This window comes from Buteo buteo, chromosome 12 (genome assembly GCF_964188355.1).
Source record: "Buteo buteo chromosome 12, bButBut1.hap1.1, whole genome shotgun sequence".
NCBI lineage: Eukaryota > Metazoa > Chordata > Aves > Accipitriformes > Accipitridae > Buteo > Buteo buteo.
In genome coordinates, this window is record NC_134182.1 from 715,506 (window position 1) to 779,782 (window position 64,277).

The 64,277-nt window shown below is 39.8% G+C and overlaps 2 protein-coding genes across 4 annotated transcripts; one reads left to right on the top strand and one right to left on the bottom strand.

The window, feature by feature from the left end:
- The first annotated feature begins 9,261 nt into the window (after positions 1 to 9,261).
- On the top strand, positions 9,262 to 53,467 carry LOC142037533 (maltase-glucoamylase-like). Its single transcript, XM_075041991.1, has 47 exons — positions 9,262 to 9,385; positions 10,423 to 10,496; positions 13,962 to 14,082; positions 14,270 to 14,379; positions 15,497 to 15,648; positions 16,881 to 17,052; positions 18,596 to 18,695; positions 19,489 to 19,601; positions 20,729 to 20,854; positions 21,301 to 21,432; positions 22,108 to 22,227; positions 22,886 to 22,999; positions 23,768 to 23,852; positions 24,486 to 24,603; positions 25,122 to 25,293; positions 26,286 to 26,402; positions 26,780 to 26,934; positions 27,505 to 27,589; positions 29,008 to 29,064; positions 29,654 to 29,778; positions 30,389 to 30,477; positions 31,972 to 32,021; positions 32,782 to 32,952; positions 33,574 to 33,723; positions 35,290 to 35,502; positions 36,145 to 36,299; positions 37,324 to 37,492; positions 38,341 to 38,437; positions 38,547 to 38,659; positions 38,847 to 38,972; positions 39,655 to 39,783; positions 39,906 to 40,013; positions 40,258 to 40,320; positions 40,640 to 40,774; positions 41,777 to 41,861; positions 42,894 to 43,032; positions 45,210 to 45,343; positions 45,760 to 45,794; positions 45,887 to 46,003; positions 46,838 to 46,986; positions 48,107 to 48,191; positions 48,350 to 48,406; positions 48,984 to 49,108; positions 49,564 to 49,652; positions 50,345 to 50,394; positions 52,638 to 52,808; positions 53,382 to 53,467. The coding sequence occupies exons 1-47, from the start codon at positions 9,262 to 9,264 to the stop codon at positions 53,442 to 53,444; spliced, it is 5,439 nt and encodes a 1,812-aa protein (XP_074898092.1). The 3' UTR covers positions 53,445 to 53,467.
- Positions 53,468 to 54,416: 949 nt separating this feature from the next.
- LOC142037534 (uncharacterized) lies at positions 54,417 to 60,441 on the bottom strand. 3 transcript variants are annotated; one of them, XM_075041992.1, is made up of 6 exons: positions 60,307 to 60,441; positions 57,297 to 57,374; positions 56,844 to 57,140; positions 56,065 to 56,364; positions 55,294 to 55,395; positions 54,417 to 54,848 (listed from the first exon to the last, which is right to left on the bottom strand). In XM_075041992.1, exons 1-6 carry the CDS (start codon positions 60,335 to 60,337, stop codon positions 54,808 to 54,810), a joined length of 849 nt encoding a protein of 282 aa, XP_074898093.1. In that variant the 5' UTR covers positions 60,338 to 60,441; the 3' UTR covers positions 54,417 to 54,807. The 3 variants fall into 3 exon arrangements, with proteins under 3 accessions (XP_074898093.1, XP_074898094.1, XP_074898095.1); XM_075041993.1 differs by lacking the exon at positions 57,297 to 57,374; XM_075041994.1 differs by lacking the exon at positions 55,294 to 55,395.
- Between the last annotated feature and the right edge of the window lie 3,836 nt (positions 60,442 to 64,277).

A 64,277-nucleotide genomic window follows, 5' to 3' on the forward strand; every position in this document is an offset into this window, starting at 1 on the left:
CCCAGTTTGGTTCAGCCCCAGCCCAGTTTGGCCCAGTTTAACCCCATCTCAACCCATCCCATCCCAGTTTGGCGGCATTATGACCTGGCCCAGTTTGGCCCAGTTTAACCCCATCTCAACCCACCTCCTCCCAGTTTAACCCCACTACGACCTGGCCCGGTTTGCTTCAGCCCTGGCCCAATTTGGCCCGGTCCAATCCACCCCCTCCCAGTTTGCTCCCCTCGTAACCCCACCTGCTTTGCCCCCTGGCCCAGTTAAGCCCAGTTTGGCCCAGTTTAGCCCAGTTAGGCCGGGGTTGGGGCTCACTTTCCCTCTGCCCCCCCCCCCCCCGGGCAGCTCCTGAAGCCGCTCATGGAGAAGCGTCGCCGCGACCGCATGAACCGCAGCCTCGACCGGCTCCGCCTCCTGCTGCTGGCCGCCACCTGCGATGAGGTGAGGCTCTATCGCAACTATCGTGCCTCTATCACGACTATCGCACCTCTATCATGCCTGTCGTGGCTCCTTTGCAGCTCTGTTGTGACCATCGCGGCTCTATTGTGCCTCTATCGTGACTGTTGGGGCGCTGTTGAATCTCTATCGTGACTATCACAGCTCTATCATGCCTATGTTGCCTCTATCATGACCATCGTGGCTCTATCATGCGTCTATCATGACTATCGTGGCTCTACTGAATCTCCATTGTGACTATCGCGGCTCTCACACCTCTATCGCAGCGCTGTTGCGACTATCATGGCTCTATCATGCCTATTGCAGCTCTGTTGCGACTATCGTGGCACTATCGTGGTTCTATTGCGCCTATTGCGGCTGTCATGACTCTCGCGGCTCTGTCACGACTCTCGCGGCTCTGTCACAACTCTCAGTTCTACCGCAGGTCTATTGCGGCGCTCTCGTGACTATCGCGGCTCTTCTCAGCTCTCTCTTATTGTGACTATCACGACTCTATTGTGACCATTTGGGCTCTACGGTGACTATCACAGCTCCGTCACAGCTCTGTCATGGCTCTAGTGTGATACTATTGCGACTATCACAGCTCTGTTGTGGCACTCTCTCCACTATTGTGGCTCTGTTACAGCTCTATAATGACCTTCAGGGCTCTGTCGAGGCTCTCCTGTGGCACTATCATGATTATTGCAATTATTGTGACAGTTCCGGCTCTGTTGTGACTTTCACAGCTCTCGCTGGGCTCTGTCAGGTCTCTATCGTTACTGTCACATCTGTTGGGACTCTGTCGGGACTCTGTCGTGACTCTGTCATGACTCTTGTGACCCGATCACAATTATTTGGTCTCTGTCGTGGCTGTATTGTGACTATGGGTGCTCTGTCGTGACTCTGTCCTGACGCTCGGGGCTCTCTCGGGGCTCTCTCACGATTATCCATTGTGATTATCCCACCTGTCGACTGTCAATGCAGGTACGGCGGCTTTGCCCCGGGCGCCCACCGGGGGCCGCTGTCGGGACATTATCGGGTTGCTATTGGGACACTCTTGGGAACGCTAACAGGGGTCTATTGGGACACTATCGGGGCTCTATCGTGGCACTACTGGGACACTGTTGGGGCGCTGTCGGGACTCTATTGGGACACTAATGTGGCGCTATCGGGGCACTATTGGGACACTATCGGGGAGCTCTATCGGGACACTTTTGGGACACTATCGGGGCTCTATCGAGGCACTGTCGGGACACTATCAGGGTGGTATCAGGACACTACTGGGGCACTATCATGACAGTATTGGGGCACTATTGGGACACTAGCGGAGCCATATCAGCCCCCTCTCCCCCGGGGCTTGCTCACGGCTCCCTGGGGGCGCCGTTGGGGCCCGATGGTGGTTCCGTCACGACACCGTGGCCGCCACCGCCCCCCGTCGTCACGGTTCGTGTGACGTCTGTCATCCCCCCTTCCCGCCCCGTGTCTCTCTCTCTTTCTCCGCGCCCCCCCCCCCCAGCGCCTCCGAAACCCCAAGGTGGAGAAGGCGGAGATCCTGCAGAAAACGGTGCAGTTCCTGCGGGCGCAGCCCCTCTCAGGTCCGTGCCTCGGTTTTCCCCGCCCTGGGAACCCCACCCTAGCCCCACCACCACGTGGCGGGTTCTCGGGCGGCTGGGTGGGGCGGGGTGGGGCGGCGGAGGTGGTCACCACATTTCTCTTCGGCACAGAGCCCTCGGGGACGGAGGAGCTGTTCCTGCGGCGTTACCGCAGCGGCTACCGGGAGTGCCTGGCTCGCGCTGCCCGTTTCCTGCGGGCCATCCCAACGGAACCTCCCTGTCCCGGCCCGGGTCCGACGGCCGTCTGCTCTCCGTCCTTCATCGCCGGTCTCGCCGACAACCCCGGGCCCCCCGGCCGCCACGGACTGCCCGCCCCACGGCTGGGGCCCGGCTGTCCCGGTTACCACGGTTACGGGCCCGGTTACCACAACTTTGGGCCTACTCCGGGGCCTAGTCTGGGGCCTACTCACAGGCCTGACTGCGGCCTAGGTTATCGCCCCGGCGACGGCCCCGGTTGCCCCAGCGATGGCCCCAGTTGCCCCGGTGACGACCCTGGTTGCCCCAGCGATGGCCCCAGTTGCCGTGATGATGGCCACGGTTGCCCTGGCGAGGGGTCCGGGTGTCCCGGTTACCATGGTTATGGGCCTGGTCTGGGGCCTGGTCTCAGGCCTACTTTCAGGCCTACTTTGGGGCCTAGTTGGGGGCCCAGCCTGGGGCCCCAGCACGGCCCCGGTCGCGGCCCCGGTCGCGGTCCCGGCGGCCACGAGGACTCACGTCGTCGGCGCTGCGCCAAGGAGGAGGTGCCGGGCGAGGGCAGGGAGCTGCCGGGGCCGCCCCGCCATGTCTGGAGACCCTGGCCCTGAGTCGCGGACACTGGGCCGCAGGGGACCCGGCGGGGAGGGGGGCGGCTGTACATCCCCCAGTTGGTCACTGGGAGGATGGGGGGGGGAACTGGGGGGCTGGAGGATGGGGGGGAACTGGTATACTGGGAGGAAGGCAGGCTTTTTAGCTCCTATGCTGGGAGGAAGGCCCTTTTTAAGTACTGGGAGGACAGGAGTAAACTGGTAGGCTGGGAGGAAGGTGGGTTTTTAACTGGTATACTGCGAGGATAGTGGTTAGTGACTTGTGTACTGGGAAAATGTATTTTCTTAGACTGGTATACCGGGGAGGCAGAGGTTCTTAACTGGTATACGGGGAGGAAGACTGCTTTTTCACCAGTGTACTGGGAGGACTGAGCTTGATTACTGGTATACTGGGAGGATGTGAGAGCTTTAACTGGTATACTGGAAGGAAGGCACGGTCTACTGGGAGGACAAGGCTCTACTACTGAAGGAGGATGCGGGGCTTTTACTGGTACACTGGGAGGACAGGATTTTCTTTTTCACTAGTATACTAGAAATATGTCTTTTAACTGGTATACTGGAAAGAAGGAGACTTCTTAGTATACTGGGAAGATGGTGGCTATTCACTGGTATACTGAGAGGATGAGGGACTTGCCCAGCTACCCTTGCTTTACCCCAGACCTGGCGTTAATCCAGTTTTCCCAGAGTTGGCTGATTGCCCTCAAATTGAGGGTTTCTGCCCCAAAACACAGCCCCAGGTTCTGGAGGCCCAGGAGGGGGGAGCCCTTCCTCCATCCTCCCTGGGGGCAGATCCAAGTCCTGGCCAGAAATTGGGAGGACTGGGAATGGCTCTGAGTAGCATCGTATGGGGGGCTTGAGGATCCTGGGGCAGGTTTTGGGGTGAAAGGGTGGTGGTTTTGGGGTCCGTTAACACTTTCTTTCCAGTACAGGTGGAGCTTTGTGTTCTAGCCGACCCCAGATCCCAAACTGGGGGGGTAGAAAGGGGGTGGGAAAAGGGGTGGGGGGAAAATACCTTTTTTTGTTATAACTTTTTTTTTTTCCTTTCCTGTACCCAATTTGTGTCCCCTTCCCCCTTTTTTTCCTGTATTTCTGGGGGAAAAAAAATTATAATTCAAATACAGAATGTGTTGCATCCTGGTGTTGTCTGCCTTCTTCTGGCATCGGTGGGGGCATGAAGGCTGTGAGATGCTGGGGAAGCGCCCCCCCCGCAGGGCCCTATGGGGGGGGGCTCTATAGGGGGTCAGGGGTCAGTCATGGGAGATTCCCTATAGGATGTATGGGGGGGTCCCTATGGGCCTGGAGTGTTTGGGGTAGGGTGAATGGGGGTGTCCCTATAGGGTGTGCAGGGTTCCAGGGATGGGGTTATGTAGAGGGTTTGTAGGACCCTATGGAGAAGGGTGTCTGGGGTCCCTAGGGGAGGGGGTCATATGGGGAGGGGGCCTATGAGGAGGACCTTAAGGGGAAGGGAGCCCTTTGAGTTCTCTCCTTCTTCACTCTTCTCCTCTTTCTCTCCATCTTCCTCTTCTGGGAGGTGAGGGACCCCGCTGACTGGTTGGCTCTGTGCCCCAGGAGGTGAGGGACCCCGGTGAAGAACACCGGTGGCTGGTGGCTGTCTTCGAGTCCGTTATCACCGGTCCTTCAAGTCTGTGTCCCCGGGTGGTTTTGTTTATCGCTTCCCTTTTTACTTGTTATCCTTTTTGGTAGACTGAAAATTTTCCTAATATCCAACCTAAACCTCCCCTGATGCAACCTGAGGTAATTTCCTCTTGTCCTATCGCTTGTTACTTGGGAAAAGAGACCAACTCCCACCTCACTACAACCTCCTTTCAGGTAGTTGTAGAGCACGATAAGGTCTCCCCTCAGCCTCCTTTTCTCCAGAATAAACAACCCCAGTTCCTTCAGCCGCTCCTCATCGACCTGCGCTCTAGACCCTTCGCCAGCTTCGTTGCCCTTCTCTGGACACGCAATGTCAGGGTGGTTGAAGTCCCGATGAAGATCGGGGCCTGTGAACATGAGGCTGCTCCTCTCTGTCTGTGGAGAACCTCAGCTGCTCGTTCCCTCCGTTGCAACACTCCAGTCATGGAAACCATCTCACCACGTCTCCCTGACCCCCCGAGATCGTAGACCTGCAGCTGGGGACAGATCTCCAACTCATCACGTTTATTCCCCATGCTGCCCCCCAATTATAGGCAGAGAAGCGTGTCCTACAGTCAACATCTCCATTAGCAGCTACAAACACCAGGTTCAGCTCATTTACACTTTTTGCATTTTCAAATGTTCCTGATGCGATTTCATTATGGTTTAAAAAAACCCAACGACCCAAACAAATCAGACCATAGATTTTGGTCACGTCCCATTGTCAAGCATATTTTGATCTGTCCAAGGCGTGAGCAGTCACAGAGAAAATACACTTTTCCCCTCTCCCCAAGCAAATTTTTAATTTATTTTTTTTTTTTTTTTTTGTAGCTAAAAGGGGAGATAATACATTTTTGGTAATTGGTAAGATTTAGCTTTTGGGAGACATATTGTCTACCTTGAAAAATAGCAGTTATTGATTTGCAGACAAAAGCAACTGTTCTACATTCATGATCGTGGTTCAAACCGTCATGAAACTTGTTCCTACAGTGCCTGACTCCACCTCAGTTTCTGTTTATACTTTCACTAGCCATAAAAATGATTTTTATTTTTCCGTACACACAGTGATATAAAATTCATGTTCTAGTCACGTCAGGTCCTCGTGAGACCTTGAGAGGCACCTGCTCCGCTTCGGATGGCAAGGTCTCCAGAAGCGACCGCTATCTTTACAGCTTCACGACAAGTCATTCCCTTGTTTACACGGGGAGCTGCAAAATTTCTTCCTCCTTCAACCCAGTGTGGTTTTGGTTGGGAATGCAGTCATCGTGATGACTCTCATGGCTATAATTCAAGCTAACAAAGAAGCATAAATAACACCAAGATTCAGTTTCAGACCATGGTCCTTCTCTCTGCGGTGATTTGCATCTGCCCCCAAAAATGCTATTTTGGCCCATTTTAAAATATGCGGACAGATGAAGGTCTGTCCAGGTATCAGCAGATGGAATTTATGCCATGGTTACAATGTCCTGGATCTCCTACGGGTACTTTGACAATGAATTTTAAACAAGTTTATTGTTTTTCCATGGGAAATTATTTCAAGACCCAGCTAGTAAATAAAATCAAGATTTCTGGGTGTAAATTGTTATAGAATGAAAACTCCTGATTTTTTGAGACTGGGCTCACTGTGGGATAAACCTTCTTCAGGCTGACTGCTACCAGCCCCATCGGTTGGGCTTGTGCCAAGCCTGGTGGGCTTCCATTTACTCATTTGGCAAATAAATAAAACAAAGTTAAAATGAAGGGGGAAAGGGATCACCTGGTGGTTTTTCTCTGTGTCAGCAGAATACTTTAGTAATTAAGTAATTAAGCAAGTGAGAACTTGTGGTAGCTTCTGCTTGCAGGTCAACATGCTCTTTGCACAAGGAAGAGTCCTGGTCTCCAACCTCTGTGTCAGGATTCTCTGCATGTTCTCTACTCTTAACATAAAAATAGAAAAATAACCCCAACAGCACCTGCCTGGCCCTCCAGGTGAGTTATAAGGGTGGAGATGCAGGAATAGTTTCTCTTTTTCTTTTTCTGTTTTTTTTTTTTTGTTTTGTTTTGTTTGTTTGTTTGGGTTTTTTTGGTGGAGTTTCTGAACAAGTCTTTTCAATATGAATTGACTTTTGTAATGCAATTTTTAAAATTTTAATTTTTTTTTTTTCCTTTTTCCCCCTGAATGCCTGGGGTAGGTGTTTCATCATTTTGGTGTGAAAGAGGCAGATTTTAGGGGTGGGCACTTTGTTCCTAGTGTCTGCTTTTTGTTCAAGGGCGGAATTTGATCCTGGGAGGTCCCAGGAACCTTTGCTGAGTTGGAACCAATTTTCTTACTTTCATGGATTTACCAGAATTCCCTTGTTTTCAACTGACTGATTTTCAGGACATAATTGGCTGTTAATTCCTGCAAATCTAATCGGGACACACAAAAATAACCTTGATTTTACAGTGGGTTTACTAATTTTCGCAGTCCCTGTATGGTGAGCTGACCCTTGCTGGACACCAGGTGCCCACCAAAGCTGCTCATCACTCCCCTCCTCAGCTGGACAAGGGAGAGAAAATATAACGAAAGGCTCATGGGTCGAGATAAGGACAGGGAGAGATCACTCAGCAATAACAGTCACGGGGAAAACAGACTCGACTTGGGGAAAATTAACTTAATTTATTACCAATCAAACCAGAGTAGGGTAATGAGAAATAAAACCAAATCTTAAAACACCTTCCTCTCACATTTCCCTTCTTCCCAGGCACAGCTTCACTCCCAAATTCTTTATCTACCCCCCACAACGGCGCAGCGGGACGGGGAATGGGGGTTTGAGTCGGTTCCTCACATGTTGTCTCTGCTGCTCCTTCCTCCTCAGGGGGAGGACTCCTCACTCTTCCCCTGCTCTGCCGTGGGGTCCCTCCCACGGGAGACAGTCCTTCACGAACTTCTCCAGCATGAGTCCTTCCCACGGGCTGCAGTTCTTCAAGAACTGCTCCAGCGTGGGTCCTTCCCATGGGCTGCAGTCCTTCAGGTACAGCCTGCTCCAGCGTGGGTCACCCTGTGTGGTCACCAGTCCTGCCAGCAAACCTGCTCCAGCATGGGCTTCCCACGGGGTCCCAGCCTCCTTCGGGCATCCCCCTGCTCCAGCGTGGGGTCCTCCATGGGCTGCGGGTGGAGATCTGCTCCACCGTGGACCGACGTGGGCTGCCGGGGGACAACCTGCCTCACCGTGGTCTTCATCACCATGGGCTGCAGGGGAATCTCTGGAGCACCTCCTCCCTCTCCTTCTTCACCGACCTGGGGGTCTGCAGGGTTGGTTCTCTCACATCTTCTCACTCCTCTCTCTGGCTGCTGTTGCGCAGCAATTTTTCCCCCCTGCTTAAATACGTTCTCCCAGAAGCACTACCGCCATCACCAATGGGCTCGGCCTTGGCCAGCGGCGGGTCCGTCTTGGAGCCGGCCGGCATTGGCCCCATCGGTCACGGGGGAAGCTTCTGGCATCTTCTCACAGAAGTCACCCCAGTAGACCCCCCCGCTGCTAAAACCTTGCCAGGCAAACCCGATACACCCCGACATTTTCATCCCCGCAATTCGATATTGCGCCGCGGCTCGCATGAAAACTTGCGTGAAATCCGCGACGGCAGAAACACGAATTCAGGGAAATGCCTGTTTCTCCTGACGGTGGACTCTGCGCAATCAGCAAAGCGAAGTTGTAAATCCTTAAAAAAAAAAATAAAAAAAAAAATAGCCCAGCCGGGTTGGAAGCACGCAGTCGTCATTGGTGGACTTCGTTAGCAAACGATGCACCCAGCTGATAACGGGAGGGAATAAAACATGGATTTACAGCTGAGAGCAACAGCTGAAAAAGGAAGGCAAAAGGGCCATAAGGTATGCAGTTTAATTTACTCCTTTTTTAAGAAATTTTTGCCTGGCTGCTGCCTATTTCCCTGGTGGTTGAATAGACATTTAGAAATTAAACACCCTTATTTTTAGCATTTGAGTATTTGGGAATCAAAGAATGGAAAATTGAATGTTATGGTTGTTTGGGGTGGGTGCTTAGGGCAATAAAAACTTTCATAATAATAATAACAACAATAATACTTCAGTTTTATCATTTATTAATAATTTTCATGAATTTTAATTATCATTATTATCATTATTATTTCAGTTTTTCCTTCCAAATGAATGTTATTTCTTAGGGCTCCCGGTCAATATTCAGTCAATGTGAATGGGAACTCTAGGGAGGCGGAGCCACTGTATTGTTTAGTGGTTAAAATGATTTTTTTTCCAAAATTCAGCAGTTTTTTGGGGCTGCTTGGGCTTGAGAGGTGAAGAGGTGCATCAGGCTTAAGCTGTTCTTTTTATGTACACAGTTTTCTTCTCTTTTACAAATAACTGTCCTACCCTGTTAAAGTTCTTTTTTTTTTTTTTTTTTTTGGGCAAATTAATATCATTCTTTAGAAAACAGGGAGTTTTGTTTGAAAAAATAAAACTTGCAAAACAAAAATGTGCAGATCGTTTCAGTTTTAGTTCTGGAGTCTCAGTAAAATGGAAAAAAAATAATGTCCATAATTAGAGTCGGATGAAAACGTTGTTTTGTGCAAATTTAAAAGGAGTTTGCAGGGAGGAAAAGAAATCCCTCAGTGCTGAATCGCGACATCAGAGACGTTACCTAATTTATTCTGAATATGAGAGTTATCGCACTTGGCCCTTACAGTAATCTGTGTATGAGGGGGTGTGATTTAAGATTGAAATAATTTCTATACTCTTCCAAAAATGTTATTTTTGGTTTCCTTATACAACGGCGTTCTTTCGGGCGTAGATGGAAAAGAAGAAATTCAGCAAATTGGAAATTATATTCATCGTCCTCTTCTGTTTGGTGGTGGCCGTGGCCTGTGTCCTCATCGGGATTTTAGCAACAAGGGAAACCGTGTCCACAAGCAGCCGTAAGTGCTGATTTCTGCTGCTGAATCAGAAAAAAAGTCCCCGCCTTGAACTTTACGGATCCGTTTGATAAAATAAAATTGTTTTTTATATAAAGAATACAATATAAAAAAATATAATTACATATATATAATAAATTATAAAAATACACATAATATAGAATTTATAATTTATTTATGTAAAACATATTTATATATAAATGTAATAGATATAAATAAATTTTAAAATAATTATTTTATAACCTGCAGAAATTGGACACCGCTCCCAGGATCTGATGGGGATTATTTTAATGCCCGTTATGATCAGGGTCTTCAAAAATGTGGAAAATCACCAACCCCCTCAAAAATGAAAATAAACATTTTTCTTTTGCCCATTGCAGAATTTATTATGGGCTCTTGATGTTACTCCGTTTTTATCATTAACCAATTGTGAACTGGAGTCATGCGCTGATAATAGGGACAACGTCGAGCTGCAGATATCAATGGGATGATGCATAATTAAAGGCAAATTTTATCCCCCCTAAACCTCAGTTTCCTCTTGCTTCATTTTCTAATTGTCAAAAGAGGAGGATTTCAGTATTTTTTTAATTTAAAGCATCACTTAAAAAAAAAAAAAGACGGAGGGAGACACAGCCCTGGTGTACATAGAAAATCCGATAACCGTAACAGTCTGTAATACTTTTACTCTTTTGGTTCATCAGAAATCACTTGTCTTAGAGACACCCCTGTGTTTAAAACCTGGAAAAATGAAGTTTTTCTGTCTTTATCTGCAGCAGTTGCCAGAATTTTGTAAAACAAGCAAGTTAGCGGTGGTCGAAGCTTTTTGGAAGCAATGTTCATGGTTGGAGACTTTCCAGATGATGAGAAATTAGTTGGGAAAATCGTTAAAAGGACATTTAATAATAATACTAACAACAACAACAGTAATAGTAGCAGCAATAGCAGTAACAATAGTAATAATAGCAATCATAATAGCGATAGCGATAGTAATAATAATTTTAGATTATTGACATTAACACCTTCGTTTCTCTGCCTCACAGAATTTTCCCCACACTGCCCGAGTGTGGGAACAGCCGAGCGGATCGACTGCATCCCGGACCAAGTTGCCACCAAGGTCTGAAAACATGAGAAAAAGAAGCAAAAAAATAGGTTTAATAGCCTAGAAAAAAAAAAAATAAGTTTTATAGCCTACCACCTGTGGGATAAATTACTCCCATTTAATAACAAAATAAGTTACCTTGTTTATACCAGGGCAGGTATTTTTAACTATTTTTCAACCAGCAACTGCCTGAATATTTTTTGGTGACGTGCAACCACCGATAGTAACAAATTTAACCAATTTCAGCCCATTACCAAGTTGGATTTTTCTCCTTGCAGGAGCACTTGGAGCAGGGACAAAGTCCATCCTGTTGACTGAAATTCAAGTTGGGAACAAAATTGGGCCAACACTAACCGATTTGGAAATATTTCTGCTTTGCAGAACTGCCTTTTTTTTGGCATGATGTCAGATATTAATGTTTCTAACAGCATATTAAAATACAAATTAGCTCGTCACGATGCATATGATGTTTAGGCTGTAATATTGCAATGTTTTCCAAAGCAAATTGAGTGTCTGTCGCTCTCTTACATTGGTGCCATCTCGATAGTGGAGAATTTAGAAAATGAGGTAAATTATTTCAGTTTTCCAGCAAAACCCACTATCATCATGTCATAAAATAATATTTATTACAATCTGGCCACTAAAACTGTAATTAAAGGTCAAACTGACAGCAAAGTCCTCTTTTCCATGGGAGATGGCACGTAGCGTCGGAGCATTCTTGCGGATCGTTTTAATGTTTAATTAATACCTTGGAGCCACCTGTGTGTACCAAGTGACTAACGTTAAATATTAACTTTTAATTTAATATTAGTATTAAATATTGCTGAATTTGAGAATAAAAACAGAGGAGCAACGCAGCCGTCACATATTGTGGGAAATCTCACCACAGTTGTGCCGAAAATTTGGTTTATTATTTATGTCTTTCTTTAAGTCCCACATTTTGCATCACCCCTAAGATTTAATTGTTTTTTTTTAATAAGGTTCGGTGCAGAACAGAGCAGGGCTGCAAAGTGAACAAGCTGAAAATCCTATTTCCTTCATGAAGAGTTGATTTTGCAGAATTATTGGATTTCTTTCAATAATAATAATGAATAATAAAGGTGATTTTCTGCTGCCTTTTTTACCATTAAGTGGATTTCAGGCTAAAGGCTCGCTGGGAAAATGACAATTAATTTAAATCACATGGAAGCTTGTATAGCTGATAGAAAGCCTTGCTTTCCTCATTCATGCAAAATATATATAAAAAGCCAGCAAACAAGCATGTCTAACTAGAATTACCGAAAATACTTATTTATTAACCGTGCATAGGATGGAGGAGAGTCGGTATTCGTTAACTGCTCACTGCGAACGAGAGCAAAGTTTGACAAGGCAAGAAAACACCCTGAAAAATGACCCCTCATGGCTGGGACACGTGCTCGTGGGAATTTTCTGATAAATTGGTTGATTTCTGTGGGCTTATGTAAAATAATGGTGTGGTCACGCCTTTGCCTTCACCTCCGGGGCAGAGTTCGGGAGTTACCACTTACGCCGCGATAAAATCTCTGCCTGCGTCCACCTTATCTCTAAATAAGCCTGAATTTGGTCTCCGGGGCTCTGTTTCATCTCGGTATCTGTTGGGTGGTTTTTATGGCCCCAAGGGTGGGGCGAGCATTAACGTTTATTTACATAAAGCAATAACTTTTATAATAGTGCAAATAATTTTTCCGGTGGACTCTGCTCCTTTCTTGGTGCTGGACATGAAAGATATAGACTATAAAATATATACACTATAAAAGTTTTTTTAATATATATATGTATTTTTTTATATAAAAAAGTATATATAAATAAATATACTATACTACACATAATATAATATAATACAATACGATACAGTACAAGATGACATAATATATGTTATGTATATATATAACCACCACCCCCAATTTTTCAGGTGGACTCTGCTCCTTTCTCAGTGCTGGGCATGAAAGATATAGACTCTAAAATATATATACTATAGAAAGTTTTTATATATATATATATATATATATAAAAAAAGTGTATATATGAAGTATATAGAAATAAATATACTGTATATAGTATACAACATAACACAATATAACATAACAAAACATAATATTTTATGTATATAGATTTATACAATTATATATAAAAGTATATATAAATAAATAATTTTTGGGGTGGACTCTGCTCCTTTCTCAGTGCTGGACATGAAAGATATTTACTATAAAATATATACACTCTAAGAGGTGTTTATATATATATATATATGTGTGTGTGTGTGTGTATATATACTTGATGCTTCCTGAAAGTACAAAGTCATTAATGGTCATGAACTGTATTTAAAGTCATATTTAATTATTCTTATTTTAATAATTCTATTTAAATAGTCCTTGGTCTAGGAAGAGGAAAGAATAATTGGAAGAGGGTGAAGGACACTTAGAAAATTGGAGAAAGTGAATATTAGCCAATCAGGCTTTGGGGTCACCTCTGATATTGAACAATTTTTTTTTTAATATTTAACCCTAACAGTCATTAAGATGGTTTAAATAGTTGTTAATCTATTTGAATAGATGGTGGAGCTGGGTTTATTTGGGGTGGCTTTATAGGACGTCCGTGCTTGGTCCTGGAGATCTGCAGGTCGGGCTGAGGTCGTTTATGGACGCAGCCCTTGGCTCCCCGTCAAGTTCCCTTGGTATCCCCGCAACACTTTGACCCTGGGAATGACTTATTTCATTAACGACATAAAAAAATAATGTTTAAAGTGATATATGACCCACATCTTACCTTCAGAGGTAGAACTCACTTAAAAAGCGGGTGACTAACTAAATTTCTAATAGCAAAGTGAAGGTGTCCTGGGCTGGAGAGGTTGGTGTCACCACATCAAGATACATGTTTTAAATGATGGATTGTGTTGCTTGGGTTTGTTTTTTGTTGTTGTTCATTAATTAAAAAAAGGTGTTTTTTTTCTCCCTTTGAGCCTGTGCAGAACTCACGTGGACATTTTTGATATTGAGGTTGACATGACCAATGCTGGGTTGGTGACGCATGTGATGCGGCAAAGGGAGATGTCCATGATACATAGAGGAACTCGTGGCTTTGTCTCTATACTCAAATTATTGTTTTTTTCACTATTTTAAAAGCAAAACCAACTTTCACTTTTATACAGTCGTCAGTGCATGACTTCACCCTTCTTGTGGCTGTCGCGGCTCAAACGATTCAATAATTCCTTTAACAGACTCGTGTAACCCATGGCTTTAAGAAAGAACAAATGCCCAGAATCCTCGGGTTTTTTTCAGAACTAATGAGCAATTTTCCACTTTGAATCCCCCAAACAACTTGTCCACGCTCTTTGCCACCAAACAGACCTGAGGGGTCATTCAGGGATGGAGTCGAACCGGTTGCAAATATTATATAGGGTTTTCTGGTGGCTGCATTTTATTATGGGATTTATTTGTATTAAAATCTCCTCTTTTGGACCAGAGGCTCTGCACCCTCCGCGGCTGCTGCTGGAGCCCCCAGAGTGACACCAACGTGCCGTGGTGCTTTTTCTCTTCAAACCATGGCTACAGAGTGGATGGCGGGATGCGAAAAACCCAGGAGGGTAAGCTGGCACCAAACCTCCCAGAATTAGGTGCACGCAGACTTCCATTTCAATATAATTGACCTATTCTAGTCTACTCTATTCTAGTCTACTCTATTCTAGTCTACTCTATTTTACTTTATTAATTTAATTTAATTTCATTTCATCATCATTTAATTTCATATTTGTTTTCATTTCCCCGCCCAAGGGTTTCAAGCTACATTGACACGACTCTCTTCGCCTTCACTTTTTGGGAACGATATCAACACTGTCCTCCTCACGGCGGAGTATCAGACACAAAATCGGTTTCGGTTCAAGGTGAGTTTTTCCACCCTGTTATGGGCAGGATTTTGGCCTGCCTCGTCCGCGAGGGAGATGCTGTGGGGTTATAAAGGCAGATTAATTCTCTTTCTCATCCCATGACTCCCACCAAAATACATCCTTGTACTTCCAAGGAAAAGTTTTGACCAGGAGAGGCTTTTTTGTACCTAGAGGAGCAACGGTTTAACACAGCAGGATTTGTGCGTGAAAAATTGCAAATACCTTTAAAAAGATCAGATTTTATCTTTCTTCTTTTTTCTCCCCCTCTTCATTGGAAAATGATTTTGGGCCAAACACATTTATTCATCTATATCTCATGATTGTTTCGGCAGAAGGCTTTCACTTCCAAAGTGCTTTGCATTTTATGGAAAATTCTGTGTTCAGTGTGTAGTAAATATGCCAAAATACAGGGATTTTGGGGCTGGGCAGGATTTCTGTTTGTTTTTTTTTCATTTGTTTGGGGTTTTAAAAATTTTTTCTTCTTTTTTTCTTTTTTATTTTATTTTCCTTTTTTCTTTTTCTTTTTTCTCTGTTTATATTTTCATTTTCCTTTTCTTTTTCTTTTTTCTTTTTCTTCTTGTTTCTTTTTTATTTTGTTTTTTTTTAAACTTTTGTTCTTTATTCTTTTTTCATCCTTTTTTTTCTTTTTTTTTTCCTTTTTTAAATTTTCTTGGGGCTGGAGGGTGTTTGCCACATGTTTTCCTGCCAGAAATCTGGAAGCCAGACTGAGTTTGGTTCCACCCAGCCAAGGTAGGACATGCAGAAAGACCACAAATGAGGTGCTGAAGAAGAGCTGGGAAATGCCTACAAACACGGTTGCACAGAATTCTGCCTCCTGCGTATTTCCCATGGGAAAAATACCCTCCGATCAAGCAATAATGGGAAATACTCTTGTATCTACCCAAATAAAGAGGCTGAGTAGGTTTGCACAGTCTCAGTTTTGCCATGTATTGACGTTGGCCACTCCTTGTTGTGATGCAGTTTTGACAACGGGTAGGGTTTTTTCGCCAAGTCAAATTTGAATGGTCGTGCTGGAAAGCATTAAAATGAGCCATTAATTTCTAAATTACTTATTTTGTTCTTGGAACTTATTTTTTTCTTTAAACATGCGTAGATCACCGATCCTAAAACACAAAGATTTGAAGTCCCCCATGAACACGTGGGACCTTTCAGTGGTCCAGCAGCCTCCAGCTTAAAATATAAAGTTGATGTCCGGCAAGATCCCTTTGGCATCAAGGTGACCAGAACAAGCAATGGAAAAGTTGTGTGAGTAAATTTTGGGCTTTTTATCCATAAAATTTGATTTTGCTGAAGGTCTGCGTTGCGTTAGGTGTCCCCTGAGACATGCGAGCTGCTGCTTCTCTTCTTTTGATGGATAAGCAGAATGGAAAGACTCTTTCCATGTAAAATTTGGGGGATGAGGAGGTCTATCTCACAGGGTTTAGGTTTTGCCATCTTCTTTTGATGGATAAAGCAATATGGAAGGACACTTTCCATAGAAAGTATCGTGGATGGGGAGGTCTGTCTCCCTGGGGTTTGAGTTTTGCCGTGTTGGCTCTGTGCCCTCTTCTCCCCTTAATCCCAGGGAGAATTGATGGATTGTGCCGTTGATTCATCAATTATGACGAGAAGTCCTTCCCAGCATCACTTTTTTATGATCTATCATGTCTTATTTTTGATGCTTCTCCTGAAGTTCTCAACACCCAAAATCAGGTTGAGCTTCAGGTGTGTGTTTGGAAACTATTTGGTACCAACCAGTGCTAAGCTGGTCCTAGAAAATTGTAAGTAAAATATTCAAAGTGCTCCTATACCGAAGGATTTTAATCTCTTTGTTTTCTAAAAGAACCCCAGACCTAAAGAAAGCAAAGCTGGGCTAAAGCCTTGCACTGGGACCCACTGAAAGGCAGAAGCCTCAGGAATAAATATTTATTAAATCAATTAGAAAGCGATTACTTATCTGACTGCTAGCAGGAGTTGGAGTGCTATCAACTCTTCAAGTTTAGTTACTTAGGATTTACTTTTTTTCCTACTATTTTTTTTTTTGTTTGCTCTCTTAAAAGCCTCTCTAAAGACTGATTTACCATTGGTGAGAGTGTGAAAGATGGAGTGGATGCTCAGGACTGATTCCGTTGGCACATGGAGGGAAGAATAATTTAATTCAATGGGCCCTGTTTGAAACAGTGCTCTAGAAGCTTGCTTAAATTTTTCTTAGGCTTTTATTTATTTTGGGGAAAAAAATAATGTTGCATTTTATGGTTTTAATGAAAACAAATTCACAATTTATATATTATTGTTAAAAACACACAGTATTTTTACTGCAATATGCAACATGACTGGTTTTTGCCAAGTTATGAGATGCATATGACAAAATTAGTAGTGGCACATGATGCAAATGCTTTCTAAAATAACTGCTTGGGTTTTTGGGAGGGGTTTAGTGATACTAATGGATCCAACCTTCAGCATAAAATTCTTTATGCAACATTTCATCATTTTGCCAGGTTTGATACCACCATCGGCCCGCTGCTGTACGCCGAGCAGTTTTTACAACTCTCCATCAAACTCCCTAGCAGCAATATCTACGGGGTGGGTGAGCATGTGCATAAGCAATACCAACACGACATCAATTGGAAAACCTGGCCCATATTCAGCAGGGACCAGGCCCCTTCGGGAGTAAGCATTTATTTTATTACATTTTACTTTTCAGGCAAATTCTTGAATCCAGCCATAGTTGGCACACTAACAATATCCACTGATTTTTCCTTTTTTTCCTTAAAGACTTGCCAAGTGTTGGAAAATGTAAGACACCACTGAATAAAATTCCTGTTGGAATAGCTTTTCCAAAATATTTGGATTGAATTGGTTGGGTTTTGCTGCAAATCAGCTGATGAAAATTAATATTTGACGGGCTTTGATTTTTGCTGGTTTTTCCTGCCCCTGAACTGCTGTGTGCAAAATTCGGTAGATACAGCATATTTCCTTCCGTAGTGTCGTATCTTAGGAAATAATGCACAGTTGCCCTTAGCAGCTGTTGCTTTATAAAGCAAAATAGGTCTGCCAGCAATTATTTTGTTTCGACATTTTCCACCTTTTTTCCAAGGTGAGTTCTAGGGCATCTGGTTTTCAAGAAGTGTAAAAGCATATTTTTCCATCTGCAATGAGATCTTTTATCCTGAATCTGTGAGTTTTTGACGCTATATTGCTCTATCACTGCATCAACTTGCCAAATTTGTGATTTAAAAACCAGTCATTGGTATTTATACTAATTTTTTGCTTATTGCTTTTTCTGACTTGGATTCCTACGCAACATTTATTGGGGGTGCTTTGGGGGAAATAGTCAAATGTTATTGCTGTGCTTATTCATAGATTTCGGGCTTGATGAGCAAAACAAAATGTTTGTAGAGTGTATAAGCGCTTGACAAGTTAATGTTGCAAAAAGCCCCCAATAGAAAACATTAAATTGCTGGTGTATAGTCAACAATCAACACTAGGGAGCAAGAAAAGTAACGTAAATCGTGGCAGAAGCAATAGTAAGAGTATTTCTACACTTGATTGTATATGAGTCTCTAAACCACCTTGGTTATAACTCTAGCATCTCAAACTCCATCTAAAATTGTTTTTCATTATTTGAGATAACAATGATATTAAAGGAGTATTAAACAGAGATTGTTTAATGCAGCACTGATCCTTATGCTGAATTTGGAGTAAGTCCTGAAGTCTTTTGCTGAAATAGGAGTGATGTGAATGGGATTCGGGGAGCAGGTCCATGTTTGCAGTTAGGTAATGGTTTAGAAGAAAAAAACAAAAAAATCTTTCAAAGATTTGAGACATCGCCTATGGTCTGATACATCTATTTTGATTTTTGAACTGTAAACTGGAATTTGCCTCACTATCAACAAAACTTATTGCAGAAAAGGTCTCCTTTATTTTCTTTCCATCCCTAGTAGAGATGCAATTTATAATCTTCATCTCTTAAATAATGGCTATGTGGAATTTCTTATCCAAACAGCTCAAATTTGGGGTAGATTTCCCCAAATTTGTGCTTTCAACAGATTTTAAGCAACTTAGACATTCCCATAAAAAGGAGAAATAAAAAAAATTAGGTTAGCGTCGGTGATTTTGACAAGTTTAACCTCACATGTGATATATTTTTGAGATACCACAGGGTGCATATAGTTACTGGTTTTTTTTAATCGGCTTTTCTATTTTCCTTAAGAACATGGATAACTTATACGGCGTTCAGACTTTCTTCTTGTGTTTGGAAGACAACACCGGAGCCTCTCTTGGTGTTTTCTTGATGAATAGCAATGCCATGGGTAAGGGTGTCTTCTCCATAAGTATTGCAAAAAAAAGAAATTATTTATTATTATTAATTATAATAATTATTAGTTATTATTTAAATGATGTGCAAGCCAACAGGTAAGAATGCCTTCTCCACGGCTCTAAGGATTGCAAAGTACACACACACACACACACACACACACACATATATATATATTTATAAAAAAATCTGCAGGGCTATTGCACTGCAACCCTGCTGAGTTGATGTAGATTTTTTTAAAGAATACAGTCACATGTTAAGTTTTGATGAAAGTTGTCTTAAAATCTGTGACTGCAGCCATTTTTTCAAATTTACTCGTGTTTCCTATATGAACAGCATTAAGGTTGTGTTGCAAGACCAGTGTCACACACCTTGTGTGCATTTTTGCTCACGTTCAGCGATGTTTCAGTACAAGATATGAAAATCTGAGTCTAAATTTATACTGAGCAGCACTTGTGAATATATGCCCTTAATTTCCCTTAAATAAGTGTGTATGTATTTGGATGCTTACAAAACATTCAAGTGTCTTGAGACTGAAAATATAATGAGAAGAAGTTGTGCCATTGGCTTTCTCTTCTCTTTCTGGACTGTAAATATGGACATTTTTAGGAAACAAAAAAGAGCTGGAAACTTTCCACCTGCCTTGCAAGCTCCAGTAATGGTTTTGGTTTGAATATGTTTGTTTTATATTTTCTCCTAAACAATTTTTATATCCTTTGTATCAGCATCCCAGTTATTTGAGATTTAGGTAATACCCCAAATTGATTTTGTGTGTTTTTTGCTCGCAGAGTTTGCTGTGCAGCCGGCGCCGGCTGTCACTTACAGAACAATTGGGGGAATTCTTGATTTTTACGTCTTCTTGGGAGACAGCCCTGAGCAAGTGGTGCAGGAGTACGTGAAGGTACGTCGGCGAACCCCAGCCCAAAGGTAGTGGATCCTCCATCCTTGGAGACACTCAAAGCATGACTGAGGACAGCCCTGGGCAAATGGCTCTTGCTCGTTCTGCTTTGACCACGGGTGATCTTTGAGTAGATGATCTCCAACCTCCATCATCCCATGGTTTATCTTGAGAAATTAGGTGTTGAACATTTTTTAAACTTTTTTTAAGTTTTCTTTTCTCCCCCTCTATTTCCCTGACTCTTCACTATTTTATTAATCCAGAATTATAACTCAACGTTGCCCCTAACCTGTGTGATTTTAAGAGAGCATGATTTTATGGTAGCAAAGTATCTGTACCTCTATGTATCTATTAACGTATCTATGACAAGTAATTCCCATTTGTATTTTGGGGGGCCAAATCAGGGTTTCAATAACTTCTTAAAGAAAGGATACGTAGGTCTTTAAACACCATTAAGTTTAGTTCCTTAGTAACTTAAATCTTTAAATTTGCACTAATTTTTTTCTTTTCTTCTCTTCCCGTCTTCTTCCCGTCTTCTTCCCGTCTTCTTCCCGTCTTCTTCCCGTCTTCTTCCCGTCTCTTCATGCAGTTTCCCTTATTTCTATACAGTTTCGCCTTACTTAGATCATCACAGTTTTTATAGGTTCGTTCTGCAGCTTTTCTTTACCTTGCCTCTCCTTGGTAATTCTGCTCCTCAGGTCAGGGGTATTGACATTGTGGTATTCCCTAAAGTCATCGTTCAAGTATAACAGCTGCTGTATAACTACATGATCAAAAAAATATTATTAAAACTAAGAGCTTACGCTTTTTTGGGAAGGCAGCAAATAAATGGATGCAATGCCAGAAAACAGAATGAGGTGGCAATTTTATAGCATATAAATATGATATGATATACATATCTAACTTGATTGATAGCAATGGATACATCATTCTTCACATCATTCATATTTGGGGTTTTTTTGGGGAGGGGAAGAGCACAGAAAAGTATAGCAGCTGCAGGTGATTGCGTAAAATGCACTTCATCGTACTTGAGTTGAATCTCTGATTTGAGAGATAACTGGAGAATTTAGCGAATCAGACCCAAAGAGAGGAGACCGACGGCGCTCGTTATACTTGGTTTTAATTTCCAGTTCATAGGGTTGCCGGCGTTGCCCTCCTATTGGACTCTGGGATTTCACCTCAGCCGCTACGATTATGGGTCTCTTGACGAGGTGAAGGCTGTTGTGGAGCGAAACAGAGCAATCGGGCTCCCTTACGTGAGTAAAAATGTGATTCCCCCTGCCCCCCCCCTCTTTTCAGCTACATCCGTTTTCATTGGCTGCACAGTTTTCTATATAAAATGCCAAATGGTTTTAAATGTCATTCACTCCTTTTTTTGGTGGAAGCAATTTTTCGGTTTAAAGTTTTCAACTTGGTGTATTTATTTCCACATTACGCACATTTCTTTGGCCTAACCTGTGAACCGCTGAGGTCAACCCCAGTACACAGATTCACTTTAAGCTCTCAGAAGCCCTGAAAAATTAAAAAGCATCAGGAGCTATTTTTTTTCCTCAGTTTAGTGATGTGTAGCTGTTAAAAAACTACTTTAGGTCCCAAAATCCAGTTGCTTTTCTGGGAATTTTAATCAAAATGCAGCACGTTGAGAAGATGCACCATAGCCGGGACCCTTCGGCATCCCGTCTAACGTCCCATCTTCTCCCAGGATGTTCAGTACACGGATATCGACTACATGGAAGCGAGGAAAGATTTTACTTACGACAAAGTGAACTTCAAAGACCTCCCCAGTTTTCAAACTTATATGCATGACTATGGGCAAAAATACATTATCATACTGGTAAGTATTTAGCTATTTATTTTTCTGTTTTATAATAAAATAATATCATTATCAGAATATGTTATATATATATTTTTTAAATATATATGTTGTTTCATGAGACTTTTTTCTATGTAGCTACTGGGCTCTACATAATCGGTGTAGAGAACCAATAATCAGTGTAGAGAACCATTATATATATATATAATTGATATAATATACACTATATGTACATTATGTATATTTTATATATGTTATGTATTTTTTATATATGTGTATATATATGTATTTCTATATATGTTGTTACAGGAGACATCTTTGTGGTTGCTGGGCTCTACATAATTGATGGAGACAATCAGTAATTGGTGGAAAGAACCATTATATATAAATATATTTATATATAAAAATATATACATTATATATATGTATATATTTTATATACCTTATATATATGTAATTTTTATTATTTTATTATATATGTTGTTATACAAGACACCTTTCCGTGTAGCTGTTGGGGTCTATGTAATCAGTGGAGAGAATTGTTGTATATATGTAACAGTTACATATGTACATAAAAATAATAATTAAAAAAAAATATATATGTTGTTACACGAGACATCTTTACGTATAGTTGCTGGGCTTTACATAATCGGTGGAGAGAAGGGTTTTCTTTTGTGTGGTTTTCCACTTTTTTAGGATCCTGCTATTAGCACAGAGGCTCTCGCTGACGGTTTTCCTTACCAAGCCTATGAGAGGGGACAAAGCAAGAAAGTTTGGGTTAACAAGTCAGACGGAGTAACACCGTTAATTGGAGAGGTAATAAAACCCTTATGAAGTCAGAGCCCAAATCCCGTTTAGTTTGGGCCAGGGTAATCTTCCATTTTTCTGCAATTCTCAATATTTTGTAATATTTCCTGCTTCTTTATGTTTGGTTTTTTTACATTTTGATTTTTCAGAAGGAAAAGCAAGCGATTTTGAAGGGTTGGGAGACACAGGCACCCAGCATCTGTTTATTTTCAATAGTTCTGAGAGCAATTCCCCCTTTATTGCTTTGAAAATTTCTTTATAATAGGTTTAGAAATGCAGCTGCTTATTGTAAAACTTGCATAACTTAAAAATAATTTTGACTTTAAAAGTGACTTTGGAGTTTAGAACTCAGAATTGAACAAAGCCACTTTCTGTGTGTAAAATTAATAAAAATATCTTTAATATTAATTAATAATGGTAATTCATATTAATAATGGTACATAGTATTAATTAATAATGATAATTCACTCTTGCAATTTACAGCTCAAAAACCTTCTCCCGATCACTATATCAATGCTGTCTTGCAGAACTAATAATCCTGAGGTTTTATATCCAAATGGTTCTCCGAGAGCGCATTTCACAGAAATCTGAAGGAAATCTGAGCATTTTAATCTTTCTGCGAGGTCATCAAGAGTTTAATTTAATTATTTCCCTTTTTTTACTGTAGGTGTGGCCAGGAAGAACCGTCTTCCCAGACTTCACCAACCCCAACTGCACCAGCTGGTGGGTGGAGGAATGCAAAACATTTTACAGCCTAGTGCCCTACGACGGGATCTGGATCGTAAGTAAATCCCGAAATTTTCACATTTTACAAAAATCGGCTAATGGCAAGTCAGGTTTTAGTCTGCATTGACTCGAAGGAAGATTTACTGAGAAAAACCTGAAATCCACGTGGGATTTGTATCTTTTCTGTAGCGTTGAATGCACTTGGGTGAAATCCTTGTTTTTCTGGTGTCGGAGGGATTTTGTTAGAAATTGCATTTATCCAATGCGTTGGATACGTGCTTCTTTCAGTAGAGGTGTATTTAAGGTAATTTAATTTATCCAAGAACTGACTGTGACCAGGATCATAATTACTACACTAGCTTTTTTTTTAATATATGGTACCTTTGGGGAGAAATTATTTTCCCTCTAGCGAAAAGATGAACACTCTGTAGGATTTTGGGTTTTAACCCAGGAAAGTAATTTTTCTCAGGCCAGAACAAATAATCTTTGTTTATAATGCAGGATTTGGGAAGAGTTATAGTAATTTATTCCTCTAGTTTGGGTGGAGTACCACCATCGCCACTTAAAATCATCTTTTTGACACTCAGAAAGATGTATTTTTATTTTTTTTTCCTTGGATTATTTTGTAAATCAATGTCCTGGTTGCTGGATGAGGAGTTCAGCAGCTTATGAATATTATTCCTTATATCTTTCTTGCACCCTCAAGTCCATAGTTGCCGCAAGTGGGTTTGTGACAGTATATTTGGCTGAAAGCTGAAGATATATTGCTGTCACGAATAAACGTTATAGCTGCCATTTGAAAACCAAATTTGCGATTTTTCAGGATATGAATGAAGTAGCCAACTTTGTTCAAGGCTCAAGTACCGGCTGTGAGCAGAACTACTTAAACTATCCTCCTTTCACACCCCGTAAGTCCGTGTCTTTAGCTGTAGAGTGGGAAAAAAATAAATCAAAATGTTTGTAAATTACTGTCCTATCAGATAAAAGGTTTAAATTCTTTATCAAGTCAGAAATTTGGTCATTGCTGGTACACAGTCAGATCAAATTATTCAGAAATTTGGGGTGTAGTTTTTTGGTGAGTCCTTCCTTGCATGCGAAATCCACCTTAAAGCTGGATTTAAATTTATTCAATTGAAAAACTGAAATAGCATCAGGTTACTAAATCCCACCCTGTTAGCAAAGCTGCATTTGCACATGGCTGAGCAGCAGTCAGGGAATTATTTTGCTATTTCTACATTGATTGCTGTGAGATATGGGGATTTTGAAGACAGAAATAGTCTTTGTTAAAGGAAAGATGATGAATAAACCTGGAAACCCGTAGTAACGTGGTATGACGCAGGGAAGCACTTACCGCTTTGGCCTTGGAGTACTGGGGTTAATGCAAACGCCAAACTGAGAAAATGGCCAAAATTTCATGAATGTGCATGAAGGAAAAGAATAGAAATATTGGGTTTTTTCCTTTAATTAAGTTGATTAAATTTAATTTTAAAAAAAATTTAATTAAATCAATTAAAATGCACCTCCGAACCATTTTCCTGCAGATATTGTTGATAGACTCCTGTATTCCAAGACGCTCTGTATGGATGCAGTGCAGAAGTGGGGACGACAATATGACGTTCACAACCTTTATGGATATTCTATGACTCTCTCAACGCAACGGTGAGGAATCCTCCTTAGTATCTTTACCAAAAAGGGCAGAGTAGAGCGTATGGCCTCTATTTAGAGAAGCAGCAATTTCGTTCCCCAGGGAACCTGATCTGGGGATTGATGTCAGTCTTCCCACAAAGGGCTGAACCCTGGGCATTCAAAATCACCTTTATTAAATTGGAATGGAATTCTGAATCGAAATTCAACGTCCTAGTGTTGGATTTCAGCGATGCCACTATGCGTAAAGGAAGCTGAAAGGAGACCTGAGCTTTATTATTTGGAGTTCAAATACGACAAAGGATGGCAAGCAAAAACTTACAGAAAGATTCTTTAAGGTGAAAAAAAAAATTATTAATTTAGTTAATAGACACCTGGTTAAACTTAAGGGAGTCTGTGTCCTTAGCTTATTTATCATTGTGAATGAATAAATGAAAATTAATAGAAACTTTCCTTATTACAAATCTACTCATCCCCACAACTTTTTTTTTTTTTTTTTTTTTCCCTAATTCCAACCCTTTTTTTACTTTCAGAGCCATTGAAAGTTTGTTTCCTGGAAAACGAAGCTTTCTTCTTTCAAGGTCTACTTTTGCAGGATCAGGAAAGTATGCCGGACACTGGCTGGGAGATAATGCAGCAACGTGGGACCACATAAAATGGGCGATACCTGGAATGCTGGAATTTGGCCTCTTTGGAATCCCTTATGTATGAAACCAGTCATTTATGGTACCTTTTCAAAACAAACGTGTATCCATGATACCTGATCAAGCCTGATATGTATAAGCCCATCTGAATAATAATAATAATAATAATAATTTATATAAATAAACATGTATATATAAATAATTATATAAAATATACAAAAATATTTATAAATAAATCTAGGAATAAATTATATACATTCATATAAAGCAAAATATAACATAATAAATTAATGCCCTACAATAAATTTTAATCCCCTTCTAAATTAATGCCTTTAGGAGTCTGGTTTAAACATTTTTTTTTTTTCCCCCAGGAATAATTAATCTTAGCTTTAGGCCATTTCCCTCTATTGTTTATTGAGTATGTGGGTATATGGCTATCAAATATAGCATTTTATATGTTTCCAGCCCCCTGATGCCTCTACTATTTGTCATTCAGTAGTGATTGATGTGAAGCTCTTTAAATGCAATAGGAACACCCACTTATTAATGAAATGCCCGCTTTCCTTTTCAGGCTTTGAATTTCTTTGACTTTTGGACTGTTATGCTAGTATATGCATATTAGCACCAAAGAAGAAGATAAATCTCTGGGAGAAAGAGACCAACGAGCAGTGTTAGCTTGTAGTCAGTTTGATTTTCTGTACTACCTATATTTGAATTATTCTGTGTGTGTAGATGCTGGGCTGTAAAATTAATTGCAGAATTCTGATGTTACTGAAAATCCTGTATTTACCTGGGTACTTCTGCTGCAAAAACTCTTAGAAACTTCAGAAATTCTGTGGTTCAACCAGAGGAGAATACAATGGGCAAATTTAGGTATGGATGAGAGATTTGGAAGGGTTTATGTAGAAATAATATTGAATGACTGTATTACCCTCATTAGCAATTAAGGATGAATTGAAAAAAGATCTCTGCAACTTGGTCCTTGGAGTTTCTTTGGTAGAGATTGGAGGCGCAGTATGCCATACAGACAATGCGTTCTGGTTTTATTTTAAGGTCGGAGCAGATATTTGTGGTTTCTTCGAAGATGTCACAGAAGAACTTTGCAGACGATGGATGCAAGTCGGAGCGTTTTACCCATTTTCCAGGAATCACAATACTGAAAAATGCATAGTAAGTGGTATATCCTGCTACAAAAACTTGTTTTGTGGTACGCATTTCTATTCTGATAATTAAATTAAATTCTGATAATTAAATTTATGTCACTGATCATTAAATAGCCAACTGGTTCGAAATTGGTACAACCTTACGCTTTGGGAAATCCTCCCTCCAAAAGATTTAGCTTTGTAGGCACCAGAGAATGCATTTGGCATCATTTCTTTTTCTGAAATCATCATCTGACATCATCCTTGGTCCCCATTGGTGGTGTCTACAATGAGGAGCAAACGCTTGCTGCTCTCTGTCCTACCACCCTGAATTTTGGCTGCACCCCTCAGTCGTACCCTCAACCCTCTGTGCAACAGCGATCATAATAATATATCTATTTTCAGCCCCAGGATCCAGCTGCCTTTGGAGCTGATTCAGTTTTGGTGAAATCCTCAAAGCACTACTTGAATATTCGCTATACATTGCTGCCCTACCTATATACGCTCTTCTACAAAGCTCATACCCAAGGAGACACGGTGGCACGGCCGGTTCTCCACGAGTAAGTTGACCTTCACAATACTAGAATAAAATAATTCGGACAGGTCAGACGCTGTTGGGAATTCGCTAAAACCATCCGTAGTTTGTGGAGGATGCTGCCCACCATCATATGTACAGATGTCTACGTTCACGAAACACCATTTTGGAGTAATGGGGAAAGTCATCAAAACCCATCTGTAATTTCTGCACGCACGCTGGTATTATTGTCGGTTACGAAATGTCATTGGCAGCTGATGAAATTATTCTCCATCGGGATATATATTTTAAAATTTGTATTTTCTCACCTTTATTTTCTTGAAACTCTCGAATAGAACTATATTAAGACCAGATGTTCCCAGACACACTTATGCATGTGTGTAATCAATACATATGAAATTAATAAGCTGTGAATTTACTTTCTTAAGCTCAGATTGCCTCCACCAAAAATAGTCTTGGGGCATCGCCATATGATGCTTTTCAATAGTGATTCTAGACAACCAAGACCTTAAAATATTAGGATTCCTCATGATAACAATCAATAAGTTATTAATTAGTAAGTGCAATTAATGCCGCTGCTTTCCTATTTGCTTAGGTTTTATTCCGATGAAGCAACATGGAGCGTGGATAAGCAGTTCTTGTGGGGTCCTGGGCTCCTCATCACCCCTGTGCTCGATCCAGTAGGTCTCACTTTCTTGATGCCTCGTAATGAATTCACGGGGGCACCCTGAGTCACCAGTGCCACCTTTTCTGCAGGGAATTGCATTAAAAGCCCCAACAAGTTAAATTTCTCAACTCTCTATTCCCCTCATTCTTTTATTCCCTTGATATGAACCTACCTTCGGATTTGCTACCTTATTTAGTCTTGGGATGATATTGGTCAGCTTAGAAGTCAGAGTTCCCCTATTTAGGGCATATGTATTTCCCCTGAAATCATGCTCATTCTCATTTTCTTTAAGCTGGGGGAAAAAAAAAAAAAAAGAAAAACAGTCTCTTCCATTTCCCTGATGAACTCAATAAATTTGCTCTGGTCCTATTTTAGCCTGAAATGTCTTGGGCAAGAACTGGAAAGAGAATTCCCAAAGAGCCCCTTATTCACTAGCTTTAATGTATCTCCAGTGGAAACATGTGTCTTACCATAAACTTTGATTATATCCTTCTTTCATGCATATTAAATACCATTTTCTCTAATTTAACTTTCTCTTTAAATTCAATTTTTTCTAAATTCAATTTTCTCCTTAAACTCCATTTTCTCTTTAAATTTACATTTTTAGCATATTAATTACATGTTTGTTTTTAGACTCCTCATAAACCTAGTGGGTTGGGTTTTTTTGGTCATTTGCTGCTCTCAGAGAGGCCACAACATACTTCTATCACTGTCTAAATAGAAGATCTTGCCTTTTTGTGCCATTATTTTTATATTGCTATGTTACTTCTGTTCTCCCGTCCTTTGGGAATCCGATTCTTCTGTTGCAAAATTCTGCTTCACCTCCTCCATGCATCACCTCTGCATTTCATTCAGAGTCAGCTTCTTATTTCCCACTTGATTTCACTTTACCTGTGATTCATCATGATGAAAAATACAGATCATTGCTTTTCCTGTTGCAAAATCTTGTACATAATGCTCATGAATTCTCATACTGCATACGCTGTTTAGCAGAACAAAACATTTTTTAAATGCAGCAAGTACCTGAAAGCAGCCAACATGGAAAAAAGTAAAATTAAGATTTAACGATGTTTGTGAATACGCTCTGAGATGGTGTGTTTGCAGCGCTGCAATTTTGGGTTACAAACAGTAACTTATGGCTTTGCTGAAATTATACCTGGATTATTATCTTCCTTTTGGGGCATCATTGTAGAAAACCATGAAAGAAGAAAAGAACCTGAGGGGAAATATTGATAGTTTTCTCATTGTCAACTTTATTATGATTTTTGGAAATTTTGGCTTATTTTCATTGTGTTTTCTCTCCCCTGTCCGGTTGAGGAGGGGGAGTGATAAAGCGGCTGGGTGGGCACGTGGCGGCCACCCAAGGTCGTTCCACCACATTAGATTAATGTAGGCTCAAATGTGAAAGTAATTTCTGTGTTCCCCTTCCAGGGGGTGGACATCATCCAAGCATATATCCCCGATGCAGTCTGGTACGATTATGATTCGGTAAGTTAGTAGGGTAATCGGGTGGGGGTTTCTAAATGTCCAAGTGAGAAGGTCGCGTAGCTGTGGGTTGAGTTCAGGATTTAGGAGGACCAGGCTGAACAAAACCTTAAGCAAAGGGCGCAGATATATATATATCTATAGATAAGCAAAATATATTATTACTAATAATGCACAAAGGGGTTTGCCATTAGCTCTTGCTCATCTCATTTCTGGAATAAATTTCCCACTGCTGTGGTGGTGGTTCTAGCTGATGGGAAAGGGACATGGTTCACTTCAGATATCCCAGGAGGACTTGCTCTCACTGGGTTGATGATTAAATAAATAATCTGATATAATAAACTGAAATAATAAGCTGAAATTAAATAATAAGAGTGAGTTACGTACGTAGCATTCTATAGCATTCTGGTCTGTGGCAGTTTGACTTTCGTGACCATCGGCAGCAATACGGAAATTCAGAGAGCTGAAACCTTTGACTAAAAGGAAGAATTAAGGAAAATGGAAGAATTAAGGAGACTTAAGATAAAACTCAGGGTTTAAGGCAGCAGTGAGTAATGGAACCTCCTCCTCCTTTTTCACCCCTGCTAATTAGGGCGCAAAAATCTGGTTGAGAAAACAGTGGACAGATATGTACCTTCCCGCAGACAAAATGGGGCTTCACTTGAGAGGAGGCTATATCTTCCCTTTCCAACAGCCGGCCACCACAACAGTGGCAAGGTAAATCTACAGACGGAACATTTTCTTCACTAAATTGGTATGAAATGTGATTTCAAGAATGGACTCAAGGCCACCTGGTTGCAGAAAAATATGAACTATTATTATTATTATTGTCATCGTTGTCATCATTGTCATAATCATTATTATCCTAATCATTAATAAATTATATTTTTATTAGTAGTATTACATTATTGCATTACAATATTACAATATTACATTAGTAGTAGTAGTATTTGTCATAGTATTTGTAGTCGTATTATTAGTTAGTAATATTTAGCATTTGCATTTTGAAATTTGGGAATAACTGTCAGTCACCACTCACTGCCATGGCTGATGACAAAATGTTTAATGGTAAATGTTTAATTACAAAATGTTTAATGATTAACCAGTGGGGTTTTTTTTTCACGTAACATTTTCTAATCTCACCCTGGATTTTATTCTGTTTGCATGAAAATCATTGAACCCAAAAACCTTGGACAGCCAGGGACTAATACAAGACAGTTCTCAAAGTTTTGAAACCCTGCTGAACGCTATACTCTTAATATGAATATTAAAGCCTGCTTAGATATTTATTATACGTCTAAAATCATGTTGGGTTTTTTTTCCACAGCCGTAAGAATCCTATGGGACTTATCATTGCACTGGATGACAACAACGAAGCAGTTGGGGAGTTATTCTGGGATGATGGAGAGTCGACAGGTGAGCCTTTATCGACTGTTATAGTGAAGTAATGATGACAACCCAAATATTTACACTCCCAGATTCGAATCATTGAACTGATTTCATGGAAGGAGGATAAAAAAATAAATAAAAAATTAATTTTAACATTAAATATTTTTAATTTAAAAAAAAATCTTAAGAATTGAAATATGTGACAAGCTATTACTACTTTTTCACCATCAAGTGGAAAAATGCAATCTTAATTTTTTAAATTTTTTTCTTGTTCAGATTTCACAATAGTCTTACACATGTAAAGATTTTGCCAACTGTTAAACCATACTGTCGCAATCGATAGATTTTTCTGTTATGCACCCAAATGACTTTCAACAGGTACAAGAACACACATAATCCATGTTTCACAAGAAGATTCAGTCAAAGATGAAACACTTGTACAATTACTGAATGGTTTGGAATTAATTAAAATCCTTGGGAAATCAGCAAAAACATTATTAACTCAAAAGGTGTATTGAACCTCAAATTTTTTAAGGCATTTGGTTCCCACAGCATATCTATGAATTTGAGTAAGCGGAACAGGCTCCATGTGTTGTTTCCAATCTCACTTTTTGTTAATAGCTGCCAGAAAACTTATTTTTCAGCTAAAATAATCAAGCCAAAGCCCCACAACCTCTTGTGATGAATTGGGATCGATGCTACTCAACTCCCAAGTGTTTTTCTGTCAAATAATTTACATCCTTTTAAAGAAAAAAGTTTAGTGTAATACTAAGGTCATAACTTAACTCAATGGAATGGGAAACTTAATGAGGTTTTCCAAAAAATGGGAAAAATATTTGAGCTTTATTTAGCCATACTGAAATAAAATGTAGGTTAGAAACTAGGAGAAGTTCCTTAACCTTAGAGAGCAGACTGTGTCAAATTACTAAAATACGCCAAAAGAATATACTAAAATGGCACATATTTGGTGTTAATATATCTTGATTTAACTAGAGTTTATAGTCCTTCATCTAAGAGAAAAATAATTGGAAAAGAATAGTGGATTATGACAGATAGCTAGGAAAGGCTATCAAAAGTAACAAGAAATACTTTTCGAAGGACACGAACAATACAAGAAAAGAAATACACACAATGAATGGGGCAAAAATGGGCAGGTTAGGTGGCTTTTTGGCACCCCCAGCAACATGTGACATCATGACATGATAGATAACTTCTGAACTTGAAAAGACTACCCCCAAAAATTTGGATTTCAGGAAATTGTAGAAATATCCGTGCTCTGCATCAATTCAACAAAAGATTTGAATTGGCAGAATGTTAAATATTGACGCTCATTTTTGCCTCTTCAAAAAATAATTAGGGTTTCATAGATTGTTGCAGTTTGTCCTGCAGCTGCTCAGTGAAGTAATTTTGAACGTAACTGTAATGATAATAGTAATTTGCATTTTTTTGGTCTTCTAGCTTTCCTTTTTTAATGCTGTCTCATTCCACACTGCAGCTGTAATTTCTTTCTCCACATTTTAGATACCGTTAGCAGCAAATCCTACATTTCCTATGACTTTAAAGTTTCCAATGTAAGTATATATTTTTTAAAGGATCTGATTTTAATTTCCAATTTTAATTAATAATACTTTCTATGGATATTCTTTTTTCCCCTCCCTATTTTCCTAAAATATTTACAAAAAAATGAAGTATTTAACAAAGTACCATTTCAAAGTATTGTCACTTGACCAAGATAGAAATCTGGTATTTGTCTTTTCCCCCCCTAACTATTTTTAATATCTGAAGATTCCCAATTTCCTGCCACTTTGTAGAACAAGAAAAAAATGTTTATAGCGTTTATAACAGTTCATAGAGCAGGAAAACGGTAAAGCATCAGTGGCAGTTTGCATGAGAAAGGAGATGAACAGATTGTTTGCGAGTCTGAAAAATTTGAAAAATTGACAAAAATCTTTGTATATTGGAGAAAAATGTAGCTGAATGTCTACAATGAGTGAGATGAAAAGCGAGGCCAGAAAATGTCAGAACCCAGAGCATCGACATCATAATTTTTTACGGTTGTAAGAAAGTTTTGTATTGGTGTATGTGACAGCCGTGGCACAGTTCGAGAGGTTGGACTCATCTAATAGTATTCAATATAATTGAACAGACCTGACTTTTCTATGCCAAGAAATGTGGGTGTATTGTATGCATACGTACATTATGCAAGTAATACAGAAACAAAATATGCATAACAATGTTTTATATATATACAACAGAAAAAAAATTGTTGCTTTTCAATTTAAACCAGGAGAAATTTTGGCTGTTCAATGCAATTATTTCATTATTCCTCAGAACGTTCTACAAATGAATGTCACAAACAACAACTACATCGATCCAAACAACCTGACGTTTGAAGAAATCAAAATACTGGGATTGCTGCAGGAACCGGTGTCGGTGACTGTGTTGCAGAACAATAATGTGCAAAATTCTTCTCATAATATCACCTATAATCCTGTAGATAAGGTAAATAATAATAAAAAAACTGAAATGAAAAATCTCTGGTGTTGTACCACCTGTATTTTGTATATTGAAAAGGAGAGTACGCCGTACTATGGTAAACGCCACAGCATATGCGATGTATTTTACTAAAAAGTACGATTACGTTATTTACCTTAATAATAATAATGTTAATTATGTTAATAGCGTTAGTTGCATTGTAGAGGGTGGATCACCATTTTGCCCTCAGACATTGCATATGAAGCAAAGTTTATTTTTGCATTTATTTATGCAGGTACATTCAATTTATAAGGCGAGGAACAGCTTTAGGATTTTAGTCAATATTGTAGGAGGGTAAATAATATTTAAATTTTTTAACTACTTACATTTGAATTTTAAAAGGCCAAAGAGCCATGGACTTATCTTCACCCCTGGACTGCTTCCACGGGACATGCGGGATCAGATCTTTTTCAGGTCTTTTGTGCAGGAATTTCAGACACGTGAATTTGTAAAAATAAGGGTTTCTCAGGAGAGATGCAAAGTTTGGCATGAGTTGCTGCGTTGGGCAATTTCTTGTTTTTAAGGATCTAAAAAAAACCATTGATGGGAGGTAGAATTTAATAGCACTTTATTGTTTAATATTTATAGGTTGCTCTCATACAAGGACTCCAGCTCGAACTGGGAAAATCGTACTCATTAAGATGGACACTAGGAACCAGTGTCAACGAAAAATATGATTGTCATCCTGGTCCAAATTCTACCAAGGAAAATTGTGAACAGCTCGGCTGTGTCTGGACTGTAAGCAAAAATTTGTGAAAATCAAATTGGGAAGAAGCATGTTAAGAACTGTAACTTTATTTTTGTGGGGTTATTTTACAACAAAAGAAACAGTCTTATTTGCCCTTCTCTCTGAGAGAGGACTTAAAAAAATAGGTGGTTTATTGAAACTAGCACCATTTTCAACAACTTCTGGTCTTCTGAAGTATGTGAAAAATAGAGGAAAAAGCTGGTATTTTTTGAAAGACAGTAACAAATAATATTAAGATTATGAAAAGTAGAATAGACTTAAGATCACCATCTTCATGCAACTTTGCCACTGCAGCTGGTCCCTGCAAGGGTTTTTTGAGGCAGGGAGGGCTGCCTTTTTGCTTTATCTTATGCTTATACTCATTGGAAAATAAATAAATTTAAGTAAATAATAAATAAACAAATAATTTTAAATAGACCTGATTCCACTGGAATCAAGAATAAGAAGAAAACCTTGAACCTCAGGGAAAATTTCATCCTTCTGTGAACTTAACTGGTTGTGTCCCTGTCTATCAGATACACCCAAATGATAATTCCTGATATCGAAGCTTTTTTCTGGATAGTTTTTATTTCTGGATATCACATGGCTGTAAATATATGCCAGCGTTGTGCCCTGATGGGAATGCTCTTTTGAGTCCTCCTTCAAACAACATTAGTCTGTCATTCCCCAAATCTTCATGTCATCTCAGGATGCAGTCCTGGTAGCCACTCCTGAAGGAACTACAGGCTGAAACAGTTGATAGATTTCCCTGAATTTGTCGTGTTATTAGAAATATTTTTACAATTTAAGATATTTGGAAATGGCTCTTCAGCACATTCTGGTCAGGTTATGAACTGGATATATTTAAATGCCTTTCTTAAGATAAAAGAGACTTTGAATTTGGTGATGAAAGATGAAAAAATATTCATTGGGAATAAAGATGAATTGAGCAGGTGTAGTTTCATTTTTAAAAATAGGCAGGAAAAATCATAATTATTCAGAGGTGGGAAGATAATGCATTCACCAACATCAGCACATCTAACTTCAGAATAATTTGAGTGTTTATACTCAATTACAGAAGAAAAAGAAAGTTACTTTGACCTTGCTGTCAGGAGACATTCAATAAATAAGCCACAATTCCCAATGGGTATTTTAAAGACAATCTGTATGAGTACAGAAATGTAAAAGCCGATGGAGAGCTCTCATCTGACATCGCTAATAAATTTTGGACACATCCTCTGAAGGTGTCCAAAATGGCCAGAGACCATAGAGGCTTCAAGGTCTTTTTTTGTGAGATTGAGGTGAAGGTCACAGACAGAGGGAATATTAAATCATCGTCAATGTGTAATGATTCAGACAGGACTGAATAGCCTTGAGTTTATTAATTATATCTAAAAAAGTATAGAGATCGGTGTGTTCAGCGCTGCTTCTTTATTGTTTAACAGCAGCATGAAGTTTTAGACAAAATTCCACATTAACTAGTTATCTGGTAAAAACAAGAGTTTTGGAATTCTTGCTGCTAAATCAAAAAAAAAGTCAGCAATCAAAGAATTCCCTCATCATGTTTCCATCCGCAGGAAGATACCTCCAACGTAGGTGTTCCGTACTGCTATTACAACAGCCCTGACAACGCTTATTCCGTTGCTGACGTAAAATACACATCATCAGGGGTGACGGCCAATCTCACCTTCAACAAGAGCAATCTCAAAGCCTATGAGAAATCAATGTTACCCATCAGTACCCTTCACCTGGAGGTGAAATATCACACCAACCATATGCTGCAATTTAAGGTAATGCAGAATTTCTCTGAGTTTGTATTGTTCCACTGGTCAAAATATTTTTATTTCTGGGAATAATGTTTCTAGTCAATTTTCTGTGATACGGATAATGCTTCGTCATCCAAATAAGTTTTTCCTTTTAACCAAATAGCTTTTACTGCTCTTAGTCTTGAATCAACTCATGTCAACTTCTATGATACAGAAAACCTGAAGAAAAATCTCTTAAAGCTGGCTAAAAATTCAACCAAAAAGATGAAATTCATTTACCGTATGTAAAAATACACTTGAATCAATACATTTAAATAATTAAATGAGTCATTCCTGGCCCAAAATAAAACCTTAAGGTTCTTTATTTCTCGACCTAAATGTTTTGAAGGGATTTGAGAAAGAATACACACTGAAAGACAATGCTTATCTCAGCAAATTTACTCAACCATTTTAAAAAATGCAGATTTCTAACTGTTATTGGGAAGAAACAATTGAACATTTCTCTGTGTCCAGGTCAGAGTCTTCCACTCTGTAGATTAATTTCTATCAGTCAACAGGAATACAGGAAAGTGCTTTCACTATTTTTACCCTGAATTCTTGAAAATGTAACTTGCTAATTTATACATATTCCATGTACTTTGAAATGAATTAATTTTTCATGAATAGATTTATGATTATGCAAATAAGCGATATGAGGTGCCGGTACCACTGAATCTCCCCAAGTCCCCAGAGAGCACAGTCGAGAGTCGACTTTATGATGTAACTGTTCAGAACAAACCATTTGGCATCCAGGTTCGACGCAGAAGCACAGGGACGGTGATGTAAGCCATGCTTATTTAATTTCATTTTAAAATTTTCATTTTGCTAATTATTTTTTAAATATAATTTTCTAAATTAATTTTTAAATTTAGTTTTGCTAATATAAATTTTTCATTTAATTTTGTTATTTTCATTTTTCTTTTATTTATACATTTAATGGAATTATTTTTCTTTTCATTATCTCTTCCCCTCCCCTTTTCTTTCTTCTCCTCTGCTTTTTCCTTTTCCTTTTTTCCTGCCAAAACATTTTATTGCCCGGTCTGTTCTATTATCTTTGCATAAGCATGAGAATATTAACCCAGAGGAAGGATGGAGAAGGTGACCTGAACAAAACCTTGTGTTTTCCCCAAATTGGCTAAGGTGTTTCCCTGCCACCTCGTTCTTTGACACTGGCTCTTCATCCCTCTGCATCATCTTCAAGTACAAAGCGTAGACATTTCCAAGCACTAGTTTTTGTGCAGGTCTCAAGTAGCAGGGAGGCACAACGATTTTCTACACTTTCCAATACTTCCCTTAGGTGACCACAGCATTGTTTAAGAAGGGGGTTTGTGTGTCTGTTTGCTTGGTTTTTTTGTCTTATGCTTTTTGATTGAAAATATTTTTTTGCCATTCTTTAAAGTAATCAAAATTTAATTGCCAGTTGAGTTCCTATTTTGCTAACCAGAGTAAATCATTCCTTCCATAATTCAGCCTCCCAAGTCTACAGCAGTCATTGGAAGAACACTGTCAGATTGTGACTCAATTTTTAACAGAAAAAAGCTGATTTTCACCTAACATTTCAACATAATCTGTACAAACCCCCCCTATTAAACTCTATCCCCCCCATTAAACTAAAAAAACTCCAATATTAAGCTGTAAAGAAAGTCCTAATGTTGTTTAAGTTTTCTTGATAACCATAAGAGTTTTATTCCAACTTTTGCAAATAATAAGATTTTTAGAGAAAAAGAGCTGGCCTTGAAAGTGTGACCACCAGCTACGCCCAGCGCTGACATTGCTGCCATCTTGTTCTATTTCCCTCCTTTTCAGCTGGGATTCTCAGCTACCGACTTTCACCTTCAGCGACATGTTCATTCAGATTTCTACCCGCTTGGCGTCCCAATATTTGTATGGCTTCGGCGAAACCGAACACACCATGTTTCGACGTGACATGAACTGGCACACCTGGGGAATGTTCGCCAGGGACCAGCCTCCTGGAGTAAGTGGGGGAAAAAAAAATAAATTCGCATTTTGCTTTCTTTTCTAGAATTTCTGCTTTTTTTTTTTTTTTCTTTGTATCAATCGGTGTTGATTGGCTATGGAGATAGCCAATCCTGCACCTGAGTCGGGGAAATCCCTGGAAACATTCATGGTCAGGTTGGACGGGGCTCTGAGCAACCTGATCGAGTTGAAGATGTCCCTGCTCATTGCAGGGTGGTTGGACTAGATGACCTTTAAAGGTCCCTTCCAACCCAAACCATTCTATGATTCTATGATCTGCCCTCCTGGGTGAGACCTGGGCAAAGTCCTACAACTTTGGGACTGAACTAGGACTTCGAGAGATAAATAAAAAAATTTTATGTTTCAGCATACCCATGTATTGCATTTTTGCATAGCACAAATATTGGCAATTTACAAGGGATTAACCATGGAATAGCAGTGCCTTATTATAGCTATAATTTGAAAATTTGAAACATTTTGATTAAATGAAAAATAAGAGAAAGTCACCAGCTTGTCTTGATGATAAAGGCTACCTAGAAATATTTGAAGAGAAACTTTTCTCCTAGCATATTAGCAATTTTTAAAGCTAGAAATAAATTTTCTTCCCTCCCCACCTTGAGCACTCAGAAACAGATTGCCCTCAAAATTTGAAGCTGAAAATTATTGCTCCAGGTCAACATTTCCTGTTGTGTGTTCAACACGTAAGATTCTTTGTTGCACACTGGACCATTGCGTATCTGATCATTTATTAACCTTGTTATTTATAATGGATAATTTATTGGTGGATGTAAATAACTGAGTGCTTATGATGTCTTTCCAATGGAAAATACTTTATTTCTTTTGCAGTACAAGTTGAATTCATATGGTTTCCAGCCATTCTACATGGGTCTGGAAGGAGATGGCAATGCCCATGGAGTTCTCTTGCTTAACAGCAATGCAATGGGTAAAACCAAAAATAATCTGCTTTATTTTCTTAACGTATTTTACTTCCGTGTTCAGTTTTTGCCTTACCCAGGCATTCATTGCCTTCTTGCACTTCCTCCGTTTTCCAGATGTGACCTTCCAGCCCACGCCTGCTCTGACGTATCGCACAACTGGGGGAATTCTCGACTTTTACATGGTTTTGGGCCCAACACCAGAGCTCGTTGTTCAGGAATACACTGCGGTACAATTCTCCTATTGCAAATTCAAAGTGTTTGGGGATTTTTATTGTTTTGCTTTGCTTTGCTTTTTTTTTTTTTTTTTTTTTTTTTTTTTTTTGGAGGGCGTATGGATGGTGCTGGTTTGGATTTTTTTTGTTTTGTTTTATTTTCATCTATTAGCAATAAGTATTCTTTCTTTTTCATTTTTAGCTGGTTGGGCGACCAGTCATGCCACCCTACTGGGCACTGGGATTCCAGTTATGCCGCTACGGATATGAAAATGACACAGAAATCGCCAAGTTGGTGGAAGACATGAAAGCAGCCAGGATACCCTATGTACGTTGACAGCCATTAAAGCTTGTGATGGCACTTGAATTTCTGGCTTCGGGGTATTTTCTAATTTAAAACAGTAAAAGAAATGCTATGATTAATGCCATAGTTCAACTTTTCCATGCATTTTACAGGTGAACACAGGGGAAATAAAATAAAGCAACTTCATTTGCATTATATGTTGTCCTGTGCTGAGAAAACTACTTTTTGGCATGGGTTGGCTTTGGAAGAGTTGTACAAGCCTTAGGCCTAATGAAATTATACCTAAATTAAGCATGGCTTTCATTTTACAGGTAATTAACATCAAATTATTTCAGTATGGAGCAACCAATCCCCTTGTTTCTGGACAGTGTGTAGTAGCATGACTGCAGGCAATGTATATATTGACATATATTTATACATATGCACAAATCCAGGGGTGGTTTTTTGCTTGTGCGTATGAATTTCTACCTTCACAATAAATGTAGTGGTGAAAGCTGAATTTCAGACTGGATAGGTTGTGGAAGTGTGTTCATCTGATAACCTCAGCTTTAAGCTGCAGCAGATTCCAACTTTACATTAAAAAAAAAAAGTCAGTAGTTTGCCTAATTTTGCAAAAGGATGATGAACTTGCTGATGGATGACGTCACTCAAGAAATGGCAAAAAAAACCCCCAACTTTATTTTAACTTCTTGTGTGTCAACTGCAGGATGTCCAGTATGCAGATATTGATTATATGGAACGGCAACTGGACTTCACCCTTAACCCACGCTTCACTGGATTACCGGATCTAATTAAAAAAATACATGAAGAAGGAATGAGGTTTATCCTAATCCTGGTGAGTCTTGAATTCTGGTTTTAAATTACAGTATGTTGTTGCAGAATACAGAATGCATTTAACAGCATTTCTGCATTTGTCTTTTGAGCATAAAAGTAAAATTGTATTGCCTTTAATTTTAGGATCCGGCCATATCTGGTAATGAAACCGATTACCCTGCCTTCACAAGAGGTTTGGAAAAGGATGTCTTCATAAAATGGCCCAACACCAATGACATCATCTACGTAAAGGTGCTGTTCTTAAAAAGCTGATTGTTTTATACAAATAAGCATCATCTCAGGTTAAATGTTGGGGAGAAGATTTCTAATATCACATACATTCCCAACTTTAGTGGACACATTGAGAGCTACACATGGAAATGTCTTCAGTTTGTGTCATCATTGGACTCTGTAGCAGCAAAGTTTTATTGCTGTTGATACTAATTTTTTAATCTGGTTTAATTTGATTATTTTAACAACTCCTTCCCCTTACTAGGTCTGGCCAGATCTTCCCAACGTAGAAGTTAATGACACACTGGATTGGGAAACCCAAGTGGAGGTAAATGTTGACATCTTTTGGTGACTGACACAAATAGAGAGGGACCAGCAAATTCGTTAAGGTTTATAGCAGTGAACTGGCTGATAAAATTTCATCTAAGAAGTCGGATGCAGAAAGTGATGAGTTTTTCTACCAGAACATCAAAAAAACCTAAATAACATCAGAGTGAGTTGCAGAAACTGTCCAGCCTTTCTGCCAGAACAGCTAAAAACTGTAGCAAAACCATGAATATTTTAAGAACAAATTCCAACATTTTAGTAGTGGGTTGCTTTCAGTCCTGTGTCTATGCTTTATTTTTTTATTTCTACTACTTTTACAGCTCTACCGAGCATATGTAGCTCTTCCAGATTTCTTCCGCAATTCCACAGCTGAATGGTGGACGAGAGAAATCACTGAAGTCTACACCAACCCACACAATGCATCCAAAAGCTTGAAGTTTGATGGTCTGTGGATCGTAAGTATAAAAAATTATTCTGTTTCTCAGATTTTTCTACATCTTTTTATCCTAAGATTGGCCCTCAACACCTCAAAACCCAGCAATGTTCAGAGGCCTCCAAGGAAGGAAGGAAACAGACATTTAATGCTAAATATCATGAATGGTCGACTAAAGTTTAAAAATCTTTCTCCTTGTTAACAGCATCATTATTTTTTCTATTTTTTTGCCTGTTGAAAAATTTTACTTTCTGAAATCTTCATTATTTACTTTTGACCCACCTAATGGCTCTTTTGCAGTGTTGCTTCTCTTCTATAAGCTCCTGAAGTCCTTTTTGGCAACGAGAGACTATTGTTCTTTACCATTACTACTTCTGTGAGGCAAAATGAGATAAATGACAGGTTTAGTGTGCTGCTTAAATGAAGTGGACTTGCAATAGCTGTAGAACCTATTAAATATTAATAGATTCCTATAGAAAACCCCAAAACATTAGAAACCAAGTAAAATATTTGGTATTTTCCTGTACCCCAGCTCCAGTGTACTGCTGCAACCAGAGGACCACAGGCACCTAGGACAAGAGCGATCATTACAAAGTTCAGAGATTTTAGTAATTTACATATCTGTAGCTATATTTTCTGTATTGATTTCAATTTTACACAGAAGAAAACCTGCCCTTTTCAGGAAATTTGACCAATAAATAAGAAGTTCTTAAAACTGAAGCCTCTGCTTTCAGTTAATCTCTATGAATTTGATGCTTTACTCTCTGGGAGATGATATGTTCAGAGTCTGTCTATGAAGGGAATTACTCATCAGAAAAATTTATCTGTTGAACCATTGCTTTATAATGATTAAACAAGAAATGCAACGGGTGGTCCTGAATTTTCGTGTCCATTTAATTTATTTGGTCAGCCTGCTGACAAAGAGAATTAAGTATTATGAGCACAAACTAAAATAGCTGAAAGGAACTAATTGCTCAAATTTAAGAGAAATTTGTTCATCTGCCATTTTGTTTTGCGTTTTCAGGACATGAATGAACCTTCAAGCTTTGTTAACGGTGCTGTTGGTGGCTGTAGAACTCAAGAGCTAAACTTTCCACCATATGTACCCCGTAAGTCTGATCCCTGCTGTAAACAGTGTAATCATTTGGGTCACTCCGGTTCATATAGTATTTTTTACATGCTAGATGTGGCATAAATGCCTAAAATTAGGTAGCCAAATCCGTAACTGAACCCATAACAGAAGGTCAACCAATTTTTGGAGGTGATCAACACTCTTAACTGCAGTCTTTGTTGGTGAGAACAGTGACTGCATGGCACTTCTGAAAATAAAGATTTTTTTTTTTTTTTTTTGCTAGATTTTGGTATCTATTTTCTATCTAGGTAGTTACTTTGGACATGTTCAAGGATATGGTTTTCTGGGTTTTGCATAGTTTTCCCAGATGAAAAATGCAATTGATGACTAAAACTTTCAAAAACATCCTTCTGCCTCCTCTAATTAATAGTTACATGTATGTAAAATTTTAAGGTCTAATATGAGGAATGGTCTTGAAATACTTGCTCTTCTTAGCAGGGCTTTACTTAAGCACTAGCGCAGAGTGGTACTAATTGGCAATGACTCACTAATGCTTTATTAGAATACTTCTGTTGCTTTCTGATATTTGAAAATATATTTTCTTGGAGTATTCAGAAATAGACTTCCCCCCCTCGCCCAAGTTTTCTGTGTATATGGCTGATATGGTAGTATTTACAAAGATTTGCAATATTTTCTGAATTACGGTATATTCTGTTTGCTGTTTGGTCGTCTTCAGTAAAAGCATCTGTAACTGACTTACTATTTCTCTTGCAGACTCAGATACTTACAGAGGAGTATCAGGAATTTTGGAATTCCTGAATCTCCTAAATTTCTGAAATAGAATTTCAGAATTTGCTATATATCTGAAATAAAATGTCAGCATTTCCTAAATTTCTGAAAACCAACCTCAGAAAACCTAAAATATTGTTTTCTTTAAAATAAAATAAATACGTAAAAGGAAGTGACCACTAATCAAAATGATGCAAATTAAAAGAAAAAAGTAACTCATTAAAATTCTTATGGGATGTAAACTGTTAAAATATGAGTGTCTTCATTCCCTTTCCAATAGACTTAGGATCTAGATCAGAGGGATTGATTTTCAAAACGCTCTGCATGGAAGGCCAGCAATATCTCCCGGATGGCTCCCCAGTCCGTCACTACGATGTCCACAACCTTTATGGATGGTCACAAACAAAACCTACCCTCGAGTAAGTTGCGCTTTTTTTGTTGTTTCCAAAATACATCGCAAATTAATATTTGATGCCTATATTCTCATGATGAAAAGCTTCACCAGTTTATTTACGAGAAATCATTTTGTTCTCATAGTTATTCTTTTCATCTGAATATCTTCGGATCTTCAATTCAGTTAAATGTGGATAATTTCACCCCAAAACCCTCACCCCAAAACACTCTTCTGTCCCTTACAAGACAGAACTGAGAACAGTTCTGAACACTGATTAATCAATCAAAAATAGTTAGTAAATGACAGTCTCGAGTAATTTAAGTACACAAAAACTTTTGTTTCCACCTATTTCTATGATAATATCGTTTATTTAATTTCACCTTACATCAAGGGAGGGAAAATGAATATAGATTTTTAAATATAAGGTCCAATACAGCAATTCTTAAGCGAGTATCATTAAAATAAATGAAATGGTGGTGAAAAGGGAAAAATGACTTCTGAAATGTAGATCATGTGCCTAGGTTTTCCTTCTAAGAAATAATTTTCTCAGTTCCAGGACAGATTTTATGATATATTCATACTGAATCATATTATAGCCTATATTTGGTAACTTTTGATTTAATGATAATATACCCAAGTTTCATTTTCAGTTTAATGAGCAAGCAAGGAACAGTGTTTCTTTACAGATCTCCACAACCTTAACCCCCCCCCCCCCCCCCCGTAACATTTATATTAGCATAAATAAAGAAAAAAATCTCCTCGAATTTTTGACTGAGGCCATGGTACATTTAGCAGCTGACAAGACAGGAAGAATATAATAATACTGCTTTTATTGTCAGCCAGATCTAAAGGAATTCGGTTATTGTAAGTAGACAGCAATTGAACATGAAGGGGAATATTATTATTGGTTCTGAATGTGAATTCTGTTAATAAATATTTTCTTCTGTTTTAAGATTGCAAATCCTGTAAAAAAATAGATAGGACCTTATTTGAAGCAGTTTTTTAGGCCATGACAGTGGAGGTACCAAGAGAGCAAAGCGATTTCGTCAGTGAAGGGCTTTAACTAGTATTTTTTTGTGAATCTTTACAGATTGCAAAGGAATTCTCCTAAGAAATCACACGGCTAATGCATACAGTGTAGTCAAACAACATAGATCAACAACATGTGTTTTAGCAAAAAGTGCCAGAATCATCATCAGAAAAATTAAGCAGCACAAATTCTGCCTAACTCAGTTAATTTTGTTTGGTTGGTTGGTTTTTGCCTTTTCTTTTTTGACTTTAAACTTTTCTTTTTGACATGGTTACCTTTACATGTATCTTGCCATGGTGGTCCAAGACTTCTTTAAGGAAATGAAATATGTTATTGATTGTTTGGGGAATAGGGGAGAAAAGAAAATAAAGAAAATTAAATTCCCTTCAACACCATCCTTGAATAGTTATTAACCCCTGGCCTAAACCACACCACTCTTGTGCTTATGGAAAAGCCAAATAAAATCAAACCAAAAGGTTTGTTCATGCCAAGACACGTCCCATCAACTGGTTCTTCTTCGCTGTGAGGTCTATTCCCACTCAGAGATGAAAATATCGATTTAATATGATTGTTTGTAGACAAATCCGCGCTGGCTATTTCAAATATTCTTATTTCCTTTGCGACGATTACAGAGCAAAGGTTTATTTTTTGTTCCAAAACCCTTTTGGCTACTAAAGCTATGCTGACAGGTCTAATATGCCCAGTACTTCTGTTTTTACCTTTATTATTGCCTTGCTCTGAGTTTTGTTAGGATAAATTTTAACTATTGCAGCAAATTTTCTGGTATTGCAATAACAGACTAATGTGCCCTGGGGCAGATTATGTAAGCCTTAAAAAAATATGTAAGTTGGGCTACAATTCTGTTTTCCCATGAAGTCATTAGCCTTAACTGGAAATCCTTAATTTAGTGCCTCCTTGCGTTGCCAATTCATTTTCTAATGATGGATTGGTTCACAAATTCTGAGTTTCTGCCTATGTGTGGGTCATAGTGAATTCCAGTAAAAAACCACATCTTAATTGGGTTTATGGCTGCTCATGCTCACAAGGACAGCACAGCAGCACTTTCCTACAGGTTATAAACCATCTGTTTTATTTTTGGACTTGTGCATAAGACCTTTTACAATTATCTTAGTTCTCGTCCTTTTGGTTTCTTCTCCCATGTGCGATCCCAGTGCCTTGCGGAATGTCACAAAGGAGCGAGGAATCGTCGTCACCCGCTCAACCTACCCCAGCAGCGGAAAGTGGTCAGGCCATTGGCTGGGGGACAACACGGCAGCCTGGAATCAGCTCGATAAATCCATCATCGGTACAGCGACACAACCCGTCACCAATTAATTCCATGTTTCTTCTTGGTTTCCTTTCTAATAATCACATTTTTTGAGCCCAAATGGGCTACTGAGTTGAACAATCAGAATTTACGGCCAATTTCTTCTTGACCATTTTTTTCTTCTTGTCGCCTCTTAAGAAAGTCTTCATAGTTTCTATAGGAATTGGGTTTGATTCCATGGGTTTGAGCACCACGTTTTCCTGAAATTCATCCCTTGTCACCTTTCCGTCATCCTCTCCCTGTTGCCCGAAATCTGCTGCTTTTCTTCCTGAGAGCACTTTTCCCGAGGGAATTTGGGAAATTCTTTCCTTATCACAAGTTGTATGATCTATGCAACTCTCACCACACCAAAGAAAAGAGTGCAGTTACTATTGAATGACTTTTTTTCCTTGCAGGTATGATGGAGTTTAGTCTCTTTGGAATATCTTACGTAAGCTCCAAATTTATTGTCTTATATTTCAATTATCTTTATTAACAGAAATTTATAGTATTGCCATTGGATTTTTTTTTTTTAATTTTCAGACCGGAGCAGATATCTGTGGCTTCTTTCAAGACTCGGAGTACGAGCTGTGCGCTCGATGGATGGAGCTGGGTGCCTTTTACCCATACTCAAGGAATCACAACGGGAAAGGAACCAAGGTGGGTGCCTTCCGTGTTAGCTTTGACTGATTTTTTTTATTTCCCATAATTTCCCCTTTTCTTACTTTTTTTATTCCCCATATATAACGCTTTTAGGTAAACACACCACATCTGCAAGAACAAAATTGTTATTTTTCACGTGTTGCAATTCTACTTAAACATATCACCTGTACAAGACAAAAATACTTTTTTTTTCATGTAGGCCATTTTTATTTAAACATACCACACTTACGAGACTAAAATAGTTATTTTTATGGCTAAACACGCTTAAAGGAGCAAAACTGACCTTAGTGTTTTCATCCCTAATTATTCTTCCTTTTCCAGCAAACTGGAAAAGGGAACAGTGGAATGAAATTCCTGAGTATCTAAAATTCCTGTACTTTGCCCACTTCCTACATAAAAGATTGTATTTCTTTTAAGAATAAATGAAAATAACCATCTAAATGCAGGACTGTGCTGTCTAAGGACTATATGATAAAAAAAACAAGATAACTGGAAAAATGGCAATAAGAGGAACAGCATTTTTATCCTCGTTAGAGCTTTAGGTTTAGCAGAGCAGACCTATTTGTCCTTCATTAAAGAACAGAGAAATAAATAAAGGTACTCTAAATTAGAGGAGAACAAGGAATTTGCAAGGCTCCACCCAGATCTCCTCAGCTCTGCTTTGCTATGTCGATTCTGAGGCATGTTTGACAATTACTGCTGCTAAATCGTATGAATTTATGGCTGACATATAAGAAAAAAAAAAGATGCTAAACATGAGGGCTTTCCCCCCCCATCTATTCCCAACAGAATAATCCTGTTTGAATAATGAGACACTCTTCTCCTGTTTAGAGGCAAGATCCTGTTGCCTGGAACTCAACATTTGAAGATATTTCCAGGAAAGTGCTAAATATAAGATATACCCTCCTACCCTATTTGTACACATTAATGTACGAAGCCAATGCTTATGGCAGCACCGTGGTCCGCCCTCTGCTCCATGAGTAAGTGTGGTTCTTCCTTCTCCATTAATCATGAATTTCCACTGAAGTCCATAGCTTTTCCCCCAGTTACAGTGATTTTTCTTTTAAAACTGGCAAGGGATTGAGAAAATGGACGTTTGTCATTGGCTTGTTGTGACAGCTCAAGTTGTCCATTTCCCACAAAGTCAACATTTTTTTTTCTTATCTATAAATAAAATTAATATATACATTTTAAAACTCATTCTCATCATCCCTAGTGGTATTCAGCAAATACATTATGCTTAGTGCTGGATATATGTAGACTCAGAGAGCATGTGTTGCAAAAATAGCTGGGCAAAAATTTTAGGCAGAGAAACAGAAAAAGAGGGAGAAAATAGGGGGTTTTGACACTTGTCAAGGTGTTTGCAGGGCAAGGTAACTTATTTTGGCTAAACTGATATAGCAGTTTTTTTAAAAAAAAAGTTTTTAAAGCAGGTTTTTTTTTAAACAAACAAACATACATACATGTTTTTAGAGGTATAAGACTTTGCACCTGGTCAGAAGGGGCAATACGTACTGAAGACTGGTTAATGCCATAACATTAAAAATTAAGTCTAATAGTTAAAAATGCTTGTCTTCTGCTAAAAACCACTGAGTTGTCAGCATGTAATTCTGGCCTAATTTTGACTAAGAGTTGATTCTGACAAAGTACCTGTCAAAAAACTGAATGGCACAAATCAGAAAGTAATTGGGCCACTACTTCATTTTGCTGTTGCTAATACCAAGCAAAAGTGATTTTTTTAAAGTACTGTAATCTAAATATACTAAATAAAAATTTTGGTATAAACGCAGATATAGGCTAGCAAACATGAAGAAGCAGCAGAAATGAAAATTAAATACTAGGTGGTATTTCCCTAATGATTTTCACATCAGGATCTTAATACATTCTTGCGCTACCTGATACATTTGTAAATAAATGGGATTCTCTTGTAATAATTATTATCTATGATTAATAATCAGGTAATAAATATTACCTACTATTACTGGTAGCATGCTTACAGTTGAGGAAATGGTAGTTTTGCTGAGAAAAAAGGCTTCAACAAGGAAACATTTTGGGAAAGGTTGGCATCGAGGGTATGACCACTCTTCCGTTACTTTGCAGGTTTGTGGAAGACAAAATGACATGGGAAATATATAAACAGTTTCTGTGGGGACCAGCACTGCTCATCAGCCCTGTACTGGAACAGGTGAAATGTCAGAAACAGAAGCATCAGAAAAAGAAATACCAGAAAAGTGGGGAAAAAACTTAGAAAATAGTAGAAATTGATGAAAATACTAGGAGTGACTTGAGCTAAACTTTACTTTTTGGCTTTAATAGACCTAAACCAAAAATGTTTATTTCCAGGGCGCTGTAGCGGTGAACGCTTACCTACCGAATGCCCGCTGGTATGATTACCACACAGTAAGTAATATTAAAAACTGTATTATATTTATTTTTTCTAAGATGTTCAAACAGGAATACAGTGTGCTGGGGTGGAGTGTGAATGCACCACCTCTGTTTTACCAACACGTGTCCAGTAGGAGTTTTTAGTAATGTAAAAAATTACATCTTGGCCAATTTTTTTGTTAATCACTTTTTATTAATGTAATCTTGTTCAACATGACAGGTAAAAAGGTGGAATAATATCTGCAATCTGCAGCATTTCTATGTTTGCTTTTTTTTAACCCTTCAATGATACATATAATGACTTTTCTAAGAATGATGGAGTGGAGGAAGACAAAAGTTTTAAACAATTTTTATGGCCTCAGGCTCTAAAAGTCACTCCTTTTATCAAGTGTAGTGTAATTGTTTTAAGTGTGCAGAATTTCAGATTTTTATCTTGAAAATATGTAGTTCTGCATTAAAAAAGGATTTGCAGTGACAACTTTCTTAGTATTTATCTAGGTGTTTATAAACTTTCATTCTAAAGAAAAGTTTAAAATGGGTAATTCAACAGAGACTATCCTTTGTATTTTATTTTTTTTAAAATCGTAAATAGGATGAGTATATTGGCTTCAGGGGACAATTCAGAAATTTACCATCTCCTTTGGGACTTATCAACCTCCATATCCGAGGTGGTTACATCCTCGCTCAGCAAAGCCCTGCTAATACTACATTTTACAGGTATGATAAGAAGAACCGAACAATTAAAATTTAATTTCATTTTCTTTTTTTGCTTTTTAGGGGAGATATTCAATTAGTGGCCTGGCAAATAAATTCTATATTAATTACATAGCGAAAGCATTTTTCTGGACTCCTTATTTTCAACCGGTGAAAAGCAAAATTTGCTGGTTTAATGTACGCCATGCTTGGAAGTATCTCCCATTTTGTATAAACATTAGGAGTTAAACATTAGCAGTCCTGGGAAAATCAATATGTATGGTAGCACCTTAACTTTAAGGCAGGTTTTTTTCTCTTTTTAGTTTTCTCCCCATGGTCTCCTTTAAATGTAACATTATGGATTGAGGGAGGCTGGTAACAGAGATAAATTGTGTTCTGTACAATGTCTACAACATAAATCATAGCACTTGAGAAACATAAAATGTGATTGCCCTAGAAAAATATTCTTTTTTTCATAGTCGGAAAAACCCCTTGGCACTTACCGTTGCTTTGGATGATAGTCAACTTGCAGAAGGTCGGCTTTATTGGGATGATGGTGTGCGCATTGGTAAGTACAAAGTTTCTTGTTTCCGTGATAAATTAACTAATTCAGAGTCTACAATGCATAAATATTGCCTTTCTTTAGCTCAGCGGATTGCTGACATGTACAGTTAATTTTGTATTTCAGGATTATTGTATAACTGTGCAACATGGCATAGGAAGCATGAGCACAAACCAGAAGAAATGATTAAAAATTATTAAAACTTAATTAATTAAACTAAAATTACAGTAAAATGTAAAATGGGTAAAATGATGGTGAAATAATACCACAATGCTGTTATTTATGGAATATATATTTTGCATACATTAAATTGTGCCCTGGACCTAGGACAATGTACATAATAAGGATTCGTTCTCAAACCTATGGGTACATCACGATAGATGAAGTGGGAAGCTGTAACTAATTTCCTCAATATTAATAAATTAAAATTATCAAGACATATCTAGAAGTTTTTTACCCTTTACATCTACAGTGTATTATCCTTGTAATAACTATAAGCTATCCCCTGAGATTACCACAAGTAATGCACAAAATTGTGATTTTTTTTTTTTTTTTTTTTTTAGCATACCGAAACGTTGCAGGAAATCTGCACAAACTATATACATGTATATAGTATACGCAGCACAATTCTTCTATTTAATTAAAACCAATAAAAGTGAATAGCAAATACATTTTACTTTATTCTTTCTTTTTAACAGATGCATATGAAGATGGTGTGTATCTGCTGACCTCATTTACTGCTAATCAGGTATGTCATATTAACTCACTGGTTTTGAGTACCCAGGGTGATTACTGTTGTATGTTTAAATAAGTTATTTTAATTTGGCATTTTTTTAAATGTTTCAATATCCCAACATGCCACTAATTGTCTGTGATAGACTAGCTCTTATCTAGTATTATGGAAACTGTTGTAGGTCTCTAATTGTTGACTTAAATAAAAAAAACAATATATGAAATAGCATATCCTAGATGGATAAACTAATTTTGCAATAAATTGGGGCAACTTAATTTACTTCAGTGGAGTTATTCCATATACGTATATTTATATTAAGTAACTGGCCCAGCCCGAGACCTCCAAGAGAGAAGTTGGTTCAGATTTTTTTTATCTGCACATCGGTTTTCAGCAAGTGAGGAGGTTTTAACAGCAAAAATCCCAGACATATCCATTTGCAAATTCTCCTTCTAGATATGAAGGAATTTAGGACTGTTTTGTGGCCAGGCTCTAATATAATGCAATTAATATAATTAAATTATGTTAAGAACAAATTTAAGCTGGATTCAGAAGATGCCTATTTTTGCTTATTGCTGTATTTGTTGTATATTCATGACATTATAATTTCTTATAATTCTGAAAATGCCAGTTTATTTCAAAAAGGATTTGCAGAAAATGAAAGCACTTATCAATGTAGAAATCCAATAAGGCTCATATTTTGTCAGGTGTGTGTTTCACATCACTTCTGTGGATCATTTATTAGCAGTTGTGTAAATTAATACATTTTAGCTAATCAGCTCATGCATATTTTATAGCCTTGCAGTTACATATCTATATCTATATATAAACACAAATTTACTTGGACAGACTAGAAAGAAGTGACTATATACAAAATAAATATATCCAATCTGGAATATAGTCACAGTTAGATCCAGGAAAGTGCTTTCAAATGATTTATAAATGTGTGAGCATCCAGTAGAGCCATGGTCTCCAAATTTTTTTGACCATGCATCCCTAGCAGTAAAAATTTTCAAGCACACCCCCCCCAACATACGCATATTTATTTATAAATTACATACCTGTGCTACTGTACTATTATGTGCATTATAAACCATACACAAAAATGGAAATGAAAAAAGGAGGATAAAGATGAAAGATTGGCATTTCCAGCACATCAGCTTTAATTTTTTTGTTTTAAGCAGTTGAAGAGCTATAATTAAATTAGATGGTAATTATATGGACTATCTATTTAAAAGAAATTTTTTTTTAATATTGTAATAAAAAAGTGTGTTGTTTCATTAGTTTTCCAGGTAGCCAAAATGTGTTGTTATTTTCTTCTCAGTGCTCTTATTTCTCATTCATTTTGACTTTGTTAAGTAATTGGATGTTAACTGCTAAGGGAAAAAAAGGGGTTTTTTGAAATTTTCAGTTGTAAGACTACATAGTAAATGCACATTTTCCTGCTCTTACAGACAGCTGGTAAGGAAAAGCTTAATTAAAGCAGTCTTAAATCAACCAATAATGAAGAATGCAATAAAATAATGTATTTGTATAATTACATTATATTTGTATAATTATATCCCAGCAGTTTTGCATGGAAGCAGATCTGGGATCTGACCCAGCAAGCGCCGTCTCTGGGCAGCTTAATATTCTCTGCCTGGAGACTTGGTAGAATTGGGACAAACTAAAGAAATTGTGAACCCATTATCTACCTAAAATCAAGTCAGCTGGTCCAAGAAATGCTCCCCCTCCTTGATTCATACTCCTACTTTGTTAGATCTGGAATGAAGAGTTTTGCAATCCATCCCAAGTGTTTTTTGCCATCGTAAAGGGGGATTTAAAAGCAAATCAGCAAAATTAGCAAAAAGCCTACAGGACTTGAGCAATAACCTGTGGATGCACAGAAATCTTTCTGCTGAATAAAGCAGTTTGAGAAACTTCAGAGAATTACAGCAAAATGAGAAAAAAAGTCAGAATTATGAAAACTCATTGTTTTAATCCTTTCTTACGCTGCAAAATTCACATCAGGACAAATTTGTTTAATATTCAGCACCTCATTGGTAGCGGAGAAGTCTGCAATAGCTCTGCAAAGGTGGAGGAACTAGGAAAATCAAAGCCTCCAATGTTTGGAATATAAATAACAACATAGAGGTTTTGTTGTTATTTTTTAACTGAACAAAACGAAACAATTGTAAGCATCAAGTGGGCTGAAAATAGCATATTTTAATATGTAACCACCCAAGGATAAATCACTGATTTTCGTTTTCCTCTTCTTTCAGACCATTTTAGAGATAAAGGTTTTGCACCGTGGTTACACCGACCCAAATAATTTGAAGTTTACTCGAATTAAAGTTTTGGGGGTGACCTCAAACGTTCGGGCGGTGACGGTATTGCAGAATGGTGAAGCAATCCAATCCCCTCATGTTGTGTCCTACAACAGCCAAAAACAGGTAAATCGATGGTTTATGGGGAAATCCTACCTTTGCAATTAGTTATGTGCTCTTAAACACTTGGGGATTCACCTCTTGGCTGTAATATAATTTCTACAATATATTTCTTTACTGCAGTAAAACCACTGACATCTGAGAAAAAAGAACTCAGGGTGCTTTTGCAACAATTTTTTTTCCCTACAGAATTAATGAAGTCTCATCACAAGCTGTGGTCGCACTGCTCAGTGAGAGCCACAAGCTAAAATCAGTTGATGTTTAATTTAATTTACCACCCTTTCTAGAAAACTCAGTGTTCTGTTGAGTCTCATTTCTTTCTGCCTTTCAGTGGAAAGCCAAAGATAATATATTAATATATTAAAATATTATATATACTAGAAATATATTATGTAAAATCTATAGTAGCATAATATAATAGTAGCATAATATATAATATAATACATAAATAACAAAAAAGAAGAATTAAGAAGGTAAAGTAATCTGAAATAAGAACTTGCTCTCTTCTATGAGCTGCAGAAAATCAAGTCACCTTCAGAGCAAAGTTACTCATTGCTTTTTTTTGTTTGTTTTTCAAAGGCCCTGGAAATCACCCGCCTTGAACTTGAATTAGGCAAAGACTACACATTACAATGGAGATAAAATGCCTGCAAATACTGCTGGACGTAGAGCTGAACTTTCTCATCTTCACAAATTGTTTTTCCCTTCTCCTTCTGTCTCTTTGACCTCTTAAAATACTTGGCACTATAAATGTGTACAGTCAGTTTGTGTTAAGTTATTATGTGCAGAAAGGAGCCGTGGTTTAGTGCTGATCCCGGCTAGCTACACGCTGTCCTCGTAAAGTGGAATTTGTTGGTTTTTAAACGTTATGGCACTTCAATATGACTTGGTCTTTCAAAATGAAAATATAAATGTGAAATGAGGTGATTTCTCTAAGTTGAATTTCTGGCTGATGTCCTGCTCACTGTGTTTTATAAAAATATTAGCGTGAACTGCGGGTATACGGGGCAATAAATCTGCACACATTTAGTTCCCGTCTTCATTTTGAAGTCATGGCGGCAGAGAAATATTTCAGGGAAATCACGTGGATTGATTTAAAATGATAAAAAGCATCAAGTGGGCTGAAAATAGCATATTTTTAACACGGTCTGGGCTGACAACCACGGCGTGGTGTAAGCCAGCGCTGGGAGGGGACATCAGCAGCCCCGAGCAGTCTCGCGCCGGCAGCAGGCTGCGGAGCTCTCACTCATTCCCCACCCTTTGGCCCAAAAGTGTGGTTCTTTTGGGTTCTGCAATGCCCCTGCGCTGGGTCGGGCTGTCTACTCTTCTTTGAGAGTGGATGGTGGGTGAAAAAGTCTGACGCCCCGAGCGGTTTACCTTGTAAAGGTGAGCCCTTGTCACCCTCCCACCCGTGTTTCCCTCCCCACGACGTCAGCCCCCTACAGATGCAAGCCAGAACCTATCAACCGTACAGACGTTAGATGTATTTATTGGACCTGGACAGCCAAACCAGGCAAGACAGAGGGGTGAGGAGCTGATCTGGGCACGCGTGCTCCTCCCTGACCCCTTATCCTTCCAGCAGACCACACAGGCCAGAGATTAAAGCCCAAGGTGCAGAGGTCCCCCAAAGGGGGCTGAATTTCAGATGCAACAAAGAACCAGGTGTGATGGGAACATGGTGGGATTACAGGTGAGATGGAGCAGAGGCGCGCACACACAAGGCACAAACACGAGCACACACTTTGGGAAGGAGCGTGGGAACATGCATCTTTCCATGAAACCCAGAAGACCCAAACACAACATCCAGCTTTATTTGAACGGACCTGAGGCAGGTTGGAAGGCACGAGGGTCTGCGCAGAGGAACGGAGCAGCCAAAGCAATGCCGGTTGAACACGCACCATTTCTGCCTCTTGGGGACTCCGAGGCAGACAACGAGGAATCAGGCATGGCCCGAGAGAATGGATTGCCTTAGCTGATAGAGAAAATCTTTAGGGGATAGTTCTTCTCACGCCTCTTCGTAGTCCATCTGGAATCCCTCTTCCAGATCTGCAAAAGAGAGAAGCAGCAGCATTGGAAATGGCTTCTCTTCAGTCTTGGACCTCAATATGCAGATAAATTTCAGAATCAAAAGAGGGAGGAGGGTGAGAATCATAGAATCATTTAGGTTGGAAAAGACCTTTAAGATCATCAAGTCCAACGGTAAACCTAACGCTACCAAATCTACCACTAAACCATGTCCCTAAGTGCCACATCTACGCATCTTTTAAATACCTCCAGGGATGGTGACTCAACCACCTTCGAGGAGCAATCCTGTTCAAATTCTCTATACAGAACAACCTCCCAAAATAGCTTTGAACAAAATGTTTGGTTCCTTTTTTTTTCTTTGGAAAGGACAGTGGAATAACAGTCAAACCCGGTCATTTTCTGGCAAAGAAAATGAAGTCCCAGGATTCTAAGAATTCGTGTGGCCTAATGGAAGTGAAATATTTACCTCTTCTCTTCATCAGGCAGTGGGAGAAGAAAAAGATGAGGCCATTGATGGTAAAGAATGAACCCCCAACAATGATGTCTCGAATCCAGCTGATTTTATGGCCTGGGAAGGAATCAATGGTGACTTTACCATGGTGCAACCTTTGCCTCCAACAGAGATGATTGATAACTCCTACTGTGAGCAAGCCCATCAGTAGCTAGGCCCATCTTAGAGGGAAGGAGGTGAACTTCCCTCCAGCTCTATAAATCCCCTCTGTGGTGATCTTGGGAATGGGCATAGGAGTCAATGGATGTCAAGACTGTGACAAAATGTTGCCTAGCAGATAGACAGGCCTACCAATAAAATGGTAAGCTGTGTTTGCCACCCTATTGCATATGCCAAATCAGCTGTAGTGGTCCCTTGGAGATGGCTAGATGTTTAGCTCTTGGGAATCTATGGTGTATATCCCTCCAGGAGAATGATGGATTGTCGAAAAAAAGTTGTGGTCTCATCAGAAAAGCCAGACAAGGTGATGAGACAGTTTTCTCAATGAGATCTTTTTCTCCAGTATCCCTCCTCATTTTTGTCCATAAAAACATGGGCAGGTATGGCAATGAGCTCATTTAGTGATGGATAAAGAAACTGAGGCAGAGAGATGGATGGCCACAGGACAGGAAGGGATAGAGATGAGACTCATGGATGTGTTCATAGGCAAGCAAACAGGTAGTGAACTAGCTAATGATGGGTCAGTAGTTACTAGATGCTCTAGTGAGGAAGGGTTTGAAAACTCACTTTTCAGGTTGACGCTGATCCAGCTGCTCCTTTCTGAGCGAACAGGACGTGTAGACTTAATTACAAAATAGGCACAACTGTAAGACCCAGAGACCATCTCTCCTGTGATCCTGAGGCTGAAGCTGTAGTTTTTCACGTTCGATACTGGGATGGAGACTGCAAGTCCAAAGTCTGCATAGTACTGGACTTCTTTAACATCATCTGAAGATGAGGGGAAGGAGCAGAGCAGGTTGACGTGGTTCCCAGGTCTATAGACCTGCTGCTGAGGATCCAGGGATAAAGTTGGGGCCGTGGGAGCAGCTGGGGAAGAAACAAACAATAAAAAACCCAAGCAATAGGCTATCTGTTGACGTCAGGGCCTGTGTGCAAACCCCGTGATCTTTCCCAATGTCTCGATGTGGGAAAAAAGACCCATGGTTCTCAGAGATAAAAACTCAAAGAAGCTTAAGCAGTTTCTTTGTTTTCACTGAAATGCAGAAAATAAGTATTTTTACATGTCCCAAGTAGGGAGGCATGTAATACACCCCAAGCCCTAACGAAAGCCTTGGGGAAGCTTACTGCTGTACGACCTCTTGGAGGTGACACAGCTGTTTGGCCAACTTATTCCTGCTTTCTCAGAGAAATCCAGGAGCACGAAAGGAGCTTGTGAGAGGCCAGAGCAACTTCATTTGTGCATTGGCAACCAAATGATAGGGCCATCGGACTAGATGATGCTCTAAAGGGAGGTGTGCAGTGTCTGGGCCGATGGTACCCAAGCCATATAGACAAGACCAACCTACCCTGAACCGTAAGTGAAAGAGGAAGGCTCCTGTTGGAAGGAATTTCTTGTCCGGACTCCTTCAGAAAGTACATGCACGTGTACTCCCCAGAAGATGCTTTCGTAGCTGTAACGTGGAGCCAGGCAGTTGTGAGGGAGTAAGGTGTTTGCAGGTCGATTTGCTCCCCAGTTTGATTGAAGAAACGAAATCCACCTATTTTCCTCATTGTCGGAGCCAAGCATATGATAGCGACATGTTCCCCTTCATAATAGACATCATGCCTGGGGTCCGCGGAGAGTATAGGGACTGGCAGAGGCTCTGAGGATGAAAGAAAGGATTTGGAGGATGGGAGGGAACTTTCAGAGAGGAAAAGGAAAGTGAGACACCCCTTTTCCCTCCATTTTACAAAACATGGCTCAGCCTCGCCTCATTGACAGCTGGAGAGCATCTTGTGAGAGGTCAAGCTGCACTTACCTGCAAAGGACACAGCCAACGGTAGCAGCTGGAGGAAAGCTGCCAGAAAGTTGCATTGAGACGACAAGAGAGAGGAGACTGCAGAAAAGAGAGAAAAGCAGTCACTTACACAGCCACTGCCCTATGAAGTCCTGCCCCTCTTGGCCATCAGTCAAGAGCGGCATCCTCTCCTCAACATTATAGATTTATAGAGGTCATAGTTCCTTTCTGTGCCACCGTGGCATGGAAAACCTAGACCGATCAGGGAGAAAACCCATGAAACAATTTCACATGCCAATGAGGTCACCCATCAAAAAAAGTATCTAGAAAACTCAACATGTCCCTGAACTTATCTTTTAGCTACTTGCAACATATGTTGCATGAGATTATTTCTTCTGTTAGAAGCGGTTTGGTGACCGCCAACCAATTGATTGATATCAGCCCTAAGAAATGGTATCTTGAAACTGAAAGAAATGGGGCTGCTGGAGTCCTCACAGGGTTAGGAAGGACAGGAGAGAATTAGGAAGGACAGGAGATCTGATGGGTCCTAGCAGGGGAGAAAGGTGGCGTTGAGCCAGGGTGCAGGGCAGGATGAGCTCAAGGTCAACTTACATCAAATACCAGGCTGCAGGAAGGAATCTGTGGGGTTTCTGGCCAGCTCTGAGGTGGGGGTTGTTGGGATTCTCTGGATCTGGTTAACTCCCAGCCCCCGTCCCACCCCTGTCTCTCATGTCTCTATCCACAAATAACTAACTGCACTGGAAAAGTCACATTTCTTCCCCCTTTGATATCTATAGACAAGTGTCCCAAGTCATCCAGATGCAAATTCTTGTTTTCAAACTGCTGATGTCCTGGTTAAAAAATACTTTGACTTCTTTGCAACTAAGCTTCCCAGAGATACGTTGGAGGAAATAAAAACCCCAATGCTCTCAAAGCAAAATAAAAATAGAAAAATTGTTCGTGCTGGGTTTTTGTTTGGTTTGGTGTCTTTTTTCTTGCTAATGTGAAAAAAGGAAACATCTTCCAGACCTCATCAGCATCTTCATTTTGAGTACTAGAGCATTGGTGTGAGCTGCCAGGAATCACTAAGCTGCCAACATCTCCATCCATCAAATTTCTGTCTCTCCATGGAAAGAGGCTAGCGTGTCCCAAAACCGATGACCTCTTCCTTTCTACCTCCTGGAAAAAAAGGCTTAGACTTGGGCAACTTGAGAGTAATCCAAGCACCTTAATTCTGGTCTCGACTTCTGTTGGTGATGCCCTAGAGATTTATCCTGCCTATTTGGGGGTGTTTCAGTCAAGAAGTTAAATGCTGTGCAAGTGTTGCAGATGTGGAAATCCAGGATAAGTCTCAGCTGGACTAGTGACATGAAGGATGCAGTTGGGTGATGTCTTGCCATTGCAACTGTGGGGCAGCAGATGTAATCAGCTGTTTTCTGCTGAAAATTGCCTCCCACACACAGAGCATTTGAACCTTGTGTCTTTTGTAACAGGGTGAGATGCGCAGAGGAAGAGGATGCATGCAAATAAATGACCCTTCTTTCCAGTGCCCACTGATGATGCTGAAAAATTAGTGCTGAACAGAGGTGGGATAGAGGCAGGCCTGAGCATCTGATGTCCTGGAGCACAGTTTTGACCTGAGATAGATCTCTCTTAGACAGATCATAGCTTTGTTTCACCCCTAGTCTGGGACAAACCAGTCCTAGTTTGGCTCTCAAGCCAGAAAGCAGACTGAAAAAGCAGAACAATGGATCAGATCTGACTTCATAAGAATCTACACCAGAAAGAAAATGACGGAACTGGTATTTAACAGCTGGACCCATTTGCCACAAAGAAGAACACACACTGGGAACCTGCCCAGCACCACCACAGCAATGAGTTTTCAGCCAACGGTTCTTCATCTCCTGAGAATACAGATATCCAGCTGGCAGGACAGAACTAACTGCATCAACCCACCGGAGAAATATGTTCATAGAACAGAACAGAACTTTTTTCGGTTGGAAGGGATCTACAACGTCCATCTAGTCCAAATGCCTGACCACTTCAGGGCTGACCAAAAGTTTCAGCATGTTGTTAAGGGCATTGTCCAAATGCCTCTTAAAGACTGACAGGGATGGGGCATTGACCATGTGTCTAGGAAGCCTCTTCCAGTGTTTGATTATTGAGGGTCTAATAGAAGGGAAGGGAAGTGGAAAAAGGAGGAGAGTGGAGAGGAGGGAGGAGAAAGAGGAGTGCCATTATAGAGAGGACTATGAAAGACAGGAGAGAAGATTGGATTGAAAGCCTGAAAGGAGAGAGGGAGAAAGAAGAGATAGCAGCAGCAACAAAAGAGAGGACTCGAGATGGGATATAAAGCAGAAGAAAAGCTAGAGATGAAATAAAGGAAAAGAATGGAGAAGGGAGAGAGGAAGAAATTATAGAAAAGGAAAACAGAGAAATAAATATGTGCATGGGGGGAGAAGGGAAGGGAGAAGGGAAGGGAGAAGGGAAGGGAGAAGGGAAGGGAGAAGGGAAGGGAGAAGGGAAGGGAGAAGGGAAGGGAGAAGGGAAGGGAGAAGGGAAGGGAGAAGGGAAGGGAGAAGGGAAGGGAGAAGGGAAGGGAGAAGGGAAGGGAGAAGGGAAGGGAGAAGGGAAGGGAGAAGGGAAGGGAGAAGGGAAGGGAGAAGGGAAGGGAGAAGGGAAGGGAGAAGGGAAGGGAGAAGGGAAGGGAGAAGGGAAGGGAGAAGGGAAGGGAGAAGGGAAGGGAGAAGGGAAGGGAGAAGGGAAGGGAGAAGGGAAGGGAGAAGGGAAGGGAGAAGGGAAGGGAGAAGGGAAGGGAGAAGGGAAGGGAGAAGGGAAGGGAGAAGGGAAGGGAGAAGGGAAGGGAGAAGGGACGGGAGAAGGGACGGGAGAAGGGACGGGAGAAGGGACGGGAGAAGGGACGGGAGAAGGGACGGGAGAAGGGAAGGGAGAAGGGAAGGGAGAAGGGAAGGGAGAAGGGAAGGGAGAAGGGAAGGGAGAAGGGACGGGAAGGTGGGGATGAGAGACTCACTGAAGGGTATCATGAGGCAGTAGATAATCATGGCACCAGGGTCCAGGGTGTGCTCAGAGCTCTGTGCTGGCCTGTCCAGAAGAAAAGCGTGCTGCCTGGTGGGTCCGTCCTGCCTTCTTCATCTGTCTGACTTGAACTGGGTGGTCAGAGGGGCAGGGAGAGGAAGCGCTGCAGAATGAAGTAGAAGCCACTAACCACAGCTGGATGCTCAGGGGAAGCTACACCCTGGATGTTGTGTGTCTTGGGGTTGTTATCGTGTTTTCAGAGACCTTTTCTTCACTATGAGGGTGGTGAGGCACTGGAACAGGTTGCACAGAGAAGATGTGCATGCCCCATCCCTGGAAGTGTTCAAGTCCAGGTTGGATGGGTCTTTGAGCAACCTGGTCTAGTGGAAGGTGTCCCTGCCCCTGCAGCCTGTGGAGGACCCATGGTGGAGCAGATGGATGTTCCTGAAGGAACTTCAGCCCATGGAGAACCCATGGCAGAGCAGAGGAAATGTGTGAGAGGAAAGACGTGTCAGAGAGAAATTGCTAAGTATTAACCATAACTCAAAGGAGTGAAATTGAGTATGGGAAACAGGGGGAGGAAAGGTCTTGTTTTAATGTTCGTCTATCCAAATCAATAATTACACATGTATTTTAATTGGCAATAAATTCAGTCAATTCTCCCCAAGTGGAGTCTGTTTTTCCCACAAGGGTAATTGGTAAGTAATCACCCTGTATTTATCTCAAACCACAAACTTCCTCATTTGCATTCTTCCTATTTTTCTCCCTGTCCCACTGAGGGGGGGAGTGAGCAAGCGGCTGGGTGGGAGTTTGGCTCCTAGCCAAGACTAACCCATCACAAGTGTAAAATGATTAAAATGTTAAAAATGTAAAACATTTTAAAATAATCAAATGTAAAATGAGTAAAAGAAGAACATGTTATTATTTATAGAAGTCATATTTGATTGAAGAACACTGATTTTTTCCCGTACGAACCAACACCACCCACATAAGAAAACATAGGACATGTACATTCACTTTTAAGGCCCTGCATGGATGACCATAAGACTAGTCATAGCAGCCGCAAAAACTGAAACGTCTCATGGAACAGAACTGCCTCTAGGGCAGAAGAATGGATTAGTGAACCTCTTGGGACCATTTCCAGCTAAGGGATTCTCAGACCCATTGAATCTCATGGTCAGTAGTGACAGGTCTGGTCTCATTTCTTTATGATTAACTCCCTCTTTTGCAAGGGTGCTAAGAATTTCCCTCTCTCCTCCAGCTCAATGCGAGTTCCCTCTGTCCCACCTCTTTTCTCTTGCTCTAGATCCACCACATGCTCCTGCATTTCTCCCATGAGAACCCTAAGGTGCTCAGCTCCTGTGCTGGGAAGGGCATCAAGATTTTTATCACTGTAAATGGTGCTTTATACTAATTTTCAGCATTACTGGCACAGGAAAGTGGCTGAACACAGCTCACATTGTGTATGCAATGTCATACTGAATGGAAACCAGCTAAAAGAGATCAAATCTAGTCCAGAAATCTTATCTCTGACTTCGTGACAATTATGTTGCTGTTCCTTTTTCCTGTTGAATGGGTAGAACCACTGGTAAAGATAGAAGAGTGGACATTTTCAGATGTTTCTTCTTTTTTTTTTTTAGGTTAATCTTTACTTTCATTAGCTTCTGGGCAATGCTATTAAAACAAGAATGAGCCCATATGACACAATCCCTGACAGACACCCACCTACTGTTTCTGTATATAAATATTCATCACTACTGTATATAAATATTCATCACATACTTACACATATCGGTAAGATCGCTTCCTTGGATGAAAGCTGCTCCAGTCCCTCAGTCATCTTTGTGGCCCTTTGCTGGACTCCAGTAAACCCCTATCTTGTACTGGGGAGCTGAGAATTGGACACAGCGCTCCAGCGTGGCTTCACCAGGTACGGAGCAGAGAAGGATCACCTCCCTCAGCTGCTGGCAATGTTCTTCCTAATGCAGCCCAACACCATTGGTTTTCTTTGCCACAAGAGGGCATAGTCAGCTTGTTCAGACAGAAAATGTTGCTCAGTCACCAGCTGAGATGGGGAATCTTTGCTTGTCACCACCTGATAGGAGAAGCTGAAGGAAAGAAACAAAAAGGACAACACTTGCCAGCTGAGGATGGGATTCATTTGCCTAAACGATGGCAGCTGGTACCAATTTAAATGCATTAAGGCACTTGAGACATGCATCTGGGACTAGTAGATACAGCACAGGACCTACAGAGCATCCCCAAGCTCACAAAAGCTGAAGGTCATCTATAAACCTACCAGATACTTTGAGTAACTAAATCAAAACCTTTATTTCCCACCTCCATTTATGGCCTTTTCTGACCTTCACCTGTGTTAATATTGTTTCTTCATTATCTTAAAACTCACTCTTAGTTTGCCATATTGACAAGCATGCAGTGGTGGGATGGTAGGACAAGGACATTTGCCCAGGGAGGTGTGCTCTAAGCTCCTTTCTTCCAGCAGCAGCCCAGTGTTGATCTGTTCCAGGGCCAGACCAATATTAATCTTTAAAGCGATCTGGGGGTGGGATTTAACTCTCCTCACATCAGATGTCTGCAGCTGAACGAGGCATCCAGACTCCTATACCTAACCTAAAGGTAGTTTTATTCCAGACTTCTATATCTAACCTTATGGTAGAGTTTTATTGACCTGATTCGTTCCACGTCCATTTTGGGATGAGATGAGCCAAACATCAGAGGCAATATTTTCTTCTGTGCTTGCAGAGTTTGCATCTGGCAGCTCTCTCTAACCCTTCCTTGTTCACGTGGTGAAGAAGTCTGTGGCTTGCATCCTTCAGGAGGGCAGACTGTAGCTTTCTGGGCTACTTCACAGTTGTCTGCAAGAGCAGAGAGCAAGGAAAATGCATGAGAGTGTAGCTCCAATAAGAGGAATAAACAGTGCTGTGGATCAGCTCTGCAGCTATACAGAGATCTTGTGCTGCTGGTGATGCATCGTTCAATAACATAGTTTGCAAGAAACTAGTGTTCCAATCTAAAAACTTCATATGCAGCTAGGTGCAATCCTGCACAACAAATCTTAAAAGATTTTTTCAGTGAAAACAGAGAGCTAATGACAAATAAGTGAGTTTCTCTTGTATCCAGAATCACTCCAGTGAGTGGACACAATTAAAAAGACACTGATTTTGATCATATTCTTCACCCTTTTTAACAATGAAATGATATTTTTAAATAAAAATTAACTTCAAGGGAGATTTTTACGGAGTTAGCTAACTCCTACAGATTTTTCTATGCATTTAACTCTTTCTAGGGAGCTGTTTCTTATGCTGGAAAAAGTCCTACGCGTAATGGTTCAAGACCTTATTTATAAATTGTTGACAATTGTTGACTGATATTGACATATGAGTGGTTTGAATTGGACGGAGCACCCTGAGACTAACTGATCATGCAAGAAGCAATAGGAATTGCAGTCCCAAAGGCTGAGAATCTTCTTGCCGAGCAGATCAATGAGAATGTGGTTGCCCTGCCTGGTAGACATGGTCTTCCCTTTCAGGGTCAGAGGTACATCTGCAACACATGGTTCCTCTGGCCACAGGTCTTCAGATGAGATGAGCAACATCCCAGGAGCAATTCAGGCACATAAAAAGAGGCTTCTAGTAACATCCACGGAGTGCGGGGTAGCAGAGACCTTTTCAGCAGGTGATGCATAAATCTTGAAGACCCTCAACCTTGCGGTATGGTAGCTAGAGGCTGGATATGCGATACCCCAAGCATCAGAAGGGTCATCAAATACCAGTGTATAGGCAGCAAACTCACAGAATTTCTAGAGGGTCAGATGAATTCTGCCCTAAACTCCACAGATGGGGTTCCTACTGATAGCTATGGGAGCTGAGTTAACTAGGACACATAAATGCAGCAACCCTTGTTTCCAAGGGAAAACTAAGGAAGGCCATGATCTCTCTCTTGTAT

Bases quoted from the DNA above. Each gene is read 5' to 3' on its own strand.
- LOC142037533 (XM_075041991.1), top strand. From the start codon at position 9,262: ATGGAAAAGAAGAAATTCAGCAAATTGGAAATTATATTCATCGTCCTC. The intron at 9,386-10,422 runs GTAAGTGCTGAT...TCTGCCTCACAG, and splicing joins AACCGTGTCCACAAGCAGCC to AATTTTCCCCACACTGCCCG. The intron at 37,493-38,340 runs GTAAGTGGGGGA...TTTCTTTTGCAG, and splicing joins CCAGGGACCAGCCTCCTGGA to TACAAGTTGAATTCATATGG.
- LOC142037534 (XM_075041992.1), bottom strand. From the start codon at position 60,337: ATGATTATCTACTGCCTCATGATACCCTTCA. The intron at 57,375-60,306 runs GTGAGTCTCTCA...TCTTTTCTGCAG, and splicing joins CTGCCTCATGATACCCTTCA to TCTCCTCTCTCTTGTCGTCT. The intron at 56,365-56,843 runs GTAGGTTGGTCT...TTTCTTCCCCAG, and splicing joins TCTTTCACTTACGGTTCAGG to CTGCTCCCACGGCCCCAACT.